The following is a 72,089-nucleotide window of genomic DNA, read 5'->3' as shown; positions in this document are numbered from 1 at the left end:
TTTAGCTGGTTTAATGTTTGTAGTAACTGTTTAACTGGTTTAATGTTTGTAGTAACTGTTTAACTGGTTTAATAGAACTAGATGCATAAGACTACAGAAGGATGAAGTGCACTCCTGTCTATTGATCAGGGACCTGTAAGGGGTGTAAGTGTAACATTGTGAAATTCTGTGATCTGAAAGCATGCACTTTGTTTTTGTTGGGGGGATTGCATGTACTATGTCTGTAGTAGACCTAAATGTTCAGTCCATTCATAATCTACAGATATTTTGAGGCAGAATAGAATTGAAAAGTGAACATTTTCATTTAGTGTAATGACACAAAATCTAGTATCAATAGTGTTTTGTGTTGGTAGGATTAACAATCCTAGAGTATACTATCTGGTTCTTCTTTCCTACAATTCTGGGTAAAATATTAGAGTGGAACATTTCAATGCAATTAATGTGGACCTCATTTTGTGTAAGTAAATAATGAAACTATGGAATCCTATGCCAGTACATACAGCAATCCAAGAAAATGCATTGAGACAGTGGACATAAAAAAAGATTTAGAATGTGGCCAAAAAAATTAAAGTACTAAAAGCCCAGCTAAACTTTTTGAAGAAAGATAACATAATAATATGACCATAAGGAGATACATTTCTTGAAAAACAGTACAAATATGAAACACCATATAACAAAAACATTGTTACAGCAAGATTAGTAAATTTGGTTCAAACAGAAGCCTTAAATGTCAAAGATTGTTGAAATATGCATTTATTGTCTGTGGTAAGTCTGAATTACATATAACATAAGGTGGTGTATTTGTAATCTTTAGAATCATAACAAAGCTTAAAGCACAGCACAAATTTTAATTAATTAATTAATTAATTAATTTGAATTACTTATTGACATTTGATTGATGAGAAAGTCCAACTGGGTAAGAGCCCATTTTCAGCGGAGGCCTAGCGGGAAAAAAGCTCCAAAGTGTTACAAAACATTTTAAGAACAATCATTTTACAGTCTTTAAAAATAATAAAAAACAAACAGCTGCTCCAGTTTAATTATACTAAATTAGACATAGTATGAAAACATTGGTAAAACAGATGCAAGTTACATGACAGTGATTTAAATAAATAACTAAAATTTAATAGTTAGAGAGAAACTAGAAACCTTGGCCACTTTATAGAGAAATTAAAGGTAATTTAGTATAATAACAGGACTTGCAATGCGCAGTGAGAGAAAAACAGGCTTATGGTATATTTATAAAGAAAGCCAGTGGAGAGAAATTGATACAGGTAAGGAAGTGAGTGGAGGGAGAGTAAGGAGATCTATGGTATGAATACACATTTGCCCACATTTAGGGAAATAGTTTATCCTGACGTTGAGCAAGAACAGAGCCACCATTTGGCTAGTAAGTCTTTCAGAATGACTTTAAAGGAATGGAGGGGAGGGTATTGAACTGATGGACAGAGATAAGGAATTCCACTCCTTAGCAATATGGTACCAGTACAAACAATGCCCAGCAGATCTGATAGGATTGTGGACAGACAGGAGTTTTTGGTCACTGGATCATAATGAACAAGTGGGAACGTAGTTGTGTAGAAAGTTTAGTGCTAGACAAGCACATGGATTCTGGATAATTTTATAGGTGGTAAGAAGCTACGTATATGTTAGTTGATGGGGTAGTTCTAAGCAAGTTAGGCTTTCAGTGCTATACAGTGGTGGGTTCTGAAAGGGATATTTGCTGCAAATTTAGCAACTTTGTCATAGCATTGTTAGTTTTTTTGTGTTGCTTGAAGGTTAGTAAGGTTGGGACCACCATGAAGAAGTGTTGGGAAAAGACAGGTAGTGGCAAGTGTAGATTGTTATATTGGTGGGAAAGTTTTTGGCTTTATAAGGTATCCTTAGTTTTTGATGAGTCTTTTTTACGGAGTTTTGTATATGCAAGTCAAATTTAAGATCACTGCTATCATCCCTAACAATATTCCATGAGAAGAGACTTTGGTGTTCGTATTATCATGCGAGGACTTTAAATTTTGTTTTTTCATGGGACAGGGATTAAAGGAAAGAAGTAGCAGTTTTTTAGGGTTGAGCATGACTTAGAGTTATAAAGCCATATTTCAGTCACTGTTAAAGCTTCCCAAGTATTTTTTTGTATAACAGTGCTAATACAGACAAATTCCAAACTCCAGACTACTCTTACTACCATAGCTCTATTTTGATAATACCAGCTATTCCACATATTAACATAGTACATTTAAAGGAAGAAAGTTTATTTAGAATAACAAGGTGTTTGCCTTACAAACACAAGGTGCAGGGTTTGAGTCTCACAAGGGATAATTGGATAGGCTTAAAATGGCTCACAAGGGCAGTTAGCTTAGTACTAATCTATGAATCTATGAACCTATGATTATGGGACTTTTGTTTATTTTTTTCACCTATTCTTAAGTCAAACTCCACGAAAGAAAAGCATACTGGTGAATGACAGTGGAAATGTTTTTAACATGGGGCAAAAAACATACCAATTCATCCTGACACTTCCTCATTTATCAGGTCTGTTGACAGTCAGACAAGATCAGTCACAGCAGGTCTCAGCAGGTGACTGACAGCTGAGGGCCATGGACAGGTCTCCCAATGAACTTTGTCTGACCCTTGCACTCAAGAGTTCCCTTCTGATCTTTGCTGATACTGCAATTGTCTCAGCATTGACCAGGTTTTGATATGTACAATTGAAATGCCTTAGTTGCAGGGTAATTACAGTTAAACAGAACCATGGTGATTTACGATGCTGCTTATACATACTCAAACTGATAGCCCATGGCACAGACAAGAAAAAAAATGCATTTATACCTGCTGTGTTAATCTCCACATCAGACAACACATGCTGAACCCTCAAGTATGTGTGAATCAAGTCTTTGATTCCTTGTTGCCATTCATCAATCTTTGAATGCAAATTTGACAGCAGGTTTTCATAATGGTTAAACAGGTTTGCATAGTAGCTCTATAATCATTAATAAAGACAAAAAATGTACTATGAATAAAAGCTATGAACTTTGCAAAACTGTGTTTCTGCTTATAGTAGGCACCACTAAAGCAACTCTGTAATGTCATATGAGATAAGATGAAGTGTTCGACCTGTATGCCCAGTGGCATAAAGAAGTGACACACTACCATAGTTTATTGCGGTATAGTTGTTGTATCCCGCATTTTGACATGGTTAGGCCTTTGTGGAATGTGCCTGGGAAGAAAGCAGACAGGATTAAGACTATGCAGTTCTAGGAATCTGCTGCTTGTCATCCAGTGTTTAATTCCCTCAATCTACATTTGCCTAATTATGACTATGAGCCAATCATTTAATCAGACAGCACTCCTGGCCTGAGTTTGGAAAAGGTCTTTGACATTAGTACTCTACCCAGTTTATCAAGTAAAAAAGTGAGACTGTCACGTTGGTCTTATGAATAGATAATTCAAGCAAAACAGTAACTTACCATCTTGATGAGAACCAATAAAGATGGCATAAATGTATATGCTTAAGTTTTTGGCCGCCTGATTTTTTTTTTCAGGTAAAAGTATCAGGTAGGATGATCTGATCATTTAAGTCTATCTTAGTCATTATAGGTTCATAGGTTCATAGGTTCATACTAGGCTATCTGCCCTAGGGCATTTATAAGCCTAGCCAGAATGTGTTTGGCTTTCGCCACCCATTTTAAATTTATTTTGCTATGCCCTTTTTCGAGGTTAGTACACTGTGCCTCTGTCTAACAGTGACACAGAAGTGATACCCGGGGTAAACCTACTATCTCCCATCCACTCATCAAGATTCCTCTTGAAGAGAGTCAATGAGGGACTCTGCTTAACCTGGACTGGGATTTTATTCCAGAGTGAAGGGAGCCTCTGGGTTATGAATCTGTCCCTCCAACATGTCCTATTTATTTCAGTGCTGAGGTTCAAGTCTCTTAAGCGCGTAGCTCAATGGGATTTGGATTTTCTGAGGTGCAGCATGTCCATTAATTCCGGGTTGGACATGGCTTTATACGTCAGGCACAGATCGCCTCTGAACAGGCGGTATGCCACTGAGTAGAGCTGGAGTTTCTTTAACCGGGCAGCATATGGCATCTGTTTGAGCCCTTTGATCCTCTTGGTGAGGTACTTTTGGGGTCTTTCCAGTTGCTGCAGGTGTCTGGTAAGGTACATCCCAAAAGGGGCATTGTACTCAATTATGGGCCTGATGAGGGATGAATAAAGAGGCACGATGACCTCCCCTGATCTAGATGTGAATCCCTTCATGATTAGGTGGGCTATATAAAATGTTTTTCTAACCACTTTGGCCACATGGTTGTCAAATGAGAAATTGCTATCAACTTGGGTCCCCAGGTCCCTAATTACTTCTTCCGTACTTAATGGATTGCCACCTATGTGGTAATTTGTGGGCACTTTGTTTTTGCCAAAGGGGATGACTATACACTTTTTGGCATTTAGCTTGAGGCCATGGCTCTGGCACCAGTTGTCTGTTTCTATGAGGCCCTTTTGGAGGATGCTTGTGTCAGCTGGAGAGTCGATTATGGTGCCCAGTTTGCAGTCATCTGCGAACTTGGTCAGCCACAGTCCTTCCGTGTTGGCCTGTACCTCCGAGAAATATATACCGAACAAGAGAGGTCCCAGGACTGAGCCTTGTGGGACACCACAACTGCAAGAATGCAATACAAGAGGTGAGTTCTAAACATACAGCCTAAGCAATAATGTAAAAGATAGCACAGTGGACTGGTTAATTATAAACATAAAGAATATGCAGTCAGAAGTAATTCAAATTGAAAATACAAGCTGCAATATCTCTGGCAAAATGATAGCTGCTGTGTTCTAAATTCCCATATGGTGATTATTACACTTTCATTGCTATCTACTACTGTAAACATTTAAGTAATTATATTTCTTAACTATGTAGTTCTATTTAATCCTCACTCTCCCTTGTCATACCACTGTTTACTAATTTCAACCCAAATATCAGTCTTTGTCTCCCCTTGTTTTTCTTTTTAATTCTGTCTGCTTCAACCTCAGGTAAGGTAGTGTCTTATTTTCTCATTTTCAAGGTTAGCATCAGTCATCTGTTATACCTAATTATGTTAGCAAAAATGTAAAAGTAACCAAGATGAAAATATTATATACAATGTGGAAAATGAAAATATACTGTATATTGCCGGTGAAGGTGAATACTGGAGCTTTTCACCCCAGGCCACCACTGAAAAATGGTATCTATCCCTGTCAGACTTTCCTGGTCAACAAAGATAAAATGCCAAAATGGAGCAAAGTATACTGTGTAACACTATAAAAATTGCATCATAATCAAATGATATTTATGATCAAGTATATGCAGAGAGAGCAAAGAATTGAAAGGAAAAAAGGCAACAGTTTTGCCTGCCCTGGGGATATAATTGTATGCATATAAAATCCCCTGTGGTCAAAGTGGCTAGTAAGTTTTATCATGATGTGGCTACAGGAGTCAGTTTAGAGCTTATTTGATGAGTCGTCCTGCTATAGGTAAAAGTATCTGAAAGCTGCCAGTGAGAAAAGTAGGTAACCATATTGTAAAATAATTCTTAGATGGCAATAAATGTTTCCTTTCTGGCTGTGGCAAGTTGTTGTCATCTTGATCACTTAAGCTATTTTGGGAGGTCTAAGAGGCTTATACGTAACAGCACTTTGAAAAGCTAGTGAGCTTGCTGACCAAGATGAGGCATAAGGTAAGGCAGGAGAGATGTAAGCATTTGGTAAGCCCTGGAATACGTGAGAAATGCACCATCCATTTTAAGTGTTGGAGGTATGATTCTGCAGCTTGTGATAACTGCGTTTAAAGAAGAGAATAATAATAATGTTTCTAATTGAACTGCTTTAAGTCAATCCATTACCAAATACACCACCTAGTCATGGGACACGAGGTCTATTTTTGATCATATACGTTTTTTTCCTTCATCTGGAATTCATACATGGTGTGACTTAATATTAAATCTGGCACCTCTATGATTACACTCATTAGTTTTGGTCATCCCAGTCACAATTCATCAGATTTTTTGCTAAAAATGCATTTGACCCTCTAAGTATGTAACTGTATAAGCCTGTATGTCAAACACTGCATAAGTACTTGGTTTGTTTGCCAGTTACTTTGTACTCAGTAATAACTGAAATGGTTCCTTTGGACCACTCCGTTTTGAGGTCAAAAGCAGAAAAAAGGCCTCATTACAAACTAGGGTCCCACAGCAAGTACCTCAGCTGTTTTTCCCATTTTCAACAACATTTGCTTTTCAAACAGATATACTGTAGTTGCATTAAAACCACATAGTCACATATACCCCTTATTCATATCAAGATACAAAAAGTAAGAGTCTTCATAAGCAAGGCCATCTGAGTTTTGCCAAAAGCCTCCTTGAACTTGCTCTTCCTATACCTTTGTCCATCCCTTCTGATTTCATGTCCCAAGCAACTTTGCAGTCTTTTGGTAATTAATACTGTCCCACTACCTAAGGCATTACACCTTTCTGTGAAGTATTGCTACCGCTGTTCGTCTAACTTGTAAACCTTCCTGTTCTACCTGTCTTCTACTTTCCCTTATCATCCACCTTTTTTCTTCAGACTTGCTTCTAATCAAATAATGTAACATTACTGAAGACAAGAACTTGAAAACTAAACTCCTAGATTCTCATAACACAAACAATTTGGAGTTGTAACCAAACATAGGCTACATCTGTAGCCATATAGTACAAACAATGCTAAATTCACTGTAGCTTAGTAATAACCACAATAATCTAGATCAGGGGTCTGCAACCTGCGGTTCTGGAGCTGTATGTGGCTCTTCCACCCCTCTGCGGTGGTTTTGAAAAATAATGGCCACTCCATCTCACAACACACACACACACACACACACACACACACACACACACACACACACACACACAACACAGAGTGATTGAGTGATGGACTTTAAATATTGCTCTTATAAACTTGTTAGAATAATATGGTTTCTGTTGCAATGCATTCCACACACACAGAGTGAGTGAGCGATCCCCTGGCAACACCAGCATCTCCTGAAAGGTTTACATACCTCTGATAACTATCAAATTCTTACCACAAGAAATCTGGACAGAGCCACAAATAAAGGGGAACAAAGGAACAAAAATAGGGACGGAGTTTAAATATTGCTCTTATAAACTTAGAAAATTGCTTGAATAACATGGTTTCTATTAACACGCATTTTCCACAAAATTGTGTTTTTTCTGGCAAATCACTGATGGCTGAAGTCAGAAAAAATAGACATTTGAGTTTCAGACTTCATACCCTTCAGAAAATTCATGCTAATGCCAAATATGTTATTCTAGCCACTTTCTAAGTTTGTAAGAGCAATGTTTAAAAAGTGTCCCGATTTTTGTGCCCTTGTGCCCCATTATTTATGGCTTTGTCCAGATTACTTGTTCTAAGAGGTTGAGAGTTATGACATACATACATATACATACACACACACACACACACACACACACACACACACAGATTGAGCAATCCCAACAAAAAAACAAAAATAGGGATGAATTTTAAATATAGCTCTTATAAACTTAGTTCTTTTAGATTTAGTATAATAACTAAATATAAAACTTTATACGCTGTGTTATCTTCATTTTAGGGGTCAAATAGGTTTTGTGGCACCCGATGAATTTTTATTTGGTGGGAGATGGGCCAAAAATAGCTCTTTTGATTGTGAAAGTTGCAGACCCCTGACCTAGATAATACTCATTATAGAACCATATCCATTGCTATTAAGTACCAGCCATAATTTTAAAATAATCATGAAGTGCAACCAAGTAAATCTTATACCCTATGTCAAACAATATATTTTTGTTGTGTCTTAATCACCGTTAATCTGGAAATGCATTAAAATATATCTGTTTAAAATCTAATTACAAAATATTTAAAAAAAAAAAATCAGTTACATAACATTACTTTTCAGGGAAGTGTATGTAGTTATTTCTATAACTCATTCAGGATATACATGTGTCTTTTTTCCTGACGCTTTGTATATATTTACACTATAATATCTCCCTGCTGTCTGTTTTATCATTACTATAAACAAGTTAGTAAAGCTTCCAAACCAAAGGGTAAAAAGGTCACAGAGACGAACCATTTTTCTAAAACTACAAGAAAGACGCAGCCTAGCTAGATTTTTCACTGAATAATATTGTCTATTTTAAATAGAACAGATCGGATATTAAGTATCTTATTAATTATAATTTAAATAGTTTTTTTTTTAATTCATTGTTTAGTTTCTCAATGCATTTCAATTTCTGTGAATGTATTATCATTATAAGACATGAAGATCTTAACCCTTGGGATATATGCAAGTGACCCCTTAGGAACATACCATTTTTCTTCAATACATGACTTCTGATTACCCATCATATTACTTTAAGTCTGTTAGTGCCCTCAAGTCAAGAAAATCAGTCTCTACTAGCTGCAGACCTGCTTTGTTTCATTCTTTTTCTGTGCTTCTCAGTACAGCATATGTGGATTGTTGAGCCATGCACTGAAAACAGAATATAATACTAAGCCTAATACCTATAAATATTATGGTGACTGCAAAATATCCCAAATAGCATCCAAACCAAGAGGTAAAAAGGTCAGACAGACAAATGGTTGAAAGTTTCGATATAACAATCTATGCATCCATTTAACATGTGTAAAATAACATATTAATACAGAAACTCAACAGAGCATGCTGCTGGTATTTATGTGTAATGTCTTCTCATTTATCAAAAGCTTTACAGCTTTACAATGCAGTATTAATAATGATGATGCATTTTGAAAACGTATTACCCTAGGGCACAATGCTACTCTAACTGCAGATGACAAAATCAGATGTTATGTGATCCTATCTCGCCTACATTCAATACTGATGGGCTCGGAGCCGATCCCTCGGCTCCGACTCGGCACGCTATGCTATAGAGCGAGGCCTCTTATTGGCTGAGCTATTTCTTATCCCAGGATGCACCACCACTAATCTCCCAGATCTCGTTTGCCGCTTACAAGCTAGGACGTGGTCTCAAACTTGGCTGGGCTAAGTACTGTTTTATTCATGCTTTTCCTGTCAGGAATTTGCTTATTTTGAACCCAAAAGCTGTTTTAACAGCTATTGTTGTGATACGAGTGTGTTTAGCCAAATCTGTTGAGGAATTTGTGTTTTTTCGTTAAGGGAAGGTTTCCCGTTTAAGTTAGAGGGGCCTCCCCCTATATCTATTAGCGTTTTTATTGTGTGTCAAGTACCTGCTTGAGTTAGAGGGTCTTGACCCTCCTTTACTGTGTTTTGTGCATTTTAGTACTTAATTGTTTGTTAAAAAAAAAAAAAAAAAAAATTTATATTTTAAACTTAAAACTTGCTAGTTTTTTTCTCTTTGTATTATTCTTAGAGGTTTGTTACAATGTCTAAAGAGCATAGACTCTCTGGGTTTAAAAAGTGCGCGAAGTGTGGTTATAAAATGTCCATAACGGACGACCACTCCTCGTGCGTTTATTGTTTAGGTGCCAAGCACCTACAAGAGTCATGTAGTGTGTGTCACGCCTTTTCATCAAGAGTCCTCCAGGAGAGGAAGAACAAATTAATACTAAAAGGGTTGAGGCTTTATCTTCCTCTTCCTCTCCTTCAAAAAAGAAAAAAGCGTTTGTCGGAACAGACTGCCAAAAAACCTAGGCAGGCTTCTCCATCGGCTCCACGGACTTCGGAGCCGAGGGTGGAACGGTCTGCCTCGATGCCTCCAGTCTCGACCCCTCTGGTTTCAGAGCCGAGGACTGGGGCATCGAGAGGCGGGTCACCTTCATCGGCTCCACTGATATTGGAGCCGATAAGGGTTGCCGGCTCAGACTCTTCCGCTTCGGCGCCGAAGTCCTCATCGGCACCGAGGGAAATTGTTTTGAAATCTCCCTCGGAACCAATAGTGATAGAATCCATTCGAAGCTGGTCCCCTAGTCCTATGGAGCCGATGGAGAAATCGGTTCGGACCTGATTGGTGTCATCTAGATCCTCCAAGATGTCCGATTCGGACATCAACAGGGTGCTCCTAAGACTTTTCCAGTCTCCGGTGTTTCAAAAGTTAGTTTCGGCTCCAGCCCATTCGGCTTCGGAGCCGATGGTCCACCCTGCTACTATGGTTCCTCCTCCAATAGCCTCGGCACCGTTGGAGCCGGTGCTGGTGGAACCGATGGAGGTTTTAGGGTCGGGCCCGACCCTTACTCCAACTCCGGCTCTTGAGTCGGAGTTCGGCACGCAGAATTCTTCTGTCGGCCCCGGGGGGGGGGGACGCTTCGGGACTGATGTTTTCGGTCCCAAGCCTTCCTCTCGGTGCGTCGGCTGCGGGAGTGCCATCTACCGTCGTGGCCACGGAGGTGGGAGCTTCCCAGGATTCTGGTGGTCCTGCCTTCAGGGCTATGAGGAGTGCGTTAGCCAAATCATCTTTGGCTACCTCCATGGTCTCCCCAGCTCCTTCCCTGCATACCGAGACTGGGTCTTTGGCAGTCCCCCTGTCCTTAGACAGCGGAGCCCCAGGGCCTGAGGTTACCCCCACTGGGGTTTCCCTCCTTCCTGGAGGTCCTTCTGAAGCTTCTTCGGAAGAACCCCCCAGGAAAAGATCGTGCAAGAGGAAGCACATTGACTCCCCTGATGAGTCTCTTACATCAGACACTGATCTCAATGATGCAGAGGGGTCCCCTAAGTCGTCCTCAGATGATGTCTCCTTTGCAGACATCCTGGAAGCCCTTAAACAACGAGGCGGCTGGCAATCCAAACCCCCTTCTGCTGATGAGTCGGTGTTCCTTAAGGCCTTCAGGGCTCAGCCCTCTGCCTCCTGGGTGTCTCCGCCCTTCGACGAGCTCTTGGACTTGATCTGTCGAAGGGCGTGGGAACACCCAGACTCTGTGGAACCGGTGCCTGCTCGTCCTAATAAATTCCTCTCAGCACCCCCGGAAAAAGAGTTCCTGACTAAAGGTGTGGCTGTAGATGCTTTGGTGGTGGCATCTGCTACCCAGCAAGATGTAGCAGAGGCTTTGACGTCCGTCCATCCTCCTAATAAGGAGTCTAGGAGCATGGATCGGTACAATAAGCGCACCTTAAGTTCAGCGGCCTTTACATTAAGGTCCTTGAACTATCTCACGCACTTTACCAGATTTCAGAGGGATCTGATTAATGAACTTTCCAATACCCTCTTGGGTAACCTGCCTGAGGAGCTGGTCCAGACGGTTGGCTCTCAGCTGGCTACACTGTCGTCTATTTCAAACTCGTCCATGAGGCTCATTTCTTATGCGGCCGAAGGGGCGAGTAGAGCGGCGGGTACAGGCATTGCTCTACGGAGACAAGCCTGGCTCCGCCTGTGTCATTTTGCGGAGGCCTTTAAGTCTTCCTTTGCCGACGCCCCCTTTGATGGGTCCTCCTTGTTTGGACCCAAGGTAAAGGACACACTGACCCGCTGCGAGCAAGAAGGTAAGACTTTGACTGCCATAGGGGCACAATTTTCCACTCCCTTTCGGCCTTACCCCAAGGCTAAAAGAGGAGGGAAAATGTGGTTCCGTAGATCTCAGAAGTCTTACCCCTCACAGCAGGACGATCCCCCTTCCAGAGGCAGGGGAGGGGGAAATTCTTCTGGAAGACGCCGTCCCAGAGGCGGCAGAGGCCCTCGCAACACTGGAGACCATGAGTCCTTTTGTGGCTCTTCAGCCTTTCACAGTCCCTGAGGGATTGCCCGACTCTGCAGCTCCAGAGCCAGTCGGGGGTCGTTTTTTGAAGCACCTAAAAGCCTGGGAAGGTATCACTCAGGACCGATGGGTGCTTCGAATTATCGCCGGAGGTTACACCATCCCTTTCTCTCACTCTCCACCTCAGTCCAAAAAAATCCCGGACCCGCCACCCAGTCAACGGGAAACTGCAGCCTCAGAAGTTTCAAAGCTGCTGCAAAAAGGAGTCATCCAACCGGTCCCCGCAGACCAGATCGGATTAGGGACTTACTCAAGATTCTTTTTGGTGCCAAAAAAGACCGGGGACTTTAGACCCATTTTGGACCTCAGCATTCTAAACCGTTCAGTCAAAAAGTCCAAGTTCCGAATGGTCACCCTACAAACCATTCTCCCATTGCTGGAGAAAGGTGTTTGGATGTGCTCCATAGATCTCAAGGACGCTTATTACCATATCATGGTACATCAAGCGTTCAGGAGACATCTGCGCTTCAGCCTAGGCGGCAGTCATTTTCAGTTCCGCGCGCTGCCCTTTGGTCTCACCACAGCCCCCTGGGTGTTCACCAAGTGTTTGGCAGTCATGACTGCTCACCTGAGAAGTCTAGGATTCCAGGTGTTTCCGTATCTAGACGACTGGCTCCTAACTGCCACCTCCAAGCATCTACTATTGCGGAGCCTACAAGCCACTATATCACTGGGCAATTCCCTTGGAATCAACTTCAATTGGCCAAAGTCTGTGTTGCTGCAATCTCAACGCATAAGATTCATAGGGGTAGAGATAGACTCAAACCGAATGCGGGTCTATCTACCTACAGACAGGATACAAACCATACAGGCTCAAGTTCAAGCCTTACTTCCCAGATCCAAAGCCCCAGCCAGAATGGTCCTGCAACTATTGGGATCCATGTCCGCCACGGTTCTTCTAGTTCCCCTGGCAAGGTTGCACATGAGAATTCTCCAGTGGCTTCTTTCAGCTCAGTGGTCCTTTCAGGAACTCCCTCTCAGTCACCTCATATGGATCACGGAAACCTGCAAACGGTGGTGGCTAGTACCCTCCAATTTGGATCAGGGACGACCCTTTGTTCCACCTCCTCCTGCGGCCACTTTGACCACGGACGCCTCCCAGATGGGGGGGGGGCATTCCCTGGGCAGGTCAGTCCAAGGCAAATGGCACCCAGAAGAGACCCTACTTCATATCAACATCCTAGAAATGAGGGTGGTGCTTCTGTCCCTTCAAGCCCTTCACGATTACCTCCCCCAGGGCGTAATTGCCGTTCACTCAGACAACATGTCAGTTGTCTGGTACCTGAACAAACAGGGAGGGACCAGATCCTATCCTCTTTGCAGAGAGGCCATGAGAGTTTGGGAATGGGCAGTGTCGACCAAACGCTTTCTAGTGGCTACTCATATCCCGGGCAAGTCCAATGTGATAGCCGACAGACTGAGCAGAACCATCCTCTCTCCTCACGAATGGTCTCTGAACATTACAGTTGCAAATCAGATTTTCAGCAAATGGGGAGATCCGTGTTGTGACCTCTTCGCGACTCCACTAAATGCGAAGTGCAAAAAGTTCTTCTCCCTCACCCCGGCTCCGGGGAAGAGCCCCATGGACGCACTAGCCCGTCCTTGGCCCACCGGCTTGCTTTATGCCTTCCCTCCAGTTCCTCTCCTTCCCAGGGTGATCCAAAAGGCATCTCTCTTGGGGAGCAAAATGATCTTAGTTGCTCCTTACTGGCCTCGTCAAGTATGGTTCCCCTATCTTCGGAAATATGCTCTGGAAGGTCCATGGTTCCTGGATCAAATCCCAGACCTTTTGGTTCATCAGTTGGGACTATTCCACCAGTCCCTACACACCTTAAAATTGACGGCTTGGCTCCTCCTCTTCCGACTATAGTCAGGAGCAGGGGCGGCTCGTGGCATAGGGCTGGACTGACTGCCCCAAAAATAAAAAAAAGAGAAAAAAAAAAAAAAAAAAAAAAAAAAAAAAAAACTAACTTTTGAAATTATTATGCTTTGCGTCCGCGCAGTAGACCGAGTCCCGACCCTATTCCTGTCCATGCTCAGCCATAGGGAGCCGTCCTATAGGGACACACACTAGGGACACTTTGGTAGCAGCACAGTGCACAGACCAGAGGGTCGCTCACGAGCTGCCAGATGGAAGAGCAGCAAGAGCATTGGGGAGAGAGCAGGAGGGATCTCGAGGATGGCAGGGATGGAGGGCCAGGAGGGCAGGGTAGGATCTCAGGATTGGTCTTTCAGTATTGAAGCGGAAGGATGTAGGTTTCGAAGCGGCGGATTAGGCTCACGCATTAGCATTAGGAGGATGCTTTCTGTCCAGGGGATGAAGGATGTACGCTAGCTAGATGGAGCTAGCTTTGAGTGGTTATGTTAATTTTTATTTAATTTACAAGTGTTATTTGTGTATGCTTTATGTATTTTGCTTATGCTTACTTATGTGTGTGTATGGTATGCTATGGTGCTTATGCTGGAGTGTATGTGGCTTGCTTTAGCTTTGTGGTGTGTGTGTGTATTATGCTTTATGTGTGTTGTAGTGTGTATGGTGCTATGCTGTGCTTATGGTTGTGTGTGTGTGTGTGTGTGTGTGTGTGTGGTGTGTGTGTGTGGTGTGGTAGTGAGATGTTGTTAATGGACTGGCCCTGTACCCTGTAATCAGGTTAGACTGACTGTCCCCTAGTGGTTTATTTGTAAAAAATAACCTTTTTTTGCCTCATATAAAAAATCTGGATTATTTTTCATTTGTATCTTGATCTGTAAATGTTGTAATTATGTGGTTTTTGCCTCATGTTAGCAGGTTCTTGGGTTTGCTTGTGTAGGTCTGTATCTCTTCCTTGGCTGGGTGTCTTTCTTGTTGGTGTGGTTGGGTTTGCTTTTGTGTGTTGCTTTGTGTGTCTGGTGTTTTGTGTGACATTTTTTTTGGTTTCTGTCCATTGTCCCTTGAAATGTGTTTATTTTTTGTTTTGAACTTCATTTGAAATCAAACTAAAGTATTTAAAATTTCTCATTTCATTACAGAATTTGAATTTAAAATTAAAGTATTATTTTTTTTCAGAGTAGTATTTGCCTTTTGATTCTTGGTTGGGTGGTTTTTTTGTGGGTGTGGTGGTATTGGTGTAGTTTGTGTGGTTGTTGCTGTGGTTGTGTTTGTGGATTTCCTTGTGGTGCCTGTGTGTGTGGCCTCTGTTTGTGTTTGTGATTTGCTCTGAATCCCTGTTTTTTTTTTGCCGGTCTGCATTGGTAATTGAATTTGAATTTGTTTTGGTTTTGTTGTTTATGCAATTGTGTAGTTTTTGTTATGCATTCTTTAGTGTTTGGACTAATGGTTCTGAATTCATTGGATTTGATTCTTGTGGGGGTATTGTTTGGGACCTGCTCATTTCCTGCTGTTTTTGGTTGGATTCTTGGTTGGGGTGGCTGTTTTGCTGCTGCTGTCTGTGCCTGTGTTTAAATTTGCGCTCTTGTCTCTGTTTTTTTTTTGTTTCCTTCTGTTTTTTATAGGCATTTGCTGCATGTTCTTAATTTTGGTTCTGTTTTTAATTCCTTGCATAAGGTTTGAGTTTCAGACTTCAGTTTTCATTGTTTTCTTCCTGTTGGTGTGGTTTGATTGTTGGTTATTGTTACCTCACAGCTATAGGTTTTCTGGTTTGATTCTTGGTTGGGGTTTTCCTCTTCTGACCCTTGAAGTGTTTATTTCAGTATCAAATCCTAATCCTCATTTGAATTGTTTTAGTATCTGTCCATGATGAAATTGATTTTCATTTAATTTTTTTCTTTAGTTTTTGAAAGTTGTATTCAATTGAATTTTATTTTTCAAGTTTGATTCTTGGTTAGGGTCAAGAATTTCCTGGTGTGATTTTGTTCTTGTGTGGCAATTCCTCTCTCCTCTGCCATTTTACAAGATGGTCTGTGGTTATTCTGTTCTGATCTTTGCCTGTATTGTTTTTGTGCATCCTTGATAAAATTGACAGGCATTTTTTTTGTTATGTCCCCTGTTCTGATCTTTGCTTCATTGCTTTTTGGTGTGTCTTTGTTCTGTCTGCATAATTGCTGATGAATTTCTGGTTCTTGGTTTGATTTTTGCCTCATCCTTTTTGGATTTCTGGTTTCTGTGCATCTTTGGCCTTGGTGTTGTGTGGTGCCAATGGTTTTATTGGTTGGTGTGTGGGATTTGTGTGTGCCGTGTTTCTCTCTGTTGTGTTGCTTGTGTTTGTGATCTGCTGCTCCTCATTGTGTTTTTTTACATATTTGTGAGTAGCCATTTTCACTTCATGCCCTGAAAATTTCTGTTTTTGTTCTTTACAGTGTTTTTTTAGCATTTTTTTCTTTTTTTTGTTTTTTTCTTCCTATTTATTTATAAAAGGGTTTTTTTTTTATTTTGATTTTTATATATTATGATTTTTTCTTTCAGGTTTTTTTGCACTGTGTGAATTTTTTATTATTGTTCCCTTTTTTTTGGTTTTGTGTTACTGTATTTGTTGTAACTGACTTTCAGGTTGTTTTTGAAACTAAGGTTTTTGAGGATTAACTCCCAAAGGTCTAAATTTGAGCCTTTTTTATTCCACATTTGATGTTTGAAAGTCAGTTTTGATGTAAGTGAAATATGGTATCTTTACAACTTGTTTTTCTGAAGGAATGAGCTGATATAAAATATTGGTTTAACTTCTGTACTGTTTTTTGCTTTAACTTTTCTGGCAGGTTTTAAGCTGTTTTTTGTGTCCAATTTTTTTTGGCTTAGCTTTTCCAGTTTTGCTTTTCCATGTTTTTTGAGGTTGCCTGATGGTGATTGAGTAGTAAACTTTTTGTTTTGTCTTTGAGACAAAGTTGAGTGTTGCAATACATTGTGTTTTAACCTGCTTTTTATTTACAGCAAAGTTTAATGCTGTGTAAGTAATAGATGCAGAAGGTTGTGGGTACTAACTGAGTGCAGAGAAAGAACTGTGCTTGCTTTGATGAAGAGCATGGAGATAGCACCCTATTGAGAGTATTTTATGGCATTTATTTATTGTCTCCTCCTTTAGAATTATTAATTTGATTTCTTTTTTTTCAGCAATAGACACTCTTTTTACTTGATTTTTACTGTAATATTATTTTTTTATAAATGCAACCACTTCATTAGTTACAGATTTTTTATTATTTAATTATTATTGATGACTTCATATATTTATTGAGCTTACTTCGATCTATTTGCATATTTACTGATTTTGGACTGTGTTTGTGGTTGTGCATATTTACTGGTTACTTAACTGTTGCATATTTACTTTACTGACTGTGCATATTTGGAAGATTGCATATATACTAATTTGGGTGGACTGTGGTTGTTATATAATGATTATACTAGGTGCATACTTTTTGTAATTTATTACTGTTTTACTGTATGTGGGTTACTTGGGGTTAGTGGTTTTGTTGGATGAATTGTGTTTGTACTTAAATGAAACATCAAAAAAACTTTTAAACATATTTAAAACAAGTGTGTTTTATTGTACATATTATATAATTTTAATTTTAATGAGCAAATGTATGATTTATATAATGTTTATGCATGAGTACAATTTATATAATTTTAGTAATAAATAATTGTGGAGTCAAAAGTTATTCAAAATGAATTTTGTCATTAGTTTTGTTTGATGGTTTTGCAAAATGTTTATTTGATATAGTTTTTTTCATTTTAAATAAATGTTAATTGTTTCTGCAACTCAATACAGTTTTAATGAATGTGAGTTAGTGTTTATGGTAAATGAATGTAATTTCCAATGATATGAAGTTTTACTCATAAAAGAAGTTTTTGATTATGTTTTCAAGTGTTTACAGGAATATGAAATTTCATTAAGCAAATTAAATTTTATCTGAGGCTGCAAAAAAGCATTATTTCATTATTTTGTCAGGGGCAGGGCAGCAAGTATAATGGTTCCCAGCTGAAGAAAAATGCTCCCATCATAGATCATTTTGATGGAAACTATATTTTTTTGTTTCACAGATTTGGTAAGTTCATAAAATTAGTAATGAAGTCAATTTAAGTTTAATGAAATTCAAGTCTCAATTATTGGGATTTTCATAGAAAAATTAGTGTTTTTTACTTTAAATTTAAGATTTGAAAATATGCAAAAGTTTTATGAGGAATTATACACTTTAGTCATTTATACTTTTAATTTTTTATAGGTTGATATTTGCAGAATAACAGCATTAAAAGTTTTTAGTACTGAATATATGTGCAATTCAAGACAATTCGGAATACATTTTTTTGCTTCATATTTAATAGCCCTTACATGCAATGCATTTAATTTTAAAAATAATGTTTCACAACTGAACTCACATGGAAAAGTTATAATCTTAAAACTCTAATAGCTGATTAATTAATGAAATTTTGTTTTTTTATAATAGCTTTTTTACTATTATTCATATAATAATCCATTTATATACTTCCAACTAGTGTCCTGGTTTTGTATTTTTTTTGACAGTTATGTATTTTTTTTTTTTTATTTTGTTTATTTTATTGCTTATTTTTTTTTTTTTGTGTCCTTCTTTCACAGGTGACAATATTAAAAATTAAATGTATTTTTTGACACATGAATTTGAATGTTGAAATTTTTGTTTTTTTGCATTTTTATGCAAGAGATTTTCAACTAAATCTATTTTAATGATCTAAAGATTAAAATAGTCCTTTAAGTTGGGCCTTTGTTTTGTTTCTGTGTATGTTGTTGTCTTGGGTCTTGGTTTAAAAAGGTTGTGTCCAGCAAATACTATTTCTTGTTCTTTCTTTTCATAAATATTACAATACTTTTATGCTTGTTCTTGTGTTGCAGAGCCTTTTCTATGTTCTGTGTGTTTTGTTGACCACAAGTTGTTCAAAGTGTAGGGAAAGGACAGCAAGCATGACTGCAGATGTACTACCCTTCATGGTGAGGACTTTAAGGTGTGACTCCTGAGATGCATCTTTCCTCTGGTTTTGTTTAGCAGATGCATGTTAAGTTGCAAGGCTTTTCCTGTTGCTCTATGCTTATTAAAATGATATTGTTCTAGGACTGGTATAAAGTTTTGTTGTCAATCTTGATTTAAGGTGTTAGGTTCAAGCTTCTGTGTTGTTGAGTAAAATTTTTTAGCCTTGCCTTTACCCATATTGCCCTGTTGCTGCACTGTTTATGTGTTGGGTTGCTGTAAATACTACAAAGGATTCTATTATTTGGAACTTGTAAAAACACTGCTTTGTTGGAGACTATTGTGTCATTACTGCCAAAATTGAAAGCCTTAAAAGTGTGGGCCTTTCAGTGAATACTAAACAACAGAATTATCAATCCTTTAGATGCTTGTTGGAGATTTTGTTTGTTTTTTAAGTTCATTTTTATTATTATGTTGTTTTCCCCATGAAACAACACATCATCCCACTACGAAACAAGTCTGAATTTTCTGTCACTTGATTTTGACTGATTTTTTGTTTTGTATTTTTTTACTGGGATAATAAATTGTACATACTTTTGAGTAATTTTATATAAGCTTTTTGCATAGTTGAGTTGACATGGTCTTCCTTTATTTTGTTTTTATTTGAACATTTCTTGATTGGCTTTAAATAATTATAGTTTTGCCTTCCAGTAATGTTTGTTTCATTTATTATCTAGTAAAATGTCATGCAGCCAATGCATTTTTCTATTGATATTTTTTTTGTATTTTTTCATTTTTGTTGTTTTTGGCTTTCTTTTTTATGAGTTTTTAGTTTTAGTATTTCATATTTATTTTTTTTTTGTTTTTGTGCTTTTGTATTTTGAGTGACCATAGGTTTTGTGCACCCCCCCCCCTTTTACCATGATGTGCTTTGTCTCCTGTCCTTTGATTTTTTGTTCATACCAGCCCTGGTCAGGAGTCATACATTGGATCCAGAAGTTGTACACATCTTATCTTTGGCCCACAAGTCTGCTACAAAGAAATTGTATTCTAGCAAATGGAAAAGATTTGCTATTTGGGCTCAACTCCGGGGCCTGGATCCCATCACTATTCCCGTATCAGAAGTACTAAAATTTTTAACTTCTCTTTTCAATCAAGGCTCTTCAGTCTCTACCATCAAGGTTCAATTGGCAGCTATTTCCAATTTTCATGAATCTATAAACCCACCTTTAATGAGCAACAGATTGTGTAAGACCTTCTTGAAAGGTGCTGCACTTTTAAGACCTCCGATTTCTCATCCTGCTCCTCCATGGGATCTCGATGTGGTGTTACGTGCCTTAACTTCCTTCCCCTTTGAACCGGCAGCGACATGTGATTTAAAATTTCTATCGTGGAAGACTGCCTTTCTGGTGGCGATTACTTCTGCCAGAAGGGTTTCAGAGCTTCAAGCTTTGTCTGTAAAACCTCCGTGCTTGGTTTTCACAAAGACAGAGTATCTCTCAGGCCAAATCCTTCCTTTGTCCCTAAAGTTTGTTCCAGTTTCTGCCTACAACAATCATTAGAACTTCCAGTCTTCTTTCCGAGTATTCTAACAAAGCGAATTCATATTCCACACATTAGATGTCCACAGGCAGTTGCGTTTTATTTAGATAGGACCAAACAAACAAGGAAAACAGATCAGTTGTTTGTATCCTTTGCAGACAATAAATTGGGCAAAGCTATCACAAAGGTCACTATTGCCAAATGGATCAGGGACTGTATTACTCAAGCTTATTCTTATTCTAACAAAGAGCTTACCACCTCTGTCAAAGCTCATTCTACAAGGGCTATGGCTACTTCGATAGCATTTCATTCTAAGCTTGCCATTAGTGACATTTGTGCTGCGGCTACATGGTCTTCCCCGCACACTTTCATTTCCCACTACAAATTGGATGTGGCATCTAGAGGACGAGCTTCATTTGGTTCCACAGTGCTCAGGAGTGTTTTCCAATGAGCCACCCAGGATTTAGATGCTAGGGAAGCTGTCCCATCAGTATTGAATGTAGGCGAGATAGGTTCACATAACATCTTTTAGTTATGTACTTACCATAACTTTAGATGTTTGGGATCCATCTCGCCTACATTCCCAATAACCCACCCTCCTTCCCCCTTCCTTGGAGATCAGAGGATATCAGAAGGTCAGAATCCTGTTGTTTCATCTTGAAACATCTAACAATGTTATATAAATAAGTTGTGCATGTGTGCATGAATGCGGACAGACAAGATCTGGGGGATTAGTGGTGGTGCATCCTGGGATAAGAAATAGCTCGGCCAATAAGAGGCCTCGCTCTATAGCATAGCGTGCCGAGTCGGAGCCGAGGGATCGGTTCCGAGCCCATCAGTATTGAATGTAGGCGAGATGGATCCCAAACATCTAAAGTTATGGTAAGTACATAACTAAAAGTTATTGAACCTTGTATAATATTCCTCATAGCCACAATATTGGAAAATGTTCACTTGGAAGTTCCTAAATGGGGCTTTTCTAACCCGTGATAGAATAGTCAACTTTAATACTGTTGAAGATGTTTGAAAACTTGTTATGCAGACAGGGTAGATATATTTTTGTATGTCCATATATAAAACCCCTTTGGAATAAGGTAGAAGATTTCTTAAAGGCATTATAGTTTAATACATTTTGCTTGTCAAAGATGCTAATGTTCAATATAACAAGAACCACTAAAATGTACAAAGAAACTCACTATCTACTTTGGACAATTTTGGCTGAGGCAAGAAAAAACTTGACAAGAAAATGGAAAAAGTCATCACCACCTCAGTTTAAAGAATTTTTGTCATCACTAAAAGAGGTTGCCGAAAAGGGACCAGAATAAAACAAAGCAGAATATATCCTAGGATCATTCAAAAGAATCCTTCGACTAAAGTTGTGTCACATATTGATTTTATATCAGCACATTCATACCTCCACAAACTGATAATTATACATTTAATTCTATATAATTCTACATACTTTCTTTTTTCAATAGAACAGATTGAATATTAAGTCTCTTATTAAAATTTGTATTAAATTAGGCAACTATGTATATAATGTAAACAGTTTTCAAAATTCATTGTTTCATAAAAATTGAAATATATTGAGAAATTAATGTATTATCTTTATAAGACATTATGAAGATCTTAATAAAACAAAATATAGAATAAAAAAGCTTTTGGATGCAGATCACAATAACTAACGCAATAACTGGGTTTGTTCAAATGAAATGATTCACATTTTAGTTGATGGCCTTGCATTCATATCTCATATCACTGGTACTGCAGACATGTTTTATTTTTCCCTCAAGCAGTAGACCAGGTAGTTAGAGAACATTTTACAAAGTCATTCATAGCAGTGCAAAATAAGTGCAACAAGGACTGATCTGTTTAACTTTGGAAGGAGCATTTTTAACTGCAGTACCAATGTGAAGGTGCCATCTTACTGTATGTGTTGGGAAGAGCAAAGTCAAACAGGAATCGACAAATTCCATTTTCACTAGTGCCTGTAACTCTAGGGTTAGACAGTTATACACATTAGTGAAACGCTCTCTTTACTTGCACAGCATCCCTCTTTTTTCCAGAAATGAGACCTAACAGTGTGTGTTACACTTGGGTTATTTACTTATGAATGGTATCCTTAGTTTTTGATAACCGGTAATGGGCTTACTGAGAATTCTTCTAAAGGTGATTTAACAATACAAACAGATGGAATTAGTTTTGTTACATTCACAATTGCATAAATTAAAAAAAAAACTGATAGGCATACTGTAATACATGGCAGTCATTCACTATTGGTGCAGACTGCCTGAGTTACTAAAAGATGAAGCCTTGAATGGCCAAAAAAATATATATAATCAAAGTTTCATTTTTTTGGAAGGAAAAGAAAAAAAAACAAAGTTAAGCACAGAATAATTTTTTGCAGGAGGAAGCCCTCTTGTAATTTTTCTTAAATATTCTAATTCTGTGGAAGTGTATTTATAAAATACCACAAACAGTAAATGACTGCTGACACACGCATAAAAATCATACCAGCAGTGATTTTTTTTCTACAGTAAGTTTCATTTGCCAGTTCAAATCAGTGTGAGTTAAAACTGACAAGCTGAAACTATGTCTTGTGAGTACTCATTGGCTAGTAGTTTAGCCATGCAGCAGTTCTGGGTTCAGATGTTCTAAGATGGAAATCCAAGAGATAGGGTGTGACTGCATTATGCCACTCAGGTTTTGAATTGATTTTAACACTATTTTTTGTTCTTGAATGGGTACATTGACCACATAATAGAGAAATATGACAAAATGGTGCTAGAGTTTTTTGTTGCAAAGGCAGAAAAGAAGTCATCAGCAGCTGAGTTAAAAGATGAGAGGACATGACATCCAACCTTATCTGAGTGATGCCCTGTGGACTGGAAGGGTAGATAAGTCTGTATAGCAAACAAACAGTTAAGATAAAGTCTGTCCTCAAAGGTTAACTGCATCATCCTATCTTTTATTTATTTATTTTTTGTGGTCTTTTTAAGTAGCAATACACACGTGTACAATGCTTCACCAGATAAGAAACAGTGTAACAGTAATAACTGTATAAAAATGAAAGGTTCCTTGGCACAGCAGCTATTTCTGCCTGTCTGAATTTAAATGATGTTTTGTACTTCTACATTTAAACTATGTGAACATCTTTCAAACTTGATCATTTGCGGGAGTCGTCAACTGAGAAATGAAGTAATGTGATTTCACTTTCTGGATATCCACTAATTTCAACATACTTGGAGAGAACTGACTTCTCAAATCCTTCTGGCTTAGAGTTTCTGAAGCCGTTGTGGGCCTCAAAATGTTAATTGAATGGTTAAAATCAAAGAAGTGTGAAGAGGTACTATGAGAAGGGCCTTCAACAGCCCATTTCCTCATCACTTATAACATTTGTGTGTTACCTAGATGGTAAATGTAAAAGATATGGGCTGCTGAGGCTACCTTGATGTAGCACTAAGTGGGTCATCCTCACTTTTTTATCTGAAATTCAGGGTTTACCTCTGTGTGTTATTTTTTCCATACTATACCACCAAGTGGAAAATAATCTGCACTACAAATTACTTAGGACAATTAAGTTATATACTAAGATACATGAAGCTCATACCACTTAACTGTGTAGATTTTTCACCCCATATTTTTTTTCCTCATAAAATGTGTGATTTTCTGGTAAACCAAATGCGCATTGAAGTCACTAAATAACTAAATAATGACAGAAATTTGAGCTTCAGACTTCATATCCTTCAGAAAAATATAAGCGAACACAAAACCTGTTATTCTAGCAGTTTTATAAGTCTGTAAGAGCAATATTTAAAATCTGTTCCTATATTTGGGGCTTTGTCATGCAATTAGTTTTAGCTGTGTCCAGATTTCTAGTACTAAGAGGTTGAAAAGTATGATCGATATGTGTGTATATATATATATATATATATATATATATATATATATGTGCTTTGCAAATATTTGTGCATTATGCAAGCTTATACATACTTTTTAAAATATTGACTATTCTGTAAATACCTATATGCTGCTTGTACACTGTCATTATATGCATAATTTTGATAATTTCTGTAAAAAAAAAAAAAAAATCTAAGGAGCTTTTCTCCCTGGGCCTCTGCTGAAAAGGGGCTAACTAAACCCAGTCGGGCTCTCTTGATAAACAAAGGCTAAATATGTATATAAATAAATAAATATGCAGGTGGTATGGCACACTGATCAAAATACAGAGCACACTGAAACACTCAGAGGTTTGTATCCATAAACCCACAGCTCTTTTAATTTACATTTGAATGCAGTGCGATGCACTGATAAATGCATTTGTTTGCAAAGCTGGAAACTAGACCAGATGATACACTGCTTTCAATAAAGTTTCTTTACAGTGCTATTGTAGACACATATGATTGTAACTATCAGATCTTTTTTTATGATATTAATATCACAGTAAAATAAAGCCTGTTTTGTTACAGATGCCTTGGTGTTCTCTGAGACCTTGCAACTTGGACATTTTTTTTTTACTTTTTTTTTCGTCTCTCTGCTTGTGTGACATTTACAAATCAAAGATATTAGGTACTTTTATTGTGTGTGCGTGCGTGTTTCATATGCTTTAGTTGCGAACAAGATTTTTGTACTTTTTGATTTACCTTTATCAGTCTCTAACTTCACGAGGTGGCCATGGTGGTGCAGCGGTTAGCAAGAGGTTTTCCTGTTCGATTCTCGGCTGGGGTGCCTTCTGTGTGGAGTCTGCATGTCCTCCCTGTGGTCACATGGGTTTCCTCCGTTTTCCTCCCACATCCCAAAGACATGTAGTAGATGGATTGGACACTCTAAATTGGCCCTAGGTGTGAGTGTGTGCATGTGTATGCCTTCTGTGGAAGGTTGGGCACTGGGCTAGCAACTCAACACTGTAAAGCTCCACTGCTAATCATGAGTGGACAGATGATCTGCTGTGGCGACCCCTAACCGGGAAAAGCTGAAAGAAGAAAAAGAGTCTCTAACTTCACGGTTGGGTGAGCATTCGAAAGACATGCGTAAATGGGCGTGCCTTCATTGAAAGTTGAACGTCGAGCTGGCACCTCGGCGTTCGTGAAAATCTACTGCCAATCATTAGGGGACCGGGAAAAGCTGAAAGACAACAAAAAGTTTCTAACTTTACCAGGATCAGTTAACCACTTAAACAGAAGTTTCTTGATGTGTATTTAAAAACTTCATTCCTCCTACATCTTCAGCAAATATTTCAGAGAAAAATAAATTTAAGAGTTAACAATGGTTCTTTTCAAGAAGTATAAAAGGAATCAAATATGCATTTTTACAAATGTTCATGTTACACTGACTTTACTAATGACAGAATTGTGATGCTCCTTGTTTAAATATAACTGCAAGTCCTCAAATAAAAATCCAAACAGAAAAAATAAGTCACCATTTATAATGGAGAGTACATGCAATAGAATATGTAGGTTGTTTCATGGTATTAATCCAAAAGGAAGGAAGTTTGTGATTACAGAATTTTCCTCACTGTTTAATAGTAATTGCTTTCACTATATTTTGAAGCCTAATTAAAATAACCAAGTAAAATACTGTACTATATCATTTTTAATAGCCGACTTTGAGCAATGTTTCCTTAATCTGTCAGACTTATGCTGGGCGGTCTCTGAACTTGTGACCTTGCTATTAGCTGCAGTCTTTGGACTAAGGCTAAGGTGGCTCCATTTATACTTCTGACCCCATACTAATGTCTTTGCTTTGAAAAGTGAGACTGCATCTGTAATCAGATCTACACCTGTTATTTGCACCATTATTTACACGTGATTTGAACTGACATTTTCATTCTGTCACAGCAGGAGCACTACATTCGGCTGCTGAGTACAACAGCACATCAGTCACCCAGTGCCCTTGCATGTATTTTACATTTCCTGGTTTCCTATATTTTACTTCATGAAATCAATAGCTTGATGGGATACATAGTTGTAATAAACTGTTTTATTTGATATTCGTGAACACCATTCTTCTGTACTTAACCTTTCAGCAACAGCAGCATATGCTAATAATTTGACTAGGTACATATAAAGTACTGTGTTGTCAACACAACTTTAGAGTTACTTGTAACCATTTGTATTTATTTTACAGAACAGACATGCAATGTACTGAATTTCGCTGTTTTATACATGCATCAATGTTTCAGGCCAGCAAAACATTTACAAATGAGAACGTTCATACCATTCATACTATCTGGCTGATCATCTATATAGCAGTGTTAAACCCATTGTGCATATCTGCTTTAACGTTTAGCTTAATTTCATTTTTTTTTTTTTTTTTTAATGAAGGCTCACAATTCTTCAAAGCCTTTTTATGCACCCACTATTGAGATGCTCTTGAGACATTCTCTACCCTTCCACTGAATAAATACAAATTTTCTCTGACTCTTGTTGTATTAATTCTCAAAGAATGAAAACTTGTCCTAAAGAAAAGTAGGTTTTATAATTTATTTATTAATGTTTGATTACTGGGAAAGTCCGACTGATTAGGAGCCCATTTTCTGTGGAGTCCTGTGAGAAAAGTCCCAAAGTATTACAAAACATTTTAAGAATACAAATAACTACAGTTTAAATAATCATACCACATAAGACATAACATGAAAACACTGGTTAAGAGTAGATACAAGTTATATGACAATGACATAGAGAAATGTTAGTTTATAGAGAAATTAAAGGTAAGTTAGCAAAATGCAAACAAGAATTGCAACACAAAGTGAAAGAAAAGCAGGCTTATGGTATATTTAGAGAGAAAGCCAGGGGTAAGAAATTCATAGAAGGAAGGAAGCGGGTAAAGAAAGGGGGAGTAAAAACATAAAAGGTATGAAGAGGTATTAGTTCACATTTAGGGATATGGGTTATTGTTGCGCTGAACAAGAATACAGTTGTTCTTTTTGGCTAGTAGGTTTTTCAAAATGGTGTTGAAGGATGGAAGGGAGGGTATTGACCTGATGGTTATTGATAAGGAATTCCAGGCCTTGGCAACATTGTACAATTATAGACAATGCTCAGCAGATTTGATAGGTTTGCAGACAGGAGTTTTTGGCAATTGGGTAATAATGAATGGCTGAGGTCATAGTTGTATATAATAGCGCTTAGTACTGGACAAGCAGATAGAGTCTGGATAATTTTACTGGTGGTAGGAAGCTGTGCCTATGTTAGTCAAAAAGACCATACTTAGTACCTCATTACACCTCTCTCTCTAATGTGTCTACTATGCATTTGCACAATTTTATACAAACAAAAAAGGTTCATTGTTGACCAATTGAACTATATCAATGTAAAATTGTTACTTAGCTTCTTTTTAATGCAACTTTAAATTTATGCATGTATCCCAACATATGTGAATCGTTTTGCTATAACTGCTATTATATCGATATCGTTTAAAATTGTACTTGTTTTAGAATGTATTACTGGAGCTTTTCTCCTCGGGTCTCCACTGAAAATGGGCCACAAGCCCTGTTGGACAAACCCAGTTAACAAATGTCAATAAATAAATAAATAAATAAATGTGGTCATTCTAACCAATTAGGTTATGAAAGGTTATGTGCTACAAACTTAGGAACTTTGTTACAGCATTGTTCAGGTTGTGATTTTTGTGATGCCTGAAGGTTACTAAGGATAGGACCTCTGGGAAAGGATTGTGGGGAGGAGATAAGTAGTGGCAAGTGAAGTTTAGTTGTCAATGAGATAGTTTTTGACTCTAAAGCATGCATGTTTTTGATGCAATTTTGTATATGTGGGTTGAATTTAAGATCATCATTCACTATCAGCCCTAATAATTTGTTATGAGAAGTGACGACTTTGGTTGAATTATCAGTTGAGAGGACTTAAACGTTTGTTTCTTCATAGGGAAGAGATTTTGGGGGCATACTATTTTTTAAGGGTTAAACATGAGTTATAAGTTACAAAGCCATGTTTCAGTCACTTAAAGCTTCTCGAATAATTTTTTGGAAGTGTGCCATGTTGTCAGATACAGTATGTAAATGAGTGTGGCATCATTTGTGTACTGTATTTGGGATGTCTGTTATGTGGATATGTAGAGAGTGTTGCTGACTATGTTACAGGAGGTTACCAAGGATAAGACCTTGGAAATTTTATTCTTAAAAAATCTACATCTGGAGCCACCATATCTGGGAAATATTTTACAGTTGTCAATGTATTGCCTATTATCCTCTTCTCATATGTATATGCAACTGATATTCTTCCACTGTCCACCACTGTGCTACTGAATAACAATGTACTCTACTTGTTACTGTGTTGCATAGCGCATTGTTTCTGTCCCTAGACAGGTAGGGCTTCCACTGTTAGATAATAACAATCATAGTAAGTGAGCTAATACTAAAAACCTCTAAAAGAGTGACATCACTTCTGGGGCTATTGTCATTGCTACAGTTCAGTATTCTGCTGGCTGGCTGTGTGCCTTATCCCATTATCATTCCCAGAATTCTTCCTTACATGTAATAACACAGTCTCTAATCCATGCTCTGTCCTCATTTTCTTTGTGCTAAATGTGATTATTTCTTGGGGTTCTTTTTCCTCCTCTTAATATTCTCATCTCCATTCTACCAACATGTCGAGTCCACAACAAATATTAATATCACCCACAACTGGGCAGATCTATCTTTGTCTCTAATATCCCCAGCAGTACAGTATTCCATTAGTGATTGTATTTGCAGAAGAATGCCTGTGGCCTATACATACTGTGAAGGCATTTCTCTTATATATAGTGGTTTCTTCTGCATTGAAGCCGTAGCTACTGTCTAGCAAGCAGTTTTCGTTAGCGAGTCCCACAGTTTACTATCAAAAGCATGAAAATCGCTTACATGAATGGTGATTTCCGCTACAAATAAAGTCGACTCATACATATTAAGTAGGTTGTATGGTCAACACAACAAAGTCGACAAAGTCTGTCGCCCATAGTTTCTAAATCCCCCATTCACAGCAATGCTGTGAATCCCTGCCCTGTGTACATCCTTCTAAATGGACGTACACATGAACGTTGACATTTCAACTGTCACTCCTACCATGGTCGAGGAGGTGGCTGTCGGATATGTCACCGTCGACCTTTTGACTGTAAACTGAGTTCCACTCTATCTCAAAAACCTATGGTGCCTTGTAAGCTTAGTAATATTTTATGTATAACTGTGAAAAACCTTCCTAAAAGTATAGCAGATGCAGCCATGACTTTTCATTTATCCTTTCATCTGCTAATACTAATGAAGCTATTTTTAAGCACTCTGACTTCTGTGGGTCCCCACCATGCCACAGCTAGTTACTTTCTTATAGAGAAACAGATGATTTTAGCTGTCTGTTGCTTTATTGATAATACTCTGAAAACATTTTTTGTAGGAATTATGTTTTTTAAACAAGAAACATCTTTATTAAATTATGTATGACATAGGCCAAATTACATTTATATACATGACAAACCATAGAGAGACAATATTAGTCGCAAACATTATACATTCCAAACCGTGAAACACTACTGTAGCTGCAAACATTATGCATCACTTTTAACATATCCGATCACTGTTAGTCAGACATTACATAGCTCATTCATATCCTGCCTTCTTTTAAACCTCATTCCTCCTCTGCATGTATTGATCCCACAGTTCCCATTTTTCCTATGTAATTTACTCCTACCATTTTCTAAAGATCCCAGTTCCAGTTATTTTATCTCTTTTACTCTCTTCAGTACTTCTAGTAAAGTTGGTTTACACTTCGATTTCCATTTTCTAGTAACTGCTTTTTTGGCAGCCATCATAATTGGACTCAGCAAGGCCTTACTATGTCTAGGCAATTCCGAGTTTGTATCATAACTCAAAAAGATCATTTCTCTAGTCTCTCCAACTTGCATACCCAGCATCTCCGACAGAGCAGTCTCCAAGGAATCTTTAAAGTCTACCAACTCATTGCTCTCCCAGAAGATATGTTCCCATTTATCTCTTTTTGCCTCACCTCAACTCCAACATTTGTTGTCTAGCGGAGGAAAAATTCTTTAAAGTCTGCTTGGGGTATAAAATAACTAAGTAAACACTTCCAGGTGAAGATCTGAAATATTCTAGATTTTGTTGCGTATTTGGGAGCCCATACGTATATCCCTGCATTGTTTCTTTGTGAATTGCTTATCTAATCTCTCTTCCCAGTCCTTCCTAACCACCTCAGATTGATTCTTATAGTTATCATGCAATATTTTGTATGCTCTACTAATTATGTCAACTTCTATTCTTTATTCTACTAAAAACTCTACCAGTGCCGGTCTTCTATTTTGGACCTCTTATTTCTTTTTCTTTGACTATACTTTGATATCAATCCTTGATATGGAAGACAATCTTTATCCTGCAGTCCAAATAAGTTCTTGGCATCTTCCCATTCTATTACCTTTCCATCTCTAGTTATTTGCTCCCAGCACCTTGGTTCCATTGCCAGTTTTCTCCAATACATTCCTGACTCCTCTTGCCTATTGTCTGTATCTCTAATTGCAGTCACCCCTAATGGTAGAATCTCCTTTCTCCATTCCATGTTGGGTTAGTTCTTCAAAGATCTTCTACTACTTTATGAATATAATAGTCTGTATGATTATTGTTGTTGTTCTTACAGGCCTTCATCTGAAATCCCAGTTGCTCCCTGTTATTATTATGTTATACAGATTAGATCAAGACATTTTGAAACATAGAGACCTTGACTGTAACAACTTTGGAACAAAAGTTTACTCTGGAACAAAGTAAACGGCATTATGTTCAGAAATATTCTGCATATATTGAGTCTAGGTGTGAGCAGTCTTCCTATATGCTCTGGCATTTTCTCATAGATAGAATATGATTATCGCATCTTGTAAGATCCCACCAGTACTTCAGTTGCCAAACTACTTACTGTATTTAGTTCATATGTGCTGTGCTTCTGTAGTCGTAGTTAACGAGGTAAATCAACCAATCAGGGATCCAGAAATGGATGAATCACAAAACCTTATACTAACATTACATATTTAGATGCACTTTTTTTTTCATGGGCCTCTTGGATTTATAATCACCTAAAATGTCACCAAGTTAAGTTGTCAAAATGTAATGCTGGTACCCACATATTTTAAGCCAGACTCGGCCTCTCCTATACATCCTGTGCTAAAGCTCATTCTCAAGGTTTGCTGTGTTGAGTTCTAGTAGATTATTATCAGGTGACTGTGAATCAAATTGCAGTGAATCAACAAAAATTAATAAAATCACTTACGTGTGTATATATGTAATGACATTGTGACTTTCTTGGGCTTGCTTTTACAAGGTATGCAATGGAATGGAAATACAGAATTTCTGAGTCTGAAGAAAGCAGACAAACCAGAGTAAAAATTTTTCAGAAAAAAATATTTCCTAGGCTTAATTTTCAAAGCTGAAACATAATTCTTCATCAGCTGATGAAACAAATGGCTTGAGAGGATACACAAATTACATCTAGGAAGAGCGAAGTGCAAATAAAAGCAAGCTGATGAAAGTGGTCCAGAATGTCAAATTAGAACAAATAGCTCATACTTGCACCATCTTCAGTTTGTAATAATAATTTCAAGATAAAAATAATACCATATTCAGTATGAAGACAACCATGTATCTTACATTTTCAGATTAGTATTTAAGGCACCCTGAAATAATCAAACTCACAGACTCCACATGCGAAAGTTTCATTATTGCTTTATGATCTGTATTATCTAGACAGTAGGCGCCTGATTTTTTTTTTTTTATATGTAACAATGGTCCATAATATCAGAAAGTCATGAATTCAGGAGATTGCTACATAGCTTGAAGTTTGAACATGTATTTTTTTCAGTCCAGACTATCCTATCCACAATGTAGTAATGGGCAAATACAGAAAGCTGTCAAAACAATGACAACATTTTAGGAAAAAGCTCTAAGAATTGACATCATACAGTTTGGGAATATACATGAAAATTCTTTTGCTGTAATTTAATCTGTTTCTAGCTTAGTTGACAATGAATTATAGAGGTGATGTGAGACACCATTTGCTGCACCAGCATAGCTTTTACTGTTCTTAGTGCTGTCCGACAAACAGGTAGAAAGGCTAATAAATGTATTAAAATACATAATGTAGGAAGTCTGAGGAACATAGACCCAAAGAATGTTTGAGGCAGTCAAGGATCATTGTATTAAGCATATGTACTTGAAGGGTTAGGGTGAGATCTTAGTGTGTGGGCAGGCGCTGTTCATTGTTAATGTTGTTAACACTCTGGGAACAGTACATGATCTTTACGTGAGGCTCTTACATAAACAGTATCTCACCAAATTAGAACTCCATGTGAGTGTAAAGGGAGTAACTGCTGGATATGTAGACCGCAAGGTGCCATATATGTTGACAGTGTCAATCAACCAGAAGTATGTGGACCAAATTAAGAGAACTATATGAATGGGTATACAGGAAGACAGTTCCTAACAGCTGGGCTTATGAAAATGTGGGGTAGCAGATTCTTAACTGGCATGGATAGAAAGAAATATTGCAAAACTAAGTGGATAGACTCAAACGTATGTTGCCAATGGTAGGTGAATGTACATGTTTCTCGTTGGGTGTCCCGGTTAACAAATGTTAAATAAATTAATGTGGTCTCTGTTGAGATGGGAAGCACGCAGTATCTTGAAAAAATAATGGCTGGACAAAAAATGTTCAGCAAAAGAACAGACCAATGTGTAATGGATGTGATAGTTTGGTAAAATACCAAATAGGGGTTGAGCTGGTTATGAAAGATGGTTTAAAGAAAAATTGGATCTTGATGGTTGTAATTGAATTTTGAGACCATTACTTAAACTACCCAATACATAAGTCATAAACCCTGATAATTTTGATATTGTTCTGCTATCTGTGAGATTAGCCATAGGTAGTTCTGAGGTTTTACAAGAGACTGGAAAGGATTTAAAATAAGATACATTTATTTTTGCTACATAAATCATGTTATACTGTAGCTAGTGAGTGATTATGTTCAGACTTATAAAAAGTCAAGGACTATTCTTTACTATTTGTTTTGCTCAAATATCCTGTGTGCAAGGACATTTGTTTGAAATTGTAGAAAATCACTGGAATGTTAAGAGCTAGAAATGCCTATGATTCGTTTTTCTATAAGATAATAAGAATAATGGATTAGATATGTTTTTAAATAGTTTAAAATATATGTTTTCTCTACTCCGATAAATAACAAGGATACCATAAAATACAGCTAGGTCACAATTTAATTGAAAAATTATTCAGAGGTACTGTAGTTGCATTTTTATAAAATTACATGTTTGAAGCAAGTGGATTATGTAGTGCCCCTCTGCCCACACAGAAGGTTGAAATCCACTACTGTAGCTAATGTTGGACAAAACACGTACATTTATTATACTTCATGTTAGAGGAAATATCAGTAAAGTCAGACGTCCCTAAGTTCCTGCAAGACTCATTCTCCCATCACACACACATTGACAAGATGCTCTTCCAAGATCATTACCCATATAGTAGTCATTCTTTCATTCTGGACCTATCCAAGCATCCTTCATTCTTATGGAAGATTAAGTCAAAATGTAGTTTTTATATCTCATTACATTTTTTCCATTTATAACAGCCATAGGAATGCTACTTAAAAGGTAATTTCTCCCTTCTGTACTGCCTGTATCCATTTCTGCAAAAATGTTGCATTCCTGTGAGATATTATATTTTTTTCTATTATTCTGTTTTTTTATTGTGTAGGTATTTTTTTACAGAAGCAAAACGGTGAATACTGACAAGGCAGCTATGTAAAAAAAAATAATCTTGGAAAATGGGATAATCAGGTACGTCATGGATTCAAGATTAGTTATCTAGTAATATTGTCAGAAAAAAGTCTAAAGTCTAAGTACAAATAACAGTGCTCTTTCTATGTGCAACCTAGAAGTCACAAATGATTACCTTTACACCTTTGATTGAAACTGTAGTCTGCTCTGAAACCTGCTTCTTACACAGACCGGTGCATGCTAAAGGTCTGTGGCATGGATCGTGCTATCCCAAACAAAACCAAGACTCACTCCAAGAAAAGGAAACCAGTCTGGTGGACCCCTGCCATAAACAAGCTATACAATAGAAGGAGGAAACTAGTACAGAAGAGAGTAAACTCCCAAGAAGGGAAGACATCCCTGATGAGTATCAGCAAGAAACTACATTCCCTCATAAAATCATCCAAGGCTAGCTTCAAAAGATAAATTGCCATGGACTCCAAAGATAACCACAAGACATTCTTTAGCTATGTCAAGAATCTAAGTAGCATTTCTCAGATCTGCTCGGAGTTGATGCAGAATGGCACAAAATACACTGAACCAACAGATATAGCCAACATCCTGGCAGACAGGTTCAGTGCAAACTTCACCCCCAAAAGGGCCCATAACTATACCAGAAGAATGTAGTGCCCCTGAAATCACAGACACTCAGGTTAAAACAGCCCTCTCCAAAGCCAAAAACACAGCATCAATGGGACTGGACAGTGTCCCAGGCTGTATCCTACACAAGCTCAAAGATGAACTAACCCCTCACATAAGCACACTGTTTAAATTCAGCCTCTCCACAGGCTGCATGCCCACAGAGTGGCACACAGCAACGTTTATTCCACTCCACAAAGGTGGATCCACAACGGACCCCGGGAACTATCGACCTATAAGCCTGGCTAGCTTGGTCTGCAAAGCTATAGAGCGCATCATCATGAATCTCATTAACAGCGACATTGGAAACCTCCAAACACTGGACCCTACCCAATTTGGCTTTAAGGGCAGATCATGCCTCCTAAACCTGGTGGACATCTTTGAGAAAGTTACCAAGGCTATAGATGAGGGAAAGGTGGTCCACACAGCTTACCTAGACCTTGCAAAGGCCTTCGACACCATTCCCCACTCGGGTATTATAGACAAGCTCACCAGCCTGAACATAAACCTCTACATCACAAGATGGGTTGCCAACTGGCTCATGGACAGAACCCACATGGTAAGAGTTGCAGGAGCTAGGTCTGACTGTAATCCGGTTACAAGTGGTGTTCCCCAGGGCTCAGTCCTAGGACCCCTCCTGTTCAGCATATACTTCTCAGAGGTACAGGCAGGCACAGGATGACTATGGCTGACCAAGTTCACAGACGACTGCAAACTAGGGGCTATAATTGACTCTCCGGCTGATAGACATCCTCCAAAATGGTCTCACTGAGACAGGTGCCTGGTGTCAAAACCATGGCCTCAAGCTAAATGCCCAAAAATGCAAAGTCATCCCCTTTGGAAAAAACAAAGTACCCACAAACTACCACATAGGTGGTAGTCCCCTAAATATGGAAGCCGTAATAAGGGATCTGGGGACCCAAGTAGCTAGTAACCTCTCCTTTCATAATCACATTGCCAAAGTGGTTAAAAAATCCTTCTATGTGGCTCACCTAATCACAAAAGGGTTTGCATCCAGATCGAAAGAGGTATGTATCACTCATCAGACCCATCATAGAGTACAATGCCCCATTTGGGATGAACCTTACAAGACTCCTGCAACAACTGGAAAGACCACAGAATTACCTCACCAAGAGGATCACTGGCCTCAAGCAGATGCCCTATGCAGCTCGACTGAAGAAACTCCAGCTGTACTTGGTTGCATACCACCTACTCAGAGGTGATCTCTGCCTGACATACAGGGCAATGTCCAACCCAGAATTGATGGACATGCTCCACCTAAAGAAAACCATATCCCCTCGAGCCACATGCTCCAGGGATCTAAACCTCACCACAACAATAAATAGGATGTGCTGGAGGGATAGATTCCTTTCCCAGAGACTTCCCATGCTCTGGAACAAGATTCCAATCTACATTAGGCAGAGCTCCTCGCTAACCCTCTTCAAGAGAAACTTTGACGAGTGGATGGAAAACAGAAAGTTTACCCCAGGGATCACTTCAATGGCTCTGCTGGACAGAGACACAGGGAACTAATCTAAGGGGGCCGGCGAAAGCCAACACATTCCAGCTAGGCTTATAAATGCCTTTGGGCAGATAGCCTAGTACCTACCTATGAACCTATGACAAAGTTTGCTGATGATTGCAAAACTGGGAGCAGTCATAGAATCTCCAAACTATGTCAACATCCTACAAAAGGGTCTTACACAAACAAATGACTGGTGCCAAAGTCATGACCTTAAACTCAATGCAAAAAAATGTATTATCATCCTTTTCAGTAAGCGTGATCTTCCTTTTTCAGCTCACTCCACCAGATGTCCACAACTTTTTTTATCTGCCTTTTTCTCCCAGTAGAAACTACCACATCAATAACAACACCCTAAGAATACACTCAGTGGTGAGAAAGCACACAGGTTTACAGCAACCTTGCCTTTGATCATCATGTCTCCACAATGGTAAGAAGGGCATTCTATATTGCTCATCTCATAAGAAAGGGCATTGCCTCCAAAAAACAAAAGTTATAACCTCCCTTTACTCTTCTTTCATCAGGCTGATAGTTGAGTACAGTGCTTCTTTTGGTATGTACCTTTCCAAGCACCTGCATCAATTGAAGAGACCACAAAGGTTCCTCACAAGGAAAATTCAGGGTCTTTAACATCTGTCCTGTGAGGATCATCTGAAAGTACTGTAATGTTATTCTGTTTCATACAGACTACTTGGAGACTATCTGTGACTTGCATATAAGGCAATCTGACTCTGCTTTAATGCTGTATATCTGTAAGTCAAATTGTACATGGGTTACTCTCTTTCATGGCCTTAACCTAATACATGACATTAATAGAACCTGCTGGAGAGACAGATTTGTCTCCCAGAGGGTACAACAACTTTGGAACAGACTCCAGCTTCATGTCAAGCAGCTCACCTCATTAGCCCTCTTCAAACGCAAGCTGGCTGATTGGATGGGTAACCATAATTCACCCTAGGGTTTCCACCTATGTCCCTCTTGGACAGGGGTGTTAGGTGCTGATTATGGAAATAAGGGAAAAATTTGGCTAGGCTTGTAAATGCCCTTGGTTCATTAGCCTAGTTACCTCCTATGACCATGAATGGCCAAATTAGCAACTGTTTCAGGCTTAAAATTCACACACACCTGGAAAAGCTTTTAAGATGATTACCATAAACAGACTTGGCAAGGGTCATTCAAACAGAAAAAAAGTATTCCCAAGAAAGCAAATATAGGGAGAATAATCACAGGAAATATTTTGCCTCCCAGATCATATTGTTCCTGAACAACATTTACCTAATGTTTAGAAAATGCAAGCATTTCCAAATGGTGCCAATAAACAGTGAAGTAGTACACATTTTCATTTATCCCTTCTCCCTGAATGATGCCATATATTTTCTTCTTTATTCATGTACCAGTGCACCTTGTGTAAATTCTTGTAATGTTCGTGGAGCTTTTCTCCCCTAGTCTTTGCTGAAATGGGAATATCATCTCAGAAGGACTATTCTAAGAGAAATATAGGCAAAGGCATCCAGATATGTACATTTCACAGCAAACCACTTTTCAGCTAAGCCATGATAAAGGTCAAATTATTATTCTAGGGATAAAATTTCAAAGGGGGATATTCCAGGGTGACCCTGTCACAGCTGCTCTTTTGTCTTGCCCTTAGCCATTAAGCTGGCTGCTTAACAGATTAGGCCATGGCTAAAGATTGACCCACAGAAAATAACAAAGTGTAAAGACTTCTCATTTTCTTTTTGTAGACAATTTAAATTTGTAATGTTCATCACATGAGAAACTGAAAGCACAACTTCAAGTGATAAAACCTTTTTCAGATAATATAAGAAATTATTTGGTCTTGATAAATGTGCAAAACAAACCTTTAAAACAGGAAAGCTGCAGCACCAAGAAAACATCACTTTGGGACAGGAATATGATATAAATGAACTTGAGTAAGATCGAGTGTATAAATATTTGGGAATTGATGAAGGATCAACAATAAAACATGAACAAATGCGAATAAGACTTAGTAAGGAATATTTTAGAATACCTACATTAATACTGACAACAGTGTTGACATCTAGGAACAAAGTCCAAGCTATAAACCAATTTGCTCTTCCTGTCCTAACTTACAGTTTTGCAGAGATTGACTGGCCTCAAAAGATGATGGACAGGCTGGACAGGAAGCCAAGGATACTTCACGCTCATCAAATAATTTACAAAAATCAGTGCATAGCAAGGCTATATATTCCCTGTTCTGAAGGAAGCATGGGCCTCCTTGAAATTGATAACCTGTTCAGATCTGCAATCATGGGACTGCATACATATCTGCTGACCTCACAAGACCCAAATGTAGTGAACGTTTTGTAACATGAGGAGAATAAATCTAAGATAACTTCCCAGCTTAGTTTAGCTGAAGCATATTGACGACAAGCAGGAATAGAAATAAAACCAGAAGTAGCTCAAAATCGGGCATCAACTGAATGTGCCAAAAGAAAAAACAAAGAACATTAATTGAAGGATCAGACGAGAAGGCAAGAAATGTGGAAAATGCATTAATATAATTGCAAGTATAAATAACTCTTGGAACAACCTCATGTTGATCAGGAAGGGTTAATGACAGGTGAATTTCAACTAAAAGAAGAAAGGTTAATATTGACGGACCAAGACAGTGGAATACATACATGTTGGTTTATAAAGTCCATTGAACATGTGGGAGAAACAGACATGTAGGTTTTGTAAAACAGAATTGGTAACAATCTTGCAACTTGTTGTTGGTTGTGCTATACTAATGTCAGAAGGACTGTATACCGAAAGCCATAATAATGTGGCAAGACTGTTGCATTGGGGATTGTGCAAACATTATGATACTGAAGTAGCTGAAAAACACTGTAAACATGAACCAGAAAGCATTATAGAAAACGATGAAGCTTATATCACATGGTATCACCCATTACCAACAGTTAAAAAAAAAATAGATGTGAGAAAACCAGATATAGTAGTCCATAAAAAGAAGACAAAAGTGACATTGATCATTGAAATTGCTACACCCAGTGACTACAGTGTCATGCATACAGAAAGAGAGAAAGTCATAAATTACCAGGATTTGCAGGCAGAAATGAGGGTAATGCGGAAAGAGAATACCCAGACAGTTCCAGTAGTAGTAGAAATAATGGGGTCTTATAAAAAAAAAATAATTTACAGTCGTACTTTGATATGTTACCAATGCATGTAACTCCATATGAATTGCAGGAGGAGTCATTAGTGGGCACATTTCGGGTGCTGCGAAGAGCACTTTTGGCTAACATCAAAGACTGAAAGAATACTAATGTCATGAAAATGAATCATACTTTGACTTAGGAATGGGGTCCATTCCTGTCATGGTATTAGAAACCCAAAAGACTTGGAGAAATTAAAAAAAAAGTCTAGTCTAGTTAACAGATACAAATAAATAAAAAATTAAAACATTTAGTGTTTTCCTGTTGCTAAGCATGTTTTTGCAGATATATGTTGAAAAATCTAATTTAGGCAGCTCGACATAATGTTTCTGAGAAATGCTCAGAAAAAAAATGGTACTGTTATGAGTAAATTGAATATAACCAGGAACCAGTAACACAAACGCCAAGCCAAACAGAGGTCCAAAGTTGAACAGGAGGACACCAAAAGCCAGGAACTGATGAATAATCCTTTATTTTACAGATTAAGCGCTTTCGTCAGCTTATATCAAAAAGACTTCTTCAAAACCATTTTTGCCTCAAAGCAAGAGGTTCTGATGAAGATGTAAATAAGAGGAGAGAAATGGTGCCTTGTTGGACCCCTTTGACTGGTTTGGAGGATTTTTTCCATGTATTATCTATTTTGACTGCTATGTGCTTTTCCAGAAAATTTTTGAACTAAGGTAAAGTGTCATTGTTAACAACTTCTGTTTGTAAATTGTTATAAGCCTGTGGTGGCTATAATGCTGAAGACTTTCGTGAGATCAGTGAAAAAGGCACCACGGATCATGCTCTTGTCTCTGTTTTAAAGTGCCATGGATGACAGACCTTATGGCAATCATAGTGCTTGTGCCTGGCCAGAAGGTATATTATCTGTGGAACAAGAGGTGATATTGTTTGATACATTGAGATGCATTGGGAGAGTTGACTTCAGATTAGTTTTTAGTGTTACCAACTGATTTGTTCTAACAAGCACTCCAATTCAATGAGACAAAGACATGTTATGTGCACAAATCCTTCAAGAAGAAAAGGTTTTAAGTAGCATAAAGTACTTAGTCAAGCCACATCAAAGCAAGTGGAGAGCCTACAGAACATAACCAATGTATTGGTAACTGATTGCAATTTCACTGACCCCTCCCTCAAAAAAAAAAAAAAAAATTATATATATATATATATATATATATATATATATAATTAGCTTTTGCAAATTTAAAAGTGACAGGTAAATAAATATTCAAATTAAAATAAGGCCACAATTAAGAAATCAGTATAACCATAATGCTAAAGCCAAAAGTCATGAAATGCAAACAGCTGCAAAGCTCTTTAGTACTTCCTCCGAATCACACATTGTGCTTATTCATGGTGGCAGTATCAATTCTCAGCATTCAAAACCCATTACAGTATCACTGGCAGCCAGCCTGCAGCAAACAGCATCATACAACCATAATGATTAACTTTTAAAGCATAAGGATTTAGTGAAGAAGCCCATAGTCATTGACAGTATGGCAGGCTGGAAAAGTGCCCATACAGAAAAGCCACAAGTCACAATGTTTCACTGTCCAACAAACAAAAACCATATGGCACTAAAATGTTCAGATGTAAGAAAAAAATCAGAAAATATACACAGTCTCTGCTAGGTAGCTTGTAATGACCATCTTTCTGCTTCATTTCAACCAAAGTATCAGGAGCTAAACTGACTTCTTATTAAGCACAATTGTCAGGAAATGAAACCGTGCTCCAGTGCTGCTCCTTTGAAAACTAAAGATTTATCTCTGTACTGCATCTTTATATACAGCAGCAGCCTTTAGCAGCCCCAAGGACATAATTATATGAAGTACTGATGAAAGTTATCCAGATAAGAACAGCTCTAACTGCTTAGCTGCATGATGATTAAGCAGTGTCCATACTTGATAAGTCAGGCTATGGATAAAATAAATGTAAGATTCATGTTTTTTCTGTACTAGAAAATGGATCTTTCATTACTGGATAGTTGTCTGTTGACTTTGAGGGTGAGCAAATGTTACCATCAGACATGGAAAGAATGTCATCAGGGGAAGCTTTATTTATGTCATGGAGAAGTTGCAGGTGTTTTATTTATTTGACCCTGGAGACTGAAACCAGTGTACTGACCAGTCATTATTTCAATTGGTCAACATTACTACAAATGTATTGAAAAAATATTTAGGAGGTGGTATGCAGGAAACAGAACAAAGCACCCACATCAGTACTTTATTGTTCCAGCTTCCTATGTTAACATTTATTGCTCATATATGTTCTGAGGGCTTCTTTATTCAAAGTATATTTTAGCATTCCACGTCAATGCAGTGAAGTTCACCAAAGAATGTTCTGTAAGATGATAGTACACAAGCAATAATGTCTGACAAGGTGTTTGATATTGGGAAAATAATGCCCAACCAGAGGTACTATGAGGCCCAACATTGAAGGAAGAGGTCCTCTAAACCCCTGCAAAGGATATTTCCCAAACAGAACATGTCATGGAGGTCTTTTGATAACTATATACTTTTCTATATATTTTTGATATAAAACAGTTCCTCTATCTATTTTATTTATTAATTTGGTAAGCACTGGCTAACCGGGAAAGTCCGATTGGGTCAGAAATCCATTTTCAGTGGAGGCCTGGGGAGAAAAGCTCCACAACAGAATACATCATAGGATACACTAAAGCACAGGATTTACATGCAGTTTAAGATAACCAAACATGAACAAGGCAAAAAGGTAATATATATTTGCGTTTTGTATACGAAATTTCCAAAAACAAGGTCAGGACAAATTGCTGCTATGCCGGAAAGGCAGAGAAATGTGGAATAAGTAAACATTTGTATGTACATATACATGATGAAGTTCACATGCTTATTACTCTTTTAAAATTTGTACCAATTTCCCAGTCAGTTAGAAAAGAAAGAAGAGGAGCAGTAAGGGAGTATATAGATATATTTATGAAAGGGGGGGGGTGTAGAGTAAACATTGTAGGCAGCATTTGTAAAATATTCTTATACGGAGACAGTTTACCAGGATAATAGTGAGTAGAAAAATGACTCTAGAAGGGGATACATACATGAAAATGGAGGCATGTTGAAGATGAAGAGGTGAAAGTAGAAACTAATTGGAGAGGGAGATTGACTAAAGATGTTAGCAAAGAGGTGGGAGGGTAAAGTGGGGAGTTCTCAGTGAAGGGTAGGGATTGGGAAGGTGAAGCAAAAGTATAGGACACCTACCTAGTTTTGGAGCAAGGGCTAGCATATGACTTGTGTGTTTGAATATATTGAGGTAAAATATAACTCTGATATTCATAGGTAAGGTATTCCAGAGTTTAGTGACAGTGTAGGAATATAAACAGTGTCCAGCTTTTTTATTTGGTCTGTACAGGGTTATAATTGCTCATCTACAGAACGCAAAGCCCTTGTGGGTGTATATGCTTGGAGAATTGTGTTTAAAGCTGGACAGCTTTAAGGTTGATATAAAATTTTGTGGGCTGTATTTAGTTGATGATAGTTTAGGTAATTTGGGAATTTGAGCCAGTTAAGAGCATGAATTGGAGAAGAATAGTATTTGTAGTAGGATGCACCAATACCAGATTTAGCGATTTTATTATGGCATGATTCAAGTTTATTTTTTTAGAGTAATCTGCCTATTGGTCAAAATGGGGGGCCCATATAATAGAGAGGGGAGCAGGGAGGTAGTGGCTAGAGTTGTTTTGATGCCTGTATTCAAATTTTTTTTTGCCAATACAGCATCCCTAGTTTGTAGTGTGTTTTCTTGATTGCATTTTGTATATGCAAATCAAAGGTAAGTTTATTGTCTATGACCACTCCGAATAGTTTAGTGTGCGAAACCCCTTCAGTTTCAGTATTATTTAATGAGCATCTCTTAAAGTTGGATATGAGAGTCTAGGGTGCAAATAGAAGGAGTTTGGTTTATTGGGGTTTATCAGAAGCTGTGCACTGTTTACCCAAATTTCAATAGAAGAGAAGGCAGTTCAGGTTATTTGCTGAAGGTATGTTATATTATTGGAAGAGGAGATAATGGTAGAATCTTAATCATTTTGGATTAAGGAGCTTTGATTGGAGTCCATGTGAAAGCTGTTTATGAATCTATTGAAGAGGAATGGATCCGAGAATGGACCCTTGAGGGACTCCAGTGTTGTAAATTAAGGGGAGGCAGAGTCTTGCCATTTTACACATTGTTGTCTATCAAATAAATAGCTGATAAACCATTTTAGAGTGGATGGAGAAAGTCCAAGAGATGAGAGTTTTTGTAATACTTTTGGGTGTGAAACAGTATCAAAGGCCTTTGAAAAATCAATTAGTAATACTGAGGTTAATAGTCCTGAGTCACTTGCTTTGTTAACTGTGTCTGTAAAGGAGATTAGTGCAGTTGTACTGTGTGATGGCCTGAAGCCATGTTGGGTGGGTGCAAGTAATTTGCTCTGAAGACTATGGTTAAGTAGTTGTTTATGAATACATTTTTCTAACAATTTGGATAGTAGAGCTAGAATAGCAATAGGTCATTGATTAGTTAGGTCCTTATATTTCCCTCCTTTGTGCTGTGGGGTTATGACAGATTTTTTCCCACGTGAGGGGATGTACAAATCTGTGATAGATTGGTTGAACAGAATGCTGGCTGGGTATGCAATAGCATCTGTAGCAAGTTTCAGGTATTTAGAGGGGAGGTTGTCAGCGGAAGGGGAACACCATTTTAATTTGAGTAGTAGTTTATGTATATGGCTAGTGGGAGTAGGTTGTAGAGAGAAAAGTGGAAAATGAAGGTCAGTTAAGATGGTATGTGGGGGAAAGGAAGAAGACTGGGAGTGTAAGGAAGATGTATGTGAGGTAGAAGGGCTCAGATTATTTACATATACTGTAGCATATATAATTGTTGTTGGAGGAAGTATTTTGCTTTCAAATTATAAGATGTTAAGTTGTCAATCTCGCCTTCATTCTTGCTTGATGGGTTCGGAGCCGATCCCTCGGCTCCGACTCGGCACTTGCTAAGCTCGAGAGTCACTTTTACCAGCTCGAGGCAGCCCCATATCCCATGTTGCAAGGCGGTAAGTACCCAGATCTCGTTTGCCGCTTCGCTTATGAGGTCCTCCTTTTACCAGCTCCTGGTAAGTGATTCATTTCATTGATATTTAAGCCCCTTTTGTTAAAAAAAACTTTTATTGTTAATTATAAGTTAATTTGTTAGATTTCCTGACAGAAAATCCCTGTCTCTTTTAATTTTTTTTAGTCAAACTTTACCCATCCCATCCCCTCCCTGTTAGGGTGTGTGTGTGTTTGTTTTTAGGAATACCTTTTTGGTATTTTCTTTAATTTAAATTTTTGACTGGTGTGTGTGTGTGTTTTGTAGCACCATGTCAAAGGAGAGGGTCTCAGGTTTTAAGAAGTGTGACTCGTGCTGTCAGAAGATGTCTCTGACAGACGGTCACACTTCTTGCCTGTATTGCCTGGGGCCTCTTCACCTGCAGGACTCCTGTGCTATTTGTCATTCCTTCAGCCAGAGAGTCCTGCAGGAAAGACGCAACAAGCTGATACTTAGGGGCCTTCTTAAGCCGGAGGGCTCTCCGGCTAAGTCGGCTCCATCAAAATCAGCTAAATCTTCCAAGGCCCAGGCTTCTGTGTCTAAGCCTGCGGCCTCGGCTCCGGCTCCGTCCGAGTCGGGATCGCTCGGCTGGAGCCGATTCTGGCTTAACAAAGCCTTCGGCACCGATGGCTATCGGTGCCGAATCTGCATCGACCACTTTGGTGTCGGCTCCGATCGGTTCTGACCACCATGTGGCACAGGCATCGGTGTCGGCTCCGATCGGCTCCGACACCGTTACTTTGGTGGCTGTATCGGCTCCGGCTGGAGCCGATACATCGAGGCTTCCTGTCGGCTCCGACAAGTCTTCGGCTCCGACAGGATCTATAGTATCGGTTCCGATGGCTCATTCCAGGAAGAGGTCGAGGTCTCCTTCCTTGGAGCCGATACTTTCGGCTCCGGCTTCACCTCTTCTTTCGGAATGGAGCCATCGGAGCCGATCTTCAAGGTCATCCAGACTGTCAGATCATGACCTAGAGAGAGTGGTCAGTAGATTACTTAAGTCACAGGTACTGGCCCAAATGTTACATAGTCCGTCTCAACAGGCGACTGTTGGTCCACACCCGTTACAGTTCCTCCTTCAACTCTGCCCCAGAGCTTGGGTTGGAGTCTTCGGGAATGGTTACTGCTACGGCTGGAGGACGGATACCCCCTTCTGTTCCTTCAGCCTCTACTCTTATCTCCTCTTGAGACCTTCCTTAGAGGGATTCGGTGGTCGGGCTTCCATGTTCTCCTCCGAGGGGTGAGTGGCATCGGACCCTTGTCCGAACCGCTCTTCCCCTTGGAGCCTCGGCCTTGGTGAGCTCGGCTCCGACATCTGCCTCGGAGACTTCCCTTCGGTGGTCCCTGGGTTCCTAGCTCTTGAACGGGTTCTCTCGGACCTGCCTGGGAGGGAGCATTCGAGGTGATGAAGAGTGTGCTGGCCACTGGTATCAGTCAGCAGTCTGTTCCCGTAGCTCCTCCCTCTATAGTACCTGTTGACATCTCTGCCACTTCTCTTGCTACAGGACCCAGATATCCTCCGCCTCAGGTTTCCCCATTGGGAATTTCCCCCTCTTCCGAGGATTCTCCTGATGTTTCAGGAGATCCTCCTAGGAAGAGGACTTGTAAGAGGAAACATGTAGACTCCCCCGAGTCTGTCACTTCAGATACTGACTTTGATGAGTCAGAGGGATCCCCTAGATCCCCCTCTGAGGATGTCTCCTTCTCAGACATCCTAGAACTCCTTAAACAGAGGGGAAACTGGCCCACCAACAATCCCTCTGAGGATGAGTCAGTGTACCTAGAGGCGTTTGGATCTCGGCCCTCCACCTCCTGGGTGTCTCCACCTTTCGACCCCCTTATGCAGGTTATTGCACGAAAGGCGTGGGCAGCTCCTGACTCTGTAGAGCCTGTCCCTAGGAGGCCTTCAAAATTTATCACTGCCCCGTGTGACAAGCAATTCCTCACTAAGGGTGTCCCCGCTGATGCCATGGTGGTGGCTGCGGCCACCAAAAAGGAACTTGCAGATCCTTCCGTACCCGTCCATCTTCCTAATAAGGACTCTAGGACCATGGATAGGTGCGGTGGCGGATGTTTTCCTCAGCGACCTTTGCTATGCGTTAAGCTGAATTACCTATGTCACTTCACCAGACTCCAGAGGGATATCCTTAAGGAGCTGGGTGAAGTAGTTCAGGATCCTACAGCTGCAGGGGCTCAAGAAAAATTGCTTCGCAGCTAGGAACCCTCAATTCCATTGCAAACTCCTCCATGCGGCTAATATCTTATGCTGCGGATGGAGCGAGTAGAGCCGCAGGTACAGATGTGGCTCTTAGGCGCCAAGCCTGGATGCGGCTATGTGATTTTTGGATCCCTTTAAGGCGTCCCTCACAAATTCTCCCTTTGATGGGTCAGCTTTGTTTGGCCCTCAGGTGAAGGAAACCTTGACCAGGTGCGAACAGGACGGCAAGACTCTTTCTGCTGTTGGAGTCCGTTTTCCACCCCTTCTAGACCTTATCCCAAAGGACAGAAAGGTGGGAAAATGTGGTTCCGTAAATCCCAAGGAGTCACGCCCGGATTCACGTGGTCAGTTTACCCCTAGAGGCAGAGGGGTAACAACAACAGACGCCGCTCTAGAGGCAGAGGGGTCCAAAACCAGGGAAACAGAGAGCCTCTCTCTGACAAGCCCTTTCAGCATCCCTGAGATGTTGCCCGGCTGTCCCTCCTTGGAGGCAGTCGGGGAAGATTATCACTGTACCCAGAAGCCTGGCATTCCCTCACTCAAGACAGATGGGTACAGTCGATCATATCCAAGGGTTACATAATTCCTTTCGAGGAAAGTCCCTTCCCTCAAATTCCCTTCCAGATGTACCACCGGTCTAAGGGAAATTGCAGAGTTAGAAATCTCAAAACTACTGCAAAAAGAGCCATTCAGCCAATTACAATAGACCATTCAGAGCCGGAATCTACTCAAGGTTCTTTTGGTCCCCAAAAGACGGAGACTGGAGACCAATATTGGATCTCAGCAGACTCAACAAGTCTGTCAGGAAGACAAGATTCGAATGGTCACTCTTCAGTCAATTCTGCCCTTCTTACAGAAGAACAACTGGATGTGCTCAATAGATCTTCAGGATGCGTACTATCACATCAAAATTCACAGGCGCTCCAGGAGATTTCTCCGCTTTCGGCTGGGGTCCAGTCATTTCCAGTTCAGAGCCCTGCCCTTTGGTCTCACTACAGCCCCAGAGTGTTCACCAAATGCATGGCAGTGGTCACGGCTCACCTGAGGCGTCAAGGATGCCAGGTGTTTCCGTATCTCGACGACTGGCTCCTGTCAGCCACCACCAGGCATCAGCTTATACAAGCCAGGGATTACACAATAAACCTTTGTTCTCATTTGGGCATCTCAATCAACTTGAAAAGTCATCCTTATCGCCCTGCCAGTCTATTACCTTCATAGGCGCAAACTTAAACACTGTTTGGATGTCAGCTACCCTTACAGATCAAAGAGTTTCAGACATTCAGAGTCATGTCAGGATCATTCTGGCCAACAAGAAAGTACAGGCCAGAATGGTTCTAAAGGTATTAGGTCTCATGGCTGCGGCCATTACTCTTCTTCCCTGGCTCGTTTCTACATGCCTTCTTCAGTGGATGCTGTTCACACAATGGTCATACCAGCAACTTCCAATGCATCACCAGATTCTGGTGACACAGACATGCAAAGAGCATCTTGCTTGGTGGATCACATCTCCTCAGGTTCACCAAGGCAGGTACTTTGTACCCCCATCCCGATAGCCACTGTCACCACGGATGCCTCCCTGATCGGGTGGGGGTCATTATCAGGGCAGGATGGTTCATGGGGCGTGGCAGCCGTTCGAGTACCATCTGCACATAAATGTCCTGGAGATGAGAGCAGTGCTTTTAACGTTGCAAGCCCTCAGCGACTTTCTTCCCGTAGGGACAATTGCAGTCCACACAGACAACATGTCTGCAGTTTGGTATATCAACAAACAGGGCGGAACCAAGTCCTACCCCTTGTGTCGAGAAGCTCAGACTATGGCAATGGGCGATCTCCTCTCATCGGTTTCTGGTAGCAATGCATATCCCTGGGAAAACCAACATTGTAGCGGACAGATTGAGCAGAGCTATTCTCATGCCTCACGAGTGGTCTCTCAAGCAATCTATAGCGGAAGAGATTTTTCTGGAATGGGGTCGTCCATGTTGCGATCTTTTTCTACTCCCCAAAACAGCAAATGTCCAGACTTCTTCAGCCTCTTCCCTCTATCAGGCCATCCCCAGAGACGCTCTGACCCAGGATTGGCCCCAGGGACTTCTTTATGCCTTCCCTCCATTTCCTCTGATCCCTCAGGTGATCCAGAAAGCTACCGTTTGAGAGCCAAATTGATTCTCATTGCCCTTACTGGCCTCGACAAGTTTGGTTCCCGTTCCTCCATCATCACCTTTTGGTGCAGCCGTGGCATCTGGACCCAGTGCCAGATCTTCTGATTCACCAATCGGGTCAGCTGCACCGGTCAATCCCTTCTCTCAACCTCACAGCATGGTTGCTCCACTTCCTTCCTTAGCCAGGCTTCCTTTGATCTCTAACCCAGTTAGAGACATCATAGTAGCTTCACTAAAATCCTCTACCAGGAGGATTTATACAAGCAAATGGAAAGCGTTTCTCTTATTGGGCTAAGGCCCAGAATATTGATCCTTTTACTGCCCCTGTTCAGGCAGTCCTGGACTTCTTAGCAGAGATTTTTCATGCAGGCTCCTCTTCTTCCACAGTCAGAGTTCAATTGGCTGCTATTTCCAATTTTCATGTCGGGATAGCAGATCATAATATTATGTCCCATAGGCTCTGCAGGGCCTTCTTAAAAGGAATTTTCCTACTAAAGCCTCCAATCAGGAATCCTCCTCCTCAGTGGGATCTAAATTTAGTGCTGACATCTTTGATTCTTCCCCCCTTCGAGCCAGCTGCTTCTTGTTCCCTGAAATATATTTCTTGGAAAACCTTATTCCTAGTGGCTATTACATCGGCCAGGAGGGTGTCTGAACTTCATGCTCTTTCGGTTCGACCCCCCTATTTGGTTTTTCACAAAGACAGAGTATCTTTGAGAACTAACCCAACCTTTTTGCCTAAGGTCGCTTCAAAAAACAATTTGAATCAATCCATTGATCTCCCTGTATTTTTCCCTAACTATTCAGATAGAGCTGAACAAAAGCTACATTATCTTGATGTCCACCGTCAACTTAGATATTATTTGGACAGAACAAAAAATTTAGAAAATCTGATCAACTTTTGTTTCCTATGCGGATAATAAAAAGGCCTTCCTGTTTCTAAAGTGACTTTGTCTAGATGGCTTTCTTCGGTCATCTCTGAAATTTATCTGCTCAGGGGAAAACAGCTGTGCTCAAAACCTAAAGCACATTCAACTAGGAGCTTAGCTACTTCTACAGCTTTTCAAGCTAGACTTCCTTTAGACACTATTTGTGCAGCGGCCACTTGGGCACTCCTCACACTTTTGTTTCCCATTACAAATTGGACTTGGCCTCCAGGGACAGAGCCAGTTTTGGCTCTACAGTCCTCAAGAGTTTGTTCCATTGAGCCACCCAGGATAGAGGTGCTAGGGAAGCGGTCCCATCAAGCAAGAATGAAGGCGAGATTGACAACTTAACATTAAGAAGTTATGTACCTACCATAACGTTCCATGTTAGTTGTCTTCTCTCGCCTTCTTTCTTGCGACCCTCCCTCCTTCCCCCTGGCCTGGACAGACCTTGTTATAAGAAACTGTTATGCTCAAGACCATTCAGACCTGGTCCTTCTTCCATCTGTAAGTTTTCTTTCTTCCTTTGGGAAGTATTTTATGCTTGGTGCTATTGCCCTTTGTCATCAAACGAGATCTGGGTACTTACCGCCTTGCTTCATGGGATATGGGGCTGCCTCGAGCTGGTAAAAGTGACTCTCGAGCTTAGCAAGTGCCGAGTCGGAGCCGAGGGATTGGCTCCGAACCCATCAAGCAAGAAGGAAGGCGAGAGAAGACAACTAACATGGAACGTTATGGTAGGTACATAACTTCTTATTATGTAAGTATTGGCATCTACAGTCAAACACACACACACACCAAGTAGTTCACTGAATTTACCCAGATGTCTCATTGTGAGCAAATGAATGAAAAATAAAAATCATAGATGGTAAGTCATTGCAAACCCCTTCTCTCCTTTATTGTCCCTGATTTTGCCACATTGATTTGCTCTTTCCTTTTAGAATTATTGATTTTCTAGTAAAATCACTGATGATTAAAGTTAGTCAGTAACGCCAGACTTCAGAGTTTCATGCTGCTTATTGTTAACAAATCTGTGCTCATGAAGTACATGTTGCAGTCAGCACATTCTCTCTCTATCTTGCCTGCTTTCCCTGTCTCTCTCTCTCTCACGCGCGCACACACAAACACGTTTCTTTTTCTATTTCTGTATTTACTTTATGTTGTCGCCTCACAGCAAGAGGTTCTCCAGTTGAATTCTTGGCTGGAGCGCCTTCTGTGTGGAGTCTGCATGCCCTCCCTGCGGTCGAGTGGCGTTCGAAAGACATGCGTGAATGGGTGTGCCTTCGTTGAAGGTTGGTCGTCGGGCTGGTACCTCGGCACCGTAAAAATCAACTGCCAATCATTAGCGGACCGGAGTTCCGCTGTGGCGACCCCTAACCAGGAAAAGCCGAAAGAAGAACAACATATTTACTTTATATTCTTAAATTTTACACACACTAACAGCAAAGCCATTTGGCTCTTTCTGTCTGAGCTTCATTACAGCATTGCGTGTATATTAACAAAGGCTTGTATATTAACTACATAAAATTTTGTTGGTGTCATATTTTTGTTTGCTACATTTGTATGCTATATCTGCTTGCTTGTTTTAACCGTGGAGCTTTTGTCCCAGGGCCTCCACTGAAAATGGGCTTTTAAACCCAGTGGACTTTCCTGGTCAACAAATGTCATTAAATAAATAAACAAACACCCTGCTGGAGAGTGTTAATTCTCCAATCAGGGTGAAAGGTGCACTTTGACATCTTTTTAAAGATGTAATTTACAGACAAATATTTCTTACATGTATGCAGGTGCACAAGCATGTGTGTGCCCAGAGCACAGAATTATTTCCATCATATGTCTAGTACATTGTCATGCTCTGTTTGAGACAGGTGTATTTGTCATAAAAAAACTCATTTTATGTACATGTGCATAGTTACGAACAGCAAAATAAAAACAAACTTTTTATAACACGAAGACAAGTACTTTAAGGTAAATAAATACTGACTCACTTTGTAGGATATTATAGGGCCAGATTCTAAAATACTCCCTGTAAATGACGTACTCCTAGTGTAAGGCTTACCTATAAAGCAAGTTTACACCAGAGTCACTTAGTAAGTCTTTTGATATCAGATCCATTATGTCTTCCAAAGCTGTTAAGCAAAAATACATTTATTCAAAAATGAAATCTAACTTTCTACTCATATACACTGCTGTGGTGATGTAAGGGCACAGCATGGAGACAAAATGTTACTTTTTCACTTGGATGTGCAGTCATACATGGAAGTTTTTTTTTTTTTCATATGGTGATTTTCTCTTCCAGGTTTTATGTTTTCTTCCTCCATTAAAAAAAGCAAAAGAGAAAATCAACTGTCACACCAATAAACTGAACAGGAATGTCTACTAGAGAAAACAAAAAAGGATCAATTCAAGTTATTTGTTGAATACAGTCTGTCGTGATGAGAAAAAAATAACTTAATAGCAGAGTTGGTTGAAAAAAGTCAGTAATCATTTTTTCATTGGAAAAGTGATGGAAGTGTGCCCTCAAATAATGAAATCTCTCCACTTGATGTGGTCTAATCTTACCTTATAGCATGGAATGCCATCAGCAGTATGCAGAACTGACACACAAGACATAATAGCTGTGACTAATAAAATTGCTTTTTGTGTTAAAACATACACAAAGTGCTGAAAGCCCTGATTTGTTGTGTGTTGTTTGAGCTATTAGGGAGGTTACTACATCCCAGTAATTCACATTTGAATCACCCAGCCTCATGTGTTTGTTAGCTACAAACAGAAGGTGAAGAGAATAAGTTAGAAATCAAGATTCCCACAGTAGTTTGGAGTTCGAATCTCTCCATCTCCAACTGTATACTTTGCCAGCATAAATCAGTCAAGCAATCACTTAGTGTTACTGTTTCCCTCCTAAACATGGCATGTGCTTTTGGGTTTTTCTTGATTCCCAGAATTACCAAAAATGAAATCTGTGTGGAATTAATTATAGTTTGCTTTTTAAAAGAGATATCTGCCCTAGAATGGTTTTGGTATCCTATTAAGGCTTGCTAATGTACTATTAGCAGTAGGATGTGCATTGCTTGACCAGGCAGAATTCATTTTCTAATGAAATACTTTTCCAGCTCACTCCACCAGATGTCCACAACTTTTTTTATCTGCCTTTTTCTCCCAGTAGAAAACGACAATAAATATGTCTTTATTTACAAATATTGTATATCTACATGTCCCAGTAGGCATATCATAATAGATGAGACACATTCTGGGAAATGTTCAAGCTGAAAGTCATGCAAGGCCATTGCACATATGTTTAGCATAGTCCCCAGTGGGGCACATGAATTCCTCTTAACTGAAAGCTGTGATTTAAATTTTCTCACAGTTACCAATGCTGCATTTAAAACATCTGCCTTAATTTTGTTCATAAAGGCTGCTTTCTAGACAGCTAGCATAAATAATATTTCTCGTAGTTGTGTAGTATGAAAAACATGACACAGCAGAATGTGGGTGGGATGATTTGGGTTAAAATCAGTATGATACTTTATTTTGCATAGCTGTTTATTTGGTATTGGTCACCTGGATTCATTTCCTAACAATTGGATAATAGCTTTTTTTTCTTTCACCTAAATTTGTAGAAATAATTGTCCTGTAAGCATCCAAGTGCAACAGTAACATTTAGCAAAGTCTGCAATCTATACAGATAATCGGTTTGGTCTTTTCTCACTACAAGTATGTGTTATCTGTGAAAAGAATACTAAAACTAATAGACATGTGATCTTGCCAGAGATACTTAAAGTGTTGTATTATAGAAGCAGGATTTCATTTCTCAATGACATAATCAATTTTTTTTCGATAATTTTTATTTTAATTTTTTCATTTAAATAAAACACAATAATTTCCATTCTTACAGCATGACCATTAGGGAGTGTTATACATTGTAGTCAATATAGTAATATGTAGGTCATAAAACATATCTATTTACACTATATACAAAGATGCTTTCTCATTCAATTTCGTTGTTATAAAAACAGCACATACAATAAGGATTTCAAGTCCATAGTTTGTGTAATCATGTGTATAATTCTAGGTTCCTTTGTATCTTGTTACTATGTAGTATGTAAGATGTTTTATGCCAATATGATATTAAATGTTTGTTCCCAAATTTCTCGGGCTTTCATATTTTTGTTTCTTTTATCCATTACGATTTTATGGGCTAAAAGATATTTTATAGCTTTTTTTTTTAATCCCTCCCAAGATATATTTGTAGGGTCTAACCATTTGAAAGGTATGTATAGCTTCATCAGTAAAAAAATTGTTATAAGCGATTGCCTATCCCATTTCTATTCTGATAAATAGATCCATAAATGAAGGAATTTTCCCCTCTATCTGGAAGATATCTCACATCATTCCACTACACAAAGGGGGTACGTCTAATGATTTCTCTAACTTTCGTCCCATAGCACTTCTATCCCCTATAGCTAAAATCATGGAAAAATGTATCCATAAGCAACTTCTTAACCACCTTCTGCAAAACAACCTACTTGCTAACTGTCAGCATGGATTCAGACCTTCCCACAGTACTACCACAGCATTACTCTCCTTTACCAACTTTATCAGCTATAACCGCAACAATAATAACCTATCATCTTCAGTCTTCATTGACTTATCTAAAGCTTTCGATATGATTAAGCATAAACTTCTTCTACACATACTAAAATCTCTCTCACTTGATCCTCCTTCCTTAACTTGGTTTACATCTTACCTAGAAAACCGTCAGCAAGCAGTTCTCTGGAAAAATGCACTATCTAATCTCCTTCCTATTTCTTTAGGTGTACCTCAAGGCTCTATCCTAGGCCCCCTTCTATTTTCTATCTTTATTAATGACCTCCAATCAGCTATCCCAAACACTACCTGCATACAATATGCAGATGACTCCACTATAATCTGCACTGCTAATTCACAAACTGAGCTCCAGTCACTCACACAAAATGCTTTTACCACTGTTGAACAATGGTTCAGTGACCATTGCCTACTACTTAACCCTAAGAAAACCAAATTGCTACTGTTCTCACCTTCCCGTAAATCTGCCCCTCTCAACTTCACTCTTACTTCTGCTGATAGCACTCTTATTTCTCCAGATTCAACTACTAAACTTTTAGCAATAACTATTGACAATAATCTCAGCTTTGACTCTCACATCAACAACACAATAAAATTAGTAAATAAAAAAATCGGATCCCTTTATAGAATTAAACCCTTCCTAACACCTGAAGCACGGACCACCTTAGCCAGATCTCACCTCATCTCTACTCTTCTATATGCTTCCCCCATATACACAAATCTCTCCAAAAACAACCTCAAGAAACTATCAACATCTTACTATAATATTGCTAAATTCGCTACAGGATCCCTACTTAGAACTCACCACTGCCTGAACCTAAGACAACTAGGTTGGCTTGAACTTCCAAACCAACTTATACTTCAACAGTTCTTAATAGTTCACAAGATCTTCTACCAACCAACTAAAATACCTATACTCTCTAACCTTATCACACCATACAACAACCTGAAACATTTACGCTCTTCCAACAAACTACTGATTAATATAACCAAACACAATAACTCTGCAGGTGACTGTCTCTTTTCCAACTCTGTTGGAAAAATGTGGAATAAACTGCCCTCTGATATCTTATCTTTGTCCTCTCTCTCACTCTTTAAAAGACAACTGAAAATTTATCTCAGTAAACACTGGCTATGCTCCTGCAACAACCCTGATTAACTCTGCTTGCTTCATCTCTATCTTTTCTTCTTCCATAATTCTTACAATCTCTGCTCCCTATACCCTTGATAAGTCTACCTTTATATAACAACTATATTTATATATGTTATCTCTTACATACTGTATGGCTATTGTAAAAAAAAAAAAAAAATTTAAGACATTGTCTATTATACTCGTGGATTTTGGTCTGACTATATTGTGTATTAACTAGCTCTGTCTTACATTTTAGTATTGCATTTCCTATCTCTGTTTAACTTGTTATAACCATTGGAGCTTTTCTCCCCAGGCCTCTACTGAAAATGGACATATAACCAGCTAGACTAGCCCGGTCAACAAATGTAAAATAAAATAAATAAGTAAATTCGCTTGTTTTCCTGATATGTTAGATGGGCGAATATGTAGAAGGGTAAATTCCCATGTTAGTGTTAATGTTTATGTTTGATATCCCATTTTTTGCAGTTGTATCTTGAGGGAATTCCAGAGTTTGTACACACATTTGCAACTCCAAAATATATGCATTAGGTCTGCTACCTGGTCCTTGCAGTGTGGTCACTATGGTGATTTGGATGCATTTAATTTGTGGTGTATTTTGGGTGTGAAATATGCATTATTATTTATCATGAGCTGTGTGTATGACAGTTTTTAAGGGGTATACTTTTCAGTGTTTGATTGCATGACTTATTTGCTGGTCATCTATGGATGGTTTTAATTTTCTCCAATAGTTAGAGAAAAGTAGGTCCTTCTGAAATTTAATTTCACCTATCATTTTATATGAGTTAGATATTGTTTTCCTTGTTGTAAGAATAGTCTTCCAACGCAGAGACTAGGTTTTCATGTCACTATAAACTATAGTAAAGTTTTGGAGGTAGCTGGAACACAAGTCGTTGAGTTGTCTTTGAATTATTATATACGATTTGGGTAGATTTAGGTTACTTCTCATTTCTTGGATTGTACAGTTAAGGTATGGGTAGACATCTTGGATTATTTTGTCCTTTAATCGAGGAAAAGAGTCAGTCTAGCATCTTATTTACTTTTAGATTTGGATTTTTATGGAGGGGTTGTAGAGTTACCATAGCTTGCTCAGGGTTTAAGGAATGAAATAGTTTTTGTGTTATATTTAATGAATGTTTTAAGGGATTTATAATGTTATAGGTTTGTAAATCTTTTTTGGTTAAAAAGGGAAGCACTTTGGGATTGATGCCTAGTGCTTTAATGTACCTATAGAATATTGTCACCCAAGGAGGTGACCAAGTTTTCATTGTCAGGTTATGTTCTGCTATTCTCAATATTCTGTTAGTGTTGATAATAGAGTAATAAGTTTTAAAATCTGGTAGGTTCAGACCCCCTTTGCTCTTGGGAAGTGTTATTTTCTGATATGAGATTTTTTTTTTTTTTTTTTTGGGTTCCCATATGAATTTTGCTAGGAAGGTATGAATTTGTTTGAAAAATTTATTATGTATACTTATCTGTGATGTCATGAATATATATGTTAGTCTAGGTAAAATGTTCATTTTGATTATTTATACTTTGGCCAGAAATGGTAGCTTAAGGTTATTCCATCTTTTACAGTCTTGCATTATACTTTGCCATTTAAGAGTTATGTTATGCTGGTAGAATTCCTTGTTGGTCTGGAAGAAAGTAATTCCCAGATATTTAGTTTCTTCTTTAATTTTTATTGTATCTATTAGTGGTATTAATGAGATACATTCGGGTGGCCTTAAGGAGAAAATATTAGTTTTACTGAGGTTTAATTTGTAGTTAGACATGATTGAAAATTGTTCGATTGCAGTTATTATTTTGGTTATGTCTGAGTTTGGTGTAGTGAAGTATATGTTCAGACCATCTGCGAAGGCGGTGAGATATACTTTGAAGTTGTGTGTTGGGGGATTATGGTATGTGTGTTGTTTAATGTAAAGAAACACGGGTTCTAGGTATAGGTTGAATAGAATGGGCAATAATGGACATCTTGTCTTGTTCTGTTTTTTGTCATAATTCTATTTTACCATGTTTTATTTATATATAGGGATGTGTATTGATTGCTAAAGAGAATTTGGATTATCCGAATAAAATTGATAGGTATGTCAAAATAAGGTAATGTCTGAAGTAAAAATTCTAGGTTGACTATGTCAAATGCCTTGTGGGCATCTACTACCATTGCGTAGATATCAATATTCCGCTGATTTGCAAAAGATATTAATGCATCCAATGCTAAAGTGTTGTCACTGGTCTGTCTTTGTGGTGTGAACCCAGATTGCTCTGGAGAAATGATTTTCTCTATCAGGTTTTTAATCTATTTGAGAGTATTGAGGTCAGAATCTTTGTATCTATAGTTAAAAGGGAGATGGGTCTATAACTGTCTGGGGTTTTGGGGTCTACATGTTCGTTTAGTATAAAAATAGTTTTGGATGCATTGAAGTGAATATCTTTTATGTTGTTATTTATTATATAGTTCATCATATAGTATAGTAGTTTAGCAATTAAAGGGGTGAAAGTTATTTAAAATTCTGACTAATTATCCATTGGGTCTTGGGGCCTTATGCAGGGCCGGCCTTAGCTGAAATGGCGCCCTAGGCGAAGTAATGCTCGGCACCCCCTTATGCCCTACCCACAACATACTCACAAAACAACCCTATTTGAGCCACACCCACAGGTAGGTCACTCTCCAAGAAAGCCACTCCAGTAATTTCCTTAAATCATTTAAATGCATAAGAAGAAAAATATACCTTGTAAAGTAGTTAAACTGCAACTACCTTTGTGTACTTATTTCCTACTTTAAATACCAGAACTGGATCATAGTCAAATAGGGCCCTAGCAGGGTAATAGATTGCCCCCCGAGTAACCCCTGTTGCAGCAACCTCTACCCTCCAGCAGTAGCCCCCTTCCCAGCCATTCCAGTGTTCCATTACTTGGCTATTTCTCACCAGTTACCATACACACTGTTCAAATCTATCAGTGTGCGTACTGTTTTCTTATTTACTTCCACAATGTTTGCAGATATTTGTCTTTCGGCTTTTTCCAGGTAAGGGGTCGCCACAGCGGAATTCCGGTCCGCTAATGATTGGCAGTAGATTTTTACGAAATGCCGAGGTGCCAGCTCGACGCTCAACCTTCAACAATGGCACGCCCATTTACGCTACCCAACTGTGGGGAAGACATGCAGACTCCACACAGAAGGCACTCCCAAGCCAAGCCGAGAATCGAACGGGAGAACCTCTTGCTGTGAGGTAACAATGCTACCGCAGTACCACCACGGCATAACACACAATATTTACAGATATACTGAAATAAAATTACACAAACACAGATATCCATTTGCTAAACAGACAATACAGTCTTGCAATGAATACAAATTTAGCATGAGCTGTAAACTTCTCCTGCCTTCAAACTCATACTCATTAAAATAGCATGAAAACCCAGATTCATAGAAAATGCATCTGGCTAGTGGAGGATTAAGTTTACCTTTGATCTGTTTTTATAACAGACTACTTGCACACATTTTTTAGGGCCATGCATACACGTATTTGTTTTTTGATTCATCTTCCTGACTGTATTAAATTCTATTCCTTGTATAATACAGCACCACTTGTTAGAATGGGTTTTAAATTTGTAGTTTTAAACATTATTTTACTAAGCAATGAAACAAAACGTATGAACCAATTAACTACCCATTTCAGAAAATTTCAACCATAAAAGGCCACTCAAAACTTCTGTAATTACAATCCACCAATATCACTTGATACACACAATCTCTGCAGAAATAAAACCATCTGAATAATTCTACATTAAAGAAATCTGTAACTAATGAAGAGGTTGCTATTGACAAACAACTTTACATTTTAATGTTTTATCTATAAATTCAGTGCCTGCTGCCCTTTTGCATGTTTGTCTGCTGTTGCTGCCATCACTATATCCTTTTTCCTACCCACACCACCCTCATGCTACTTACCCTCTCTGCTTTTCTTATAAAAGGGCACCTGTCCCACAAGAAAATTCATCTCCTCCCCTACTGCATATCACTCTTTCCTTCTCATTGTCCTTCTGTATGTTCCTCTGCTTACTCTTTCCCGCTTTCTACAGTCCTATTCACCCAGCACAGAGTTTGCTGTTTAGACATTGTTTGGGGTCTCAGCTGTGTCTGGAATGGTATGACAATGTATGTATGGAACTGCATCATCGTGAATGTGCTATTTCTGTACTAGCTTTTATTGGTTTCACAGACATGTAACAAAATATCAGAATAAGATAAGTTGCTTTGGTTGTCCTCTGTAGGATCAGGGGTTGCCCAGCAACTGCTGGGTTAGCTGTTGCCTAAAACCAGCCATGTGGTCTCCAATTATTTAAACATTCTTTTTTTCCTTCCTTACGAATCAAATTTATCACCCCCTCACAAACCTTACTTTTGCCATTCATTTGTAACCCTTACAGATACAAATTTTTGAAATTTACTCATTTCTTTATAAAATTCATAATCAAGGCCATCTATACCAGGTGACAAACTGACATTCACGTACTTAATATCTTCCATCACCTCTACTCTAATATCCCTTATTAAATATTCATTCTCTGTTTCTGTAAATGTTCACGTCCCCATTACTTTTTTTACAACTTAGTTATTATTATTTATATCTTTCTTTAATATACTTAAGTCTATTGCATTTATTTGAAATTTACATGGTCAAAACCATAAGAGCAACTATTTGAAATGTTCAAAATCAGCTCTGGAAAACAAACAGCATTAAACTAAGATCATGGTACAGTGGGACTTGGGGACACTGCCTTATCTCCAACATAGTCTCCAACGTAGTGTTATCTCAGACTTAGTACATATAATTAGTAGGGAATGTCGGGGGTGCAGGAAGGGCCTGGTCCCCTACAAAAGCATTCTCTGTCCAAATAAGTGATCAAGTCCACCCATCCCCAAAGGCCTCTTCATTTTTTTCTTTCTTTCTGCCAGCTAAGAACACAGGCAAAGAGAAGTGAGAGCTGAAATTTATGGTTACCATCCAGCAGAGAAAAGGACATTTTCTTCATGTTTCCTAATTTTTCTTGCATGGTAGCTAACAACCCTACAGTACTAATCCAGTGATATATGTTGTATGCTATATGTGTGCATGCTTACACATACACACACACACACACACACACACACACACACACACACACACACACACACGTGTGCCCATATGTGCACAATTATGTTCTGCTACAGACCGTGCTTGTAATGCCACTTTTCTAAGCATTCATCGGATGTCAGCTGTACAATGGGCCAAACTGCCGGTCTACCACTAGGACGGATGGGCTGGAATCTGGGTTGCTGATCTTAAGTCAAGGTTTTAACTTTCTCCCCCACTGAAAATGGTTACTTGGTATCAGGTTTCTGTTTGCAGGCTAAGGCCAAGCACCGGAAACCTCAGCCAAACAGGTGCCACTTGCTATCTTAAGCTAGAAGCACATTTTTAAAACCAGATAAAGATACCACAACCACTGTTTATAGCACACATTATAGCACACATACATTCCCAACAAATTTCCCAGCTAAAGACACCACAACCACTGTTTACAGCACACAGAGTCCAACAAATTTCCATGGTGCTTAAAAAATTAAACTAAACTGCAAAACAATGATGACGGTCCCGTCATCCATTTTGTATACCCAGTTTCATTCTCCTCATGGTCATGAGGCTGCAAGCCATCTTTGTAAGCAATGACACAAGGCAAGAAGTCATCCAACTGTTGAAGTCAGTCCCCCATCATATGGTACATATGCATACGTATTGACATTCACACACAAACCTAAGGAAAACTTAGTGTCATCACTTAATCTGCCAACATGGCAATGGATTATGGAAGGAAACCCATACATACAAATATTTCACACATGGGCAATAATGCCCTTCTAGCCTCCCAATATACCAAAACAGTTGTTCCCATAAGTGCCCAGGCTGTTCTTAAAAATATCAAAACTAGTGCATGCTTTAATATAGTTTGCTAGTCTATTCCATGCATCAGCTACTCTCAGAGAGCCAATTAGTACACTTTGCATTCCTGTAGAATCTTCTACATAGGGTTACTGATGATTCTGTATGCAAGCAATAATGCCCAACAGGGTGTGTGTTGTTATATAAATAACACCAGTCCAGGGGTGTTAAGAGGCCCGACACAGCAGGCTGCATCTTGTTCTTACGGAAATCTCTATCCTGCATACCTTGTGTGCCTAGTGAGCCTGATGTACCTCAGTGTTTGGTGCTGGATAACTTATAGGTTAATGTCAACAAGATTAAGCCATACATAAATATGCTAAACAACAGTTAAAATTATGAAGTCCAGCTATGTGAATATCACTTTATAAAGTATTTAGGTCTACAATTTGCTGAAATCATAACTATAAAAATATTATAAAGACAGCTGTTCAATCCTATCAAGCTATTGCAGAACTGTACATTAACTCCAGGTTTGGAAACATGAGGAATATAGTGCCCTTCCTTTACTTGTATATATTCTTATGAAACCTGTGCACTTAGTTTTTTATGCAGTGAAAACAACCACTGCTCTTTGTTGCCAAGAAACATAAAACATAACATTTGGTTGCACAAAGAACACAAATCTATATGGTGCATGCTTTGTTTAGCCTCTCAGTATTAATGTACAGGGCAGCTCTTCCTTTTTTACAATGATAAAGTCTTCTAACTTTGTCACACAATTAGTCCCATTGACTGTTATTAGGAAATGACTGAATGAAAGTACCTTAAGCAAAACATTGCATACCGACTGGGAAATATAATGGTTTGCCACTGGAAATAAACAAACTACAAAACAAAACTACCCAACAAGATACAAACATGAAGTCTTGAAACAAATGCGAGAAAATGGCTGCTGCAGCAGCCCTGACTGAAGACCGTGAAGACACAAGAGAAGAAATCATGCAAACAAAAGTCAATTTACAGCTCACAATGGAATGTGTCACAAATCTAAATAAAGCAATGCAATCTTCAACTAACATCAAACTATGTCTATGAAAAGCCTTCCAAACAGGGCCGGCCTTAGCCGAAATGGCGCCATATATATATAAACACTATAAACATTATATATTTATAATTATCTTAAGTGGCAAATTACAGAACTATAAATTTTATCTGGACAGTTGAGAGGTATGTTGCATACATGCAGCTGCTTTTTGTCACATAGCAGTAAACACACACACAAACACACCTACTGTCTCACGAAACAAGTTCAACACATATACATTCTCTTTCACACAAAACCTAAACTGGTTTAAATTCCACACACTCGTACTCTCTCATACAACACACAGACACACACACATTCCATTCCTACACACATCTACTCTCTTACACAGTAACACATGCACTTTCTCTCTCATTCAAACAGAACGACTAATTTAAATTCCATACACATACATACATACATACTTTCTCTTGCATACAGTAACCTGGTTTAAACTACACAGACACACACACAAATACACTTACTTACCTCCTTTTTAAACGAAATGGCCACATGCATACAGATGGAATTAATCCCTATCTTGAAATGCTAGTTTAATTTCCGCGCGCCACCACAGAACTTGTTTACATCAGTGGTGTTGACGTACATGCGTATGATGCGCATATATTTCTCCTGAAAGGTGGAGTGAAGCTTTTTTTTTTTTTTTTTTTTTTTAAGAAGTTGTTGATTGGCCACACTACAGGTTTAAAAGTGGAAGGGCACTCACCGCTCGCCTTATGTTTCCGGCGCTCTGTGGTTTATTTATTCATTTTAATTAATGTACTTTTCTTATTATGCATTTGCATAATAAAACAAATAAATTAATTAAAATAAATAAATAAATGAAGGCAAACTGCGCCCTTTACTAGGCTGGCCTGTACGGCGTCCTAGGCGGTTGCCTAGTTCGTCTATGCCTAAGGCCGGCCGTGGCCTTATGTGACTTTAAATGTTTAATTGTTGTGCTTATCTCATTGATGGAAATAGGTTCCTTTAATTTTTTTTTTTTTTTTTTTGTTGATCTAAATCTAGTTTAGGGAATTTTAGTTTTTGAAGAAAACACTCTCCATCTTCCTTAGAGGTTTGTAATATTTGTTCTCAATAGGTTTGAGAGTATATTTGTTTGAATACTTTGATAATTTCTTAATTTCTTTTGTAGTTTTTTTCTTTGTAATTTTTTTCTGATATATTTGAGGTGGTTTTGTGTTGAGAGATGATTCTGGCCAAGGCTCTGGATGGTATTTGGGCTTCCTCTGCATAATTAGCCAACATTCTTACCTCAAAAAATGACAGATTTCTGGTTTCTAGGATATAGAGGTCTTTTTGTAGTTTTAGGATATCAACTTCAGTTTGGCTATTACGGTTATTTAGTAGTTCTCTTTCCAGTTGTTCTATTTTCCCTTTCAATATATACTCCTCTTTTAGTTGTATTTTTTTTATAATATGGAGCTTTTTTGATGAATGTTCCTCTGATCTGTGATTTGGCTGCAGCCCATTCTATGTCTATTGGGACTTGGGATCTGGAGATATTTGCAAGGATTGTCTTTAATATTTCTTCAACTTTTTTTTATTATATCTGTTTTGATGAGCAGGTTAAACTTCAATGACCACTTATGACCTCTATTAGCCAAGTACAGTTTTTTGTCCCAGTTAATAAGCAATGTAACTTTGGAATGATTCAAGAAAAATCTAGTGTGTATAACTGTTGTTGGATCCATGTTAATGAGTATGTCTGAGATTGAAAAGAAGTATATTCTTGACTCCATTTTGTGGCACTGCGAGTAGAATGTGAATTTCCTAGACTTATTCTTGTTATTCCCATATTTAAAAGGGTCATATAGTTTAAAGTCTTGTTTAAGTTCATTTAGAGCTATTGTGGCTTGTTTATTATGTGTTTTAATCGGGTGAGATTTGTCTTTTTTTGGGTTTTGATATATGTTCCAGTCTCTCCCAGTTATTAGGTAGTGGTTTAGAATTGGGTAAAGTGACATATAAAAAAGTGATGTTGGTTGCTACAGGGTGCATATAAGCACCATTATGGATTTTGGTAATCCTGGGTTGGTAAATGTTGCGTAACACCATCTTCCCTCCTTGTCCACTTACTCAAGTATCTTGGAATTGATTTTTAATTATTATGGCAACCCCAGCACTGTTTGTTTTGTCCCCTGTTGCTATAATTTGCCTTATCTATTTTTTCCCCAATTTCTGTCCATTGTTATGTAGTTAAGTGTGTTTCTTGTATTAATATAAGACTGTCTTTGGTTTTCAGGGTAAGATGCAAAAATAGTTTTCTTTTTTCTTTATTTTGGAGTCCTTTAACGTTCCACGTCTCTATTTCCCACATTTATTTGTTAAGTATGTTTGTTCTACATGACTTGTATGTTAGTTTGGTTTTATGGTCTTTGTATGTGATGTTGATGTGTTTTTGGAAAGCATCTAACTATTCCCGTCCTTACCCTGTGCCTACCCACTGTACCAGGAATAAAAGGGGGAATAAAGTGAGAAATTAACGTTTACTTTTAGTTTCCCTCTGATCTTTGGTTGTGTTTTCTCTTTGTGTGTAGGTTGAAAGCATGGTAGCCCCCTTAAGTTACTATATACAGTATGGACAAATCTTAACAAACTAGTTCCCTAAAAAACACTGTTGTGAATTATCCCTAGTCTCCTCCTTAAAACTATTATACAATTATAGTGTTATGGTTACAGCACAGAACTTATAGCTTTTTAGCATGCAGCTTATTCCTTCTAATAATGCATTTCTAAACAACGTTAGTATTCGAATCCTCAATTAACTATGATAAGATACACAACAATGTAGTGTAGATTTTAAGGCAGACTTGTCTTGTTTACATTTTCCTTTTTCTAACTCTTTTCTTACCTTCCCTTATATCTGTGTGTTCTTGTATTTTCCTTTTCAAAAATGCATTTAAACTTTATAGGTTCATAGGTAGGTACTAGGCTATTGGCCCAAGGGCCTATGTAAGCCTAGCCAGCAAGGTACCATAGCTTACGCCACCCAAGAAAGTTATTTTCCTGTGCCACTGTCCAGCAAAGACACAGAAGTGATCCCCTGGGTGTATTTCCTATTTACCAACCACTCATCAAGATTTTTCTTGAAGAGTGCTAATGAAGAACCTTGCTTCACATAGATGGGTAGCTTGTTCCAGAGTATAGAAAGTCTCTGAGACAGGAATCTATCCCTCCAACGTGTCCTGTTTATTGTGGTGACAAGGTTTAGGTCCCTAGAGCATGTAGCTTGGAGGGATTGGGATTTCTGTAGGTGTAGCATGTCCAACAGCTCTGGGTTTGACATAGCTTTATATGTTAGGCAGAGATCACCTCAGAGTAGGCGATATGCTAAGGAGTAAAGCTGGAGTTTTTTGAGGCGGTCAGTGTAGGGCATTTGTTTGAGGCCAGTAATCCTCTTTGTAAGGTACTTCTGTGGCCTTTCCAGCTGCTGCAGATGTCTTGTGAGGTACATTCCAAAAGGGGTGTTGTACTCTATAATGGGTCTAATGAGTGACGTGTAGAGGGGAACAATGACCTCTTTTTTTTCCTGGATGAGAACCCTTTTATGATAAGGTGTGCCACATAGAAGGACTTCCTGACTACTGTGGCGATGTGACTATCAAAGGAGAGAATACTGTCCACCTGGGTCCCAAGGTCTCTTATCACGCATTCAATGTTAAGTAGATTGTTGCCTATGTGGTAGTTCACGGGTACAGAGTTTTTACCAAAGGGGATGACACTGCACTTTTTGGCATTGAGCTTGAGGCCATGGCTCTGACACCAGGCATCTGTCTCAGTGAGGCCCTTCTGTAGAATGTCCACATCATTTGGGGACTTGACTATGGCTCCTAGTTTGCAGTCATCTGCGAACTTCATCAGCCAGAGGCCTAATGTGTTAGCCTGTACTTAAGAGAAGTAGATACCAAACAGGAGAGGTCCCAGGATGGAACCCTGTGGCACTCCACTTGTCACTGCCTTGAGGTCAGATTTGGAGTCTGCAACTTTTACAGTGTGGGTTCTGTCAGTGAGCCAGTTGGCAACCCATCTTGTGACGTAGGGATTTATACCTAGTTGAGTGAATTTAGCTATAATTCCAGAATGGGGGATGGTGTTGAAAGCCTTGGCGAGGTCAAGATAGGCTGTTTTATAACCACCTTACCCTCATCCATGGCTCATCTTTATTTATCTTTATTAAAGTCAAACATCATTATTTCTGTCATGCATCCTTAAGATAGGCTGGTTCTGACAGTGTCTCATGTAGTAATAAAGTCTGGATTGTTTATGATAAGTCTTAATAAGAGATTCCACAGTCTTATTGGTTGTTTTGGTAAAAATCATACCTTATTCTTCAGATTCTTGCTTTGCATGTTTCTGGTCATCTTTTAGTCTGGTTTACCTTATCACCTTGTTTAGGTCAATTTATGGGTGTCTATGGCAATATCAACTTCTTAAACTTGCTTATCTTCATTCCAGGTCATTTTTAATTTGTAATGGAGCCCTTGAGGTCGAAGGGGGAATGATTATGCATGCCAGAGTCCCAGGAGGTGGTCCCTTCCTATAAATCACGCATTGGAAATGGCAGTTGAATTTTGGTTCCTACCCATTTTTTCTGTTCCCTTTCCTGTGCTCCTCGGGGTTCCATTAATTGATTTAAGGTCCTAGGCAGTAAGGGGAACCTCTCAGAGTTGAATCCCATCCAAAATGGTCATGATTTGGTCTGTTTTTCACTCGAGTGACACCTGCAACCTTTTTGTTGTTTTATTTTGTTTCTGGAGGTGGAATCTGCTTGAAAACAGATATGAATGTCAATATTGCCCCTTTGGGGTTAGCGACCATGTATTTAACATCTTTAACATTGAACATTAGTTGATTTGGATATTTCATCTGGAATCTGATTTTCTTTTCTATCAGAAATCTGCAATATGGAGACAGGAGTTGCCTTGCCTGCCTTATCTGGATGGGAAGGTCCTGAGCAAAGGAGATTGTATTCTTATTCCAGATGAGTGTACCTTTCTTCTTGGTTTCAAATAGGATTTTATTTACATCTTGGTAGTTTAGTATTTTAATATAAACAGATCTTGGTCTCAGTGATGATTGTGTTTCTCTCAGAGCTCTGTGGGCTCTCTCTATTATCACTTGTTGAGATTCTTCAGGGTCATCCAGCAGGGATTTTATTATGAGTTTGATAGTTGGTATTAGATCATTATGTGACATTTTCAGGGATTCCTCTGATGTTAATGTTGTTTCTTTGTGACCTTGCCTCAAGGTCTGTTATTTTTGTTTGTAGACTTTCCAGATCTTTGTCATGGGAATCAGTTCTTTGAGCAAGAGAGTCTATTTTTATTTCATTTTCTAGTATTTCTGCCTCAGATTTTTCCATTCTAGACAGTATTTGGTTAAATTAATCCAAAATGTTTGAAATTTTAAAGATAGTTCCTGTATTGCTTGCTGAATAGGTAATAAAGTAGTTTTAATGTCTTCCAGGTTAGCTGGCTGGTGTGCCTGGGTTTTGCCTGTAGATTTAGTATTGTCTGATTTTTTTTTTGTCCTTAGTCTTTTTGGAGTTGTATCTTTATTTGGTGAGGCTAGTACCGAGAATTTGGTTTTAGTTGTTACAGTGTCCATATTATTTTCTTCTTTTGACATCCTGCTGCTTGGTACTTTTTCAGACTTTGTATATGAGTGCAGGGCCTCAGTACCACATGGCTTCAGTTGTTTCTAAGATCTTTGATGATCCTAATTTTTTTTAAAGGACTCTGCTGCCATTTTTCTTCCTTTGATTGCTGTTTATCTGGAATAGATGTTCAGTCTTATTTCTGCATTTTTTATTCCGTGATGCCTTCTGAGTTTATTTTAAACCAGGGTATTTCAGACAGCTAGGTGTTAGCAGTGCTCACCGAACAGCAGCCATCTTGAACTCTGAAATAATCAATTTCAGTTTTTCAAATATATATAGGTCTATTTCAGAAAACTGACAAACCAAAAGACTGACTCCAAAAGACTGAAAAAACAAAATACTGAGCACATTTTTAATGCAGGCCCCCCCCACACACACACACACACACACACACACCTGCTAACTATATATATCAACTCCAAAATTGCACAACAATGGAGACAGGGCAAATTCCATCATTCACTATTTTGAATTTTCAGTCTTTTGTTATCTCGGTTTTCTGAAGTAGTCCCATACACACACACACACACACACACATATATATATATATATATATATATATATATATATATATATATATATATATATATGTGTGTGTTTGTGTGTGTGTAGAGTTCCTATTATTTCCTCAAAGAGGCGTTCTTCATCGACCCTGAAACCACGAAATTTGAAAACATCGAACATCCACATGAGCAACTTCTTTCCTTGGGAACGAAATTTCTTGGCCATCCTCGTCAGTTTACCATTTTCCCTGCTGTAGTGTGATCTCTTAGAGGAAATAATATATACCCTTTGTGTATATGTGAGTGTGCTGAAGATGACTGACTCTGCCTTAGATCGACATCTATTGAGCCAACAAAATTTGACCAACTAGGCAGATGATTGGCAGGTGTGTGAGATCACACAATTCCTGGGTTAGCTAAATATACCCTTTCCCCAAGATTGAGCTATCTTGGAGTTATGTAATTAGGTGGTGTAGGAGGGTACAGAGAGGCTGACACCCTGCAAAAAAAACAATGTTTTGATTTGTTTTTTGTTGCAAATTTCTGCATGTTCCGAGATTGTTAATTGAAGCATGTGTAGTAGTGAGTCAGTGTTTGCAAAGTCTGTCTTTCTGTGTCATATTTGTAAACAAGATTTGGGTGCTTTGATCTATGTCAGTGTACAAACACTCATATGCTTGCACACACACACACACACACACACACACACACACACACACACACACACACATATATGATTTTATACACAGTGAGGTACATTTACCATTTGCTTACTAACAGGAATGGTATGTATGGGTCTTCTTAATCCGCACTCCAAGCCAGTGACATAATGTCATTAAGCAGTTTCACAGATCTAACATAAAGCATATTTGCAGTTCCTGATTATAAAAATCACAGTATATGTAGTATAAATATGTGAGAATGAATGACATAATGGAAATAATTTAGAAGTTTAAGAAATATATTTTTATAAAAGAATCATGCTGAACATGCAGCATGATTATGTAGTTTGTCACAGAGCTGATTTGAAAGCTGTAATAAAAAAAACTAACAACATTAAGGATAATTCTTTCAGTACTTGATTGCTGTCAGTGTTTAAACTATCTACTCGCTTCATTTTTAAATTTAATTTGGGGATTTCTTTGATCTGCAAGTCAAGTTTTTTCAATATGGCATTTGTTCAGTACAGAGATCCACAAGACCAACAGATTTGAAAATAGAGGAAACAATTTTAAAGCGTGATTTAAATATTGTTTTTGCAATATCTGTAGGAATAATTCTGAGTATGTTGCCCAACTTTCCACACTGCATCACCCTCTGTCATTCTAATACTTGCAGCACTGCTAGAGCAACCTGGTACAATTTTCAGAAAGTAATGTAGGTGCTGTCATTGAATGTTCCTGCACAATGCTTAATGGTGCCTCAGGAGACGCAATATGAAGCATCTGGAATAAGGAAACAAATAAAGAAAACTGCACTGTCCCATTCCCATGTTCCTTGACACTCGGTGTACAAGTCAGTGTACAGGCTTCAAGAGTGATAAGAATAATCATGTTGATGTAAGACATACAAAGGGATTTTGGCAGTTGGCATAACTCAAGGCTGGGATAAGTAGTAGGAAGACAAGCAAATGATTTACTTAAAATGCAAGAATGAATGAATGGAAGATGAATACAACCAAAATCACACATCATCACAGTGCATGTCTCTGGTCTTCTTTTACTATAAAAAGTGATCCAGAGAAATGTCTGTCCTCTGTTATGTATATAGCCGACCTTAGGCATAGGCCAACTAGGTGGCTGCCTAGGATGCCTCTCTAGCAGGATGAGGGGTGCTGTGGAGACCTTTTGCCTAGGGCACAAGTTGATCAAAGGCCTGCCCTGATCATGCAAAATCCACATGACGCATAATCTTCTTTCCTGAAGCCATAACTAACCTCACACAGAAGCATCACTGTATCCCTTTATTTCTACATCTACTAATTACCCTTGAACTGAATAATTTATGCTGTAGAATATGATGGGAGTGAAACCTGAAAACAAAAAAAATGTGGCTTGCAAACTTTACTTAATGGTCAGATAAAGATATTTGATCATAATTTTATCAGCATGGACAAAGGGAAGATTAATATGTAAAGTTGCTTTTACACTGTCATCCTTTCTATCAGGTCTCTTTTTCAGATATATAAATATATATATATATATATATATATATATATATATATATATACACACACACACACACACACACACACACACACAGAGCAGAAGTTGTTAGTTGACGCTGCAGATAGAACTTGTTTTCATTACATTTCACTGCAGCTGATTTAACACTCTCATTTCAGTGCGTGTCAGAAAGTAGCATGTGAGGCCCAGCAGGAAAAATACTCCTATTAATCAAATAACCAAGTCTGTCACACATTACATTCATGCCCGCAAACAAAAAACAACTGACACATCATTCACTTGGCTGGAGGCATAGAAGGGAAAACAACACTGCATTCAGGTATGGCTAGGAGACTTTGTGCATTAACTTCCTTCTTCTGGGACCATTATGATGATGTGGTGTGTTATATATAAAAAAACAAAAAAATCTATATATATATATATATATATATATATATGCATTTGTTTGTGTGCATGCACATATCCTAGACTCCCTGGCAGATACTATCATTACAAACCACACTGTAATCTGAAGCCTACTATTTATGTAGAAGGCACTAAGCAGAAACATCAAATATGACTGATGCCCTATCTGACATATCTCTAATAGTCAATTTTGGTTGGATCCAGAGAGATTCATAATACTTCGGCACTATGGATATACCACTATGAGCTTTATAAAATCTGTACTTTGGGAATATTTTTTCCACTAGACGAAGAGAGATTATTGTGTTATTGCAGGTAATAGTTAAGAAATATTGTTCAGAGCCAAACTTCAGAGAAAAGATGTTGACCACACATGATTTTCTGTTCATCATCTTTCATTGCAAGCATTCCCAATGGCAAAATTGAGGGGATGTAGGGGTCTATATCATATTGTCGAGTACTTTGTCGAATCGCTATTGATTGATCCCACTTTGTTGAAATCTGTCTTCATTAAATGCACATTTCATCTCAGGTTTTCATAGGGAAAAACAACAGCTGGCCATCATCAGGGTTTGCCTTTTTCCCCACTGTAGTGCCCTCTCAGAACTGGTATTTTTAGTTAGGGGGGTGGGGGAGGTTACATTTTTAGAATTTAGTGATGGGTGCTAGGTTGGCCAGCCATTGCTTTTCCCTATGAAAAAGGCTTTGACAAAGTGGGTTCACTCAATAGCAATTCAATTAAATAAATATTCAACAATGTGATATAGACCCAGGATGTAGATTTTCAATAGCTGTCGCTTTTT

The sequence above is a fragment of the Protopterus annectens genome, chromosome 9.part0 (assembly GCF_019279795.1).
Source record: "Protopterus annectens isolate FY-2018-M chromosome 9.part0, PAN1.0, whole genome shotgun sequence".
Lineage (NCBI taxonomy): Eukaryota > Metazoa > Chordata > Ceratodontiformes > Protopteridae > Protopterus > Protopterus annectens.
Note: the sequence above shows the minus strand (reverse complement) of the source record.